Source organism: Plectropomus leopardus, chromosome 5, assembly GCF_008729295.1.
Source record: "Plectropomus leopardus isolate mb chromosome 5, YSFRI_Pleo_2.0, whole genome shotgun sequence".
NCBI classification, from domain to species: domain Eukaryota; kingdom Metazoa; phylum Chordata; class Actinopteri; order Perciformes; family Serranidae; genus Plectropomus; species Plectropomus leopardus.
In genome coordinates this window covers 6,152,552-6,223,389 of record NC_056467.1, presented here as the reverse complement: position 1 = coordinate 6,223,389, position 70,838 = coordinate 6,152,552, and the positions used below count along the sequence as shown (strand labels likewise).

The window sequence follows — 70,838 nt, the reverse complement described above, 5'->3', positions numbered from 1 at the left end:
CTGCGTATATTTTTTTGATAGAAATCCCTTAAAGCTGTAGTTGGTAGCTTTTATAAAAAACGTTTTGTCATATTTGTTGAAAATTCATTATTCCACAAAGCAGTACATGAGACCGATAATCTGTGAATAAAGTCATGTTCCTCTACATCCTCCAAAAATCACAGTGTACTGCCGTCAATTCTAGCAAATGTCATTTGAAGCAGGAGGAAGAGGAGGGACATGCTATCTTTCTCATATGACAAAATATGACAAATATATATTTTAAAAGATATTACCAACTATAGCTTTAATTTGAACCAGTTGGCGCACTCTGGTGGACAAACTATGAACTAATTTTTCAAAATGACATGAAGAACATCTGTATCATTTCTGTGCTGCATCTTCCTATTATTGGCCACCATATCTAATAATAAGCTAATTAAGGGCTATATAATTTTAAATCTAGCTCTATACTGAACTCACCGGCCACCAGGTCATAGTGCGCCCTGCCAGGAAATATCCTCCAACTGTCCCACGATTGGTCCGAAACATGGCCTAAAAGACACAAGACAATACAGTTATTCTCAAAAACCAAATGAAATGTTACTTGTATCTCCTTATACGTGTGACAGACTTTTTTTATGGTGATATACATTTGTTATCCAGTAATTATAATCTCCCCATGATTAGACTGTCTGTTACACACACAGCAGCACTTACCCAAATGCCCACACCGATAACCACCATGAAATATCCAACAATGACTGTGATGTCTGCTGGGTTGTTGATGATCACTTTATCTGACGAGGGATTCTCCATCGCTCCACTTCTACCTGAATAAACATTATGCATCCTGTGCCTTTGATTTAACTCCCTATATGAGGAAGCTTGTCTTTGAATTATCTGCAGCTTAGGTTTTATACAAAAAAAAAAATCACCTACATTTACAAAAACACATAAACGCAGAAGTCAATATAGACAAATGACAAAAAGAAAATAAATATTATGTTAAGAGGAGCGATGCATCGGCGGTGGAGTTGTGGTGGTCAGTCCAAGTGAGAACTTTGGCCGTGTGACGATGGGCAGTGTCAGCAGTTTATTAATTAGAGTAATTATTAACACCAAACCATGAAAAACAGGGTTTCTGTCAAGTAGTTGCACCGAATTGTCAACATTTTACATGAATAAATGAAGACTTGCATCTATTGTACGCCTCTTTGGTGCCCATACAGCTACCGTACAAATGTTGAAAACACTTCATCAAAAGTTCCTGTTGTAAAAAAGTGAAAAACACGTAAGCAAACAGTCCTTTAATCATTTGACAGCACTGCTTTCATCAAACCAGCCATTTGCCTTTCAGTTCACAAAATCGAGATTGTACAAATGACGGCAGCTTCACTTCTCCGAGCGGACACACAGCGTGTGGGTGCGGATGTAGATTTACGCCTCAGCATACATAACATGCACACAATCACCTTTCACATGTACAAGCTGTAAGCACACGGAGGGAAAGGAAATCAACTCATTTCATCACAGTTCAAGATGAAAAATCAGAGCATGTTATTTGAAATGAAGACAATGTAAAATTTTCTAGGAACAAACTGAAGCACTCAACGAACGTAAATTTAAAAAACCTGCTGTTTGACTAGTAAACAAACTACTGAAATAAAGTGAACATTAGATATCACAATGTTTATCTAAGCAGTATCAGCAGGGATTTCTTGCTAGAAATATCTTGACTGAGGTGTTTAACATCTGCTGTTTGCCGGGAAATTGGGGAAACTCCACTATTCAGCCCTCGAGGGAGTCACTGTAACACTTCGGAAAGCTCTACATGGGAGGGGGGTTTTGGCTGAAACTGATGAAATGCTCTTTTGATTCAGTGGAAATCACAGTTGTGAGACACACTTGACCACAATCTGATTTAAGTCTTTTTTAAGGAGAGATTTGTGAATTTGGCAACAATGGTCTTTTTTTTTTTTTTACAATTACGTATGAGAAAAAACTTCATTTTTCACCAAATGAAAGCTTTTTAAACAGGTTGAAATTCTTGCTTTTTGGACTGCCATTGATTTACTGCTGCAATAAACTTAAATAAATCCACTTGACAGGTCTAGGGTGTAGAGATGACAAAATAACATTTTTCTTTCCCAATTCCCATTCTGATATCTGAACCTGCAAATCGGCCGATAAAGAGTACCGATCCGATACAAAAAAATAAAAAAATAAAAGCTGTGAACTGCTGACCTGTATGGATGTGGAATGATTGCTGTCATTGCTGTGCGTCATGGCTCAGGTTAAACACCTTGTACATCATGAACAAAAACATTCAAAGAATGAATGCAATAGTTTTTCTTTTGTCGTTTAATTTGACATTTCACTAATGGCTAATGTTAGACTAACTACTGCAAATCAATTATTCTTTGCCACCCAAAAACCAGGAGTTGCCAGCGGCTACTCAGCACAAATTGCTGTATAAGCTACTATTTTACAGCGGCAAAGAAGAATGGATTCATGGGAAGACTGCTGTTTTATGCAGGTGTAAAACTGCTTTAAACTCTATTAATAAATCACTTGGTATCGGAACAATGCATAGACTGTGTGCCCGCCGATATCTTCTCCATCATTTTGGGCACGATCTGTGGCATATCTGAAAATGGTACTGATATCGGAACAACTCAAGTCCTGCAGAGAGTCGCACTTTGTCTTATTCCAGTTTTAAGACTTAAAAAAGAGATCTTACTTTGCCATTACAGACACACAAATTATATGTATTTACAGTTATCTAAACTGTATTGGTGTCAACCAACCTAAAGTTACATCAGAAACGTAATCTCTGGCCTGCAGTTACGTTAAGGTGGTGAGTTCAAGTCAACAATTTCGATATTAAATGGGCTCCAAATACAGATCCCTGCTGTGTTTTAGTATTTGAAACAGGGAGGTGGGAATCTCTCTGCACCACGTTTCGATTGGATTTTTAGGGCTATGATGCCATTATAAAACAATTATCATTATACGTGGTTTATTTTTTCTCCCTCTGACCATTGGCTTTGAAAAATAACGTATTTTAATGGTCCATGTTTAAAAAGATTAATTTTCTCTTTTTTAATGTAGCAGAACATGAACATGACGCATATGTCTGCATTTGTTGCGTTTCACCATCTAATTGGTTCACCTGTAAGGAACTTTCAAAATTGACGAGAATTGGGTTTTAAATTTCAGAAAATTGTCTCCTCTGCAGTGCAACATTATCTTTGAAAAGAGAATTGCAATGCATCTAAGAACTGACTGTTCCTATTGAAACCCATTCATTTTAAAGCTAAAGAAATCGCTCAGTGACATTTTCCGATGTGACTTTAAGCTTTCAGTTTCATAACTCTGTGTGCTTCGATAATGACAGAAATCTGAAATATACATATTTTTTATGGCCCTGTTTGCTAGATTTGCCATCTGATGACAACACTGGTAGACTTCTCCCATGTTCAAACACAGCTGGCAGTGTTTTCCTACGCAGAAATATTTGGATTTGATCAATGTGAATAAATAAAAGAGGAAAACAGAAGAAAAAAGGGAAAATAGCGGCTTACAGCAAAACAACGTGCTTACATCTGTGGGCAAACTTCCTGATACAAATCAGAAATCAGAATTTAAGAAACAAAAATCACTCAGTCGCTTTCACATCCCAACACAACTGCTTCTGTTTGACAGCTCTGTCTGAGCTTATAGTGCCACCCTGCAGGACGCCCGGGCTCTGCAGTCAGAGCAAAAAAAGTTCCAAAACAACAACAAAAAAAACCTTTGAAATACATTTCAATAAATTAGGTGCAGTGCTTATGTGTTCAGATAATCCATAAGCTCCATGCCAAACACATTCATGAGTCCTGTGACTGGAGCTATGGAAACAAAAATGTCATTTTGACGCAGCTGCTGAATCAAGTAAAGACGACTGTTCACCTGGCTTGAAGGTTTTAGGAAAGCTGCGGTAGTCTAGACACAAGGATGCTGCGGGTCATGACAACCCGACACGTGTACCTTCTGTCAGTGAAATCACGCTCGCGAGAAGGACAGTTCATGTTTTCATTTGCACGACTGTGTTCTGGCAATCATTTTATTTTTTTTTGCATATCATCCAGCCCTATCTGCACATTTTTCCCACTGCTATGTTCCACTTATTTGCTGCAGGACCTTTTTGAGAGTTTTTAAGAACTCCGGACAGGAGCACAGCTTCCTCCAAGGGAAAAGACACTATCTTGGTTGTGTTTATACATGGGCCGCCATATTTAGGATCAGTTAGAGCGATCTGACTGCCTGCATCAAGAGAAAAGAGTAAACAAGGCTTTGCAACAGTTAAACACTGGGCAGCGTCTTGAGAAAGATGATGCAGGTCCGATGTTTCGAGAGATTAACCGTTGATTTGCCATACAGAGCCCGCTGAGGTTTTATGCAGTTATGACGATGCCGATGTGACTAATGTCCTCTCCTATGATGAGGGATCAATACAACGCTTGGTTGTGCACGTGTGTATTTCGGGTTTGTGCGTAATGCATAAAAATAACAACGGAGAAAAAAACATAATTTCCCCTAAGGGATCAATACAGCATGAGTCAAAGACAAAAAACATCCACCTCTTCATTGGTTTATGAGTTAGTAACGAAACTTTCCGCTCATTTTAAAATGCACGTTTGCAACTCACATCCTGAAATACATGTGCCAAAACACATTTTTTGTTTCCATTTTGTCGTTGCCGATTAAAAATAAATAATAGTGCAAGTGAAACCTGTCTACTTGCAAGAAGTTTATGTAAAATATGTGCATTTCCTATGATATGTTTAACTCAAGTCAGGTTTATTTGCATAGCCCTTAATAGCAGTATCAAAGGGCTTCACAGGCCCACTTAAGAGATGAAACAAATTGCAAATAAAGTGGAACACAGCATGGTCAAACTGTGCCAATGTCCTTGTGTCTAAACTAAATACTGCTGAAAAATAATCAGCATTGCAACGGTTTCCAGTCAGCCTTAAAAATGGCGCCAGCATAGATCTGAAAATAACTTTACACTATGAGAAAACAATAAGCAGGCCCTTTCTCTCTCAAAGGACTTTGCTGTTCTGACAAATTGTGGATTAGGTTACATTCAGGTGCTTGTTGCCTGATTTTCAACCACTTTCTAACTCCACTTGCTCCCTGCCTGTACATTTGACCATCTGTCTGCATCCTGCCCTTCACAGGCTTACTCTGTGGCTGCACTCAGATTGCATAAAATGCTCTCTTCCTTCTGACTTCATCTCAACACCAACATTTCATGAGATCAAGTCGGAGCTAATTCAAACTCAGCCTGGAGCTCATCTCTGTGTCACATGAACATCTGGCCTCCACTTCACTCATATTGGTCCCTATCGAGCTAGTCGGCGGTCTTCTTGCAGTTTTCTTTGGCTAGTCTCAGTCTGGACAGGATGTGTTTCTTAGGGAACTTTAAAGTGGTACACCCAAACTGGCTCACTCCCCCAGTGTCTCCGGGGAGTTTCTCCCGTCTCTGGACCCAGCTGCGCCAGCCGGGCTTCCAACAGTACACACTGTCATAGAACCGCGAGCCGTTTTCCCCACCCAGCACATAAATCCTGCGTTTCCACCTGGCCACACCTCCAGCAGCAATCCGTCGGGGCAGCCCGGGAAATACCACAGGGCTCGGGGCTCGGTCGCTTCCACCACCTGCACCCCCCCGCTGCTCCGCTGTGACCATCACCCCTCCCCCAGTCACCTCCCTCTCTACTCCAGACCCTCTGCCCTCTCTGAAAAACAGTACACGCCCAGTGGCGTCTAACGTCTCCAGATTGGTGTAATTTCCATCCAGGAACTTGGTGGTATCTCTCATGTATCCCCCGATGGCACAGACTCCTCCTCGCACTGCTACTCCTCCAGCGAGACAGGTGGCGCCAGAGTCCAGAGCCACACGTGTCCAGCAGTCTGTTAGGGTGTGATAAATAAGCACCCCCGAGTGGACCACAGCCCGGTTCTGTTCGAGTGTGGTTCCACCCAGAAGGTAAAGTCGTCCACGCAACGCTGCGCAGGCGAAGGCGCGCAGAGGGAGCGGTAACCGGGGCCCCGGTGCCCACTGAAGTGTATTCAGCTCCAGGGTCTCACTGGAGTCCAGCAAAGCTGAGCGGTTACTTCCACCCAAGGCATAGAGTGACTCTCCACAGCCCAGCAGGCCGAGCATGGCCCGCGGCTGGACCATGGACGGCCGCTCTATCCAGCGGTCCAACACTGCATCATATTCATGCACGGCTGCAGACACAGAACCTGTCCGCAAGATCCCACCTGCTACAAACAGCCGGTCACCTACAGCCGTACAGCCGGGACTGACCAGCGAACCCAGCGCTGCTAACTTCTCCCACTTCCCTGTCCGAGGATCAAAGCAGTCCACTGTGTAGTCTCTTGCAGCTACATTCTCATCTTCCCGAGGTGTCAGGTCCACACAGACTATCTTCTTCTCAAACATGCCCTCCCGTGGTCTCAGAGGCCCCCCAAGGCCCTCACCGGCCGCAGCAGGCCCCAGCTCCTGGCACAGTCTTCGGCTCTCTTCCTGGGACAGCAGCCCCGGCCGCAGGTGGTGGAGCAGCGCCGGCATGTGGACGTAGCGATCCAATGGTTGGTGCTCTGCCCAGCGGCGTGCCGCGTCGTAAACCTCTGCTTCGGAGTCCACCCCCAGACGGTCAGAGCTCAGGAGGCTGCCTAAGGTGCCGTGGTCGAGCAGGAGGAAGTCTTTCTGCCGGGCCACCCGGGGGAAGTGCTGGGCTACCAGCCGCAGGGAGGCACGCAGCAGCAGCTGGTCATGGTGAGAGCGAGCCAGAGAGTACATCCCCAGACAGTTATCCACGGAGAGGTGCTCAAATAAAAACCTGGAGAGATAAAGAGAAAAAAACAAGTGGAAAGATTGAGGGAAAGAGAGAACAAAGGAAATGAGACAAAATGGTTTTAAACCCAAATGACAGAAGTTGATCTGTAAACTAAAACCTGATGTGAAAGTAAACACGTAGCCAACCTGAAGTCCAATTAAAGACACTTCAAACTGTCACTCTCATACAGCAGGTTTACCTGGAGCACAGGTCCTGAAGGGGCATGACCTGAAGCCGATTGGCGGCCACAAACAGGTCCTCGGCTGTGTCGAGAGAAAGCCCCGCCTCCCCGGTGTACACAAACTGGATGACAGTCTCCATGACAGACGGCGTCACCTCCTCCAGTCGGATCTCAGTGAGGCGGGACTCGACCAGAGGGCTGGTGAACATGGCCCGAAAGTACGGGCTCACTGCTGCTAGGAGGACTCTGAGGGGAGAGAGGGATGAAACGGATCAGTTTCATACAGCTTGCAGAAGACTTTTCTACTTTTTACACTGCTTAACTTTGGTAGCTCACTATTAAACCAAAGTGTTTGATATGTTTCACTGCTTTGATATTAAGCAGCTTTTTAAAACACAGAGCTGGCCTTTTTATTTGCAACTTCACCAGAAGTTACATTATCAAAGATGGTGAAAAACTATTTAAGCAATGTCATACTCGAGGTCGCGCTGTTGTACTGTACATCATCACGGCTGTGACTCCGTTGTAAGCATTATCTGTGTGTTCCCAGTGAAGTAAGAGTCTGTTAATAGTCACTTTGGCAGCCAGTGTGATTCAGATGAGTTAGTTTGATCAGACAACACGTCTCTCAACCAATCAAATTGCTTTGTCAGAACTAACTGTTGTATAATTAACTAACATGAAATTCAGTTGGAAGAAAATAATCAATGATAACGTTGACAATTGCTTAACACTTAAATCCATTCACTTATTATCCAAAACTGCTTATCCTGTTAAGGGTTCTGGGGGGGACTGGAGCCTATTGCCAGACCATCACAGGACTGACACATAGAGACAACGATTCATGCTCATATTCACAGCTAAGAGCAATTCAGAGTCATGAATTAACCGAGCGTGCATGTCTTTGCATTGTGGGAGGAAGCCAGAGAACCCAGAGGATACCCACGCTGACACGGCGAGAACATGCAAACTCCACAGAGAACGGCCCCGGCCAGACGGCGGATTTGAACCTGGTTTAAGACTCTCTTGCTGTGACACGACAACACTAATCACTGCACCATCACACCCCCATTTTTTAAGTCATTTATCCAGTTAAAAATCCAGGACTGTACTCGACACAGGATGATGCCAGTCAAATCCAATTTGGCAGTTAAATACAACTGTTCGACGACACATTTTGTTTCCATACAAAGTTTTAAATTCTTAATGGGCTCTGCAGGACGTTCAGTGTGACAGCGGCAATCATGCCATAAGGTAAACAAGCTAATGGCGCTGACAAAGGGTCCTGAATGTTAAATAATATTTTTTGCCATTATTACATTTCAAACAAAAGCAAGAGACTGCGTCATATTAAGTTGCCCTGAGCTGTGAATTCCCCACATCTAAGCAGAGGGTCTCGCCTCCTCCGTGCTGCTGTCTGCAAGTCCGTAGCAGCTTGTACCAAAAAGTAGCTTAACAGTCAAGAGCACTCACTCTGCAGCAAAATCTGGGGACTAAAATGTCCCCAGACATCCACTGCACAGCACAGTAACTAGCAAAGAAAAAGAAACTTGAGAAAAAAGACTGCTTGACTTAAAGCAATTTCAGTCAACTGACAGTCTCCTACTGATGATACCTGATTATTCAAATTTCGGACTTTCAAGCAGAAGCCCTATAAAAATTCATCCATCAGTTCAACAACAGAAAAAGTGTTACTTGAAGCCTTGTCTGAAATGTTTTTAATTCCTGAACAGGAAGTTTTTGTCCTTATTTCAACCAACCAGCCCAGTTTAGTTTAGTTCAATGGGGTACACGTTAGAACATTTAGTGAGTAGTTTACCGATTCAGCTTCTTCGTGGGACATAGCAGTCATACCTGTGACACATGAACTTCTTTCCCTCAACAAGGAGAGTAACATCACACAGCTGCTGAGCATCCAGGAGCTGCTTCAATCCTAAAACACAGGAAGCAAAGCAGAAACAGAGAGGAGGACAGAAGAAGGGATGAGAAAAAGGTTGGGAAGACAAGTCAAACTAAATTCACACAAAGTGCTAGTTCCCAAATTCCCAACGACACCCTCTCTATCTTCATCACTTTTCAGTCCTCACCATGTGTGATGTAGTCTCCCAGCGGCGTGGTGCTGTCATCAGGAAAGTCCTCCTCCTCTGAGTCGCTGTCTGACAGAGGCTCTCCTCCTCCCCCGTCCCCATCCTGCCAGGGCTGGGGACGCCAGGTGACTGTGCCCCCCCGCACAGCGTTCATCTGAGACACAGTAAACACACAAACACACATATGTAGGCCACAGAGAAGCTTTTACACTTTAACCTCTGTGTATGGCAAGGCCTATCTGTACCAGACAGGCCTGTGGACAGAGGCCTGCAACAGATATGACCCAGATAGCAGCTATCTCTGTGAGAAATGTGACTGCTCATAATACAGCTTTATTTAACGTTAATATTGTTTGCTACAGATTTATTTATTTTATTTTTTTTTGCTGCATTATGTTTCAATTTCCATGTTAAAAGAAGAAGACTACCTACACTACGTAATAAACACAAACTGTTGTTGAAGTGAGATGTTTACCACTGAGATATCTGACATTACCTTCGCTCTTCTTCTCGTTTCCACCGTGAAGGCTGTCTGGGTCTCACTCTCAGCAGGAATTGGTGAGGCAGTTTGGGGCAGGCTAGCTGTATCCACGTACCCGGTTATTACCAGAAGCGTCGGGGGGCTTTCCTCGCTCTCATCTGGCTGTCTTGGTCCCCCGGGCTCGGCTGAAAGGCTCGTCCCGGCCTGTGGGGAAGAAGACGCGTTCAGACTACTCGCTGCTCATCCAGCCCCGTTCACAACATCATTACTGACGGACCAAAAACTAGCTTACAAAGGAGCAAATCTCCCGCTGCGCGAAAGCGTCTCGTCGGTTCACACATCAGTCCACCATTGTATTAAACAAACACGTCCAGCTCGGTGGTGGGGCGGTGATGAATAGTGTAGTTTTTAGAGGCTACAGGGCAAAAATTTCGGACTGAGTTCAGGTTCAGTCGGCCGCACTTGTCACGTCTGAACCGGATTACCGCAACGTTAAACTTCCGCTCCTCTGATTGGCTGACCTTTGGCTCGTGACGACTGTTGGGAGCTGGGTCGTTTTCTGTCACTTTAAAAAATAATAATAAAATATTTACCACTCTGTGTTTGACAAACGTATGACAATATTACGTTAAATAGGAGATGCATAGAAATAAAAAAATAAATAAAAATTATTACGTTCGTTTTATTATTTTGTTTCCGAAATGGTGATTTCCGCATTTATGTTGCATTCAAGACACATACGACCGTTTTATAGCCATCACAGTTACTCCCTGAGCAGCTGTAAAAGACAAGAAGAACGGCTAAAAATGCAAATATTATTAACATAATCACATACTCACGTTTTAAAGCCACATTGAAGAGCCTTTTGGAGACTTCGGGAGTAATATCATTATATAACGAGAAAAAACTACGAGAATAAAGTAATTTTACGAGAGAAAAAGTCGTAAATTTGTGAAAATAAAGCCGTAATTTTATTAGAATAAAGCTGCAATTTTACGAGAAAGGATTGTGTTATATATATGCCACATTGAAGAGCCTTTTGGAGACTTCGGGAGTAATATCATTATATAACGAGAAAAAACTACGAGAATAAAGTAATTTTACGAGAGAAAAAGTCGTAAATTTGTGAAAATAAAGCCGTAATTTTATTAGAATAAAGCTGTAATTTTACGAGAAAGGATTGTGTTATATATATGCCACATTGAAGAGCCTTTTGGAGACTTCGGGAGTAATATCATTATATAACGAGAAAAAACTACGAGAATAAAGTAATTTTACGAGAGAAAAAGTCGTAAATTTGTGAAAATAAAGCCGTAATTTTATTAGAATAAAGCTGTAATTTTACGAGAAAGGATTGTGTTATATATATGCCACATTGAAGAGCCTTTTGGAGACTTCGGGAGTAATATCATTATATAACGAGAAAAAACTACGAGAATAAAGTAATTTTACGAGAGAAAAAGTCGTAAATTTGTGAAAATAAAGCCGTAATTTTATTAGAATAAAGCTGTAATTTTACGAGAAAGGATTGTGTTATATATATGCCACATTGAAGAGCCTTTTGGAGACTTCGGGAGTAATATCATTATATAACGAGAAAAAACTACGAGAATAAAGTAATTTTACGAGAGAAAAAGTCGTAAATTTGTGAAAATAAAGCCGTAATTTTATTAGAATAAAGCTGTAATTTTACGAGAAAGGATTGTGTTATATATATGCCACATTGAAGAGCCTTTTGGAGACTTCGGGAGTAATATCATTATATAACGAGAAAAAACTACGAGAATAAAGTAATTTTACGAGAGAAAAAGTCGTAAATTTGTGAAAATAAAGCCGTAATTTTATTAGAATAAAGCTGTAATTTTACGAGAAAGGATTGTGTTATATATATGCCACATTGAAGAGCCTTTTGGAGACTTCGGGAGTAATATCATTATATAACGAGAAAAAACTACGAGAATAAAGTAATTTTACGAGAGAAAAAGTCGTAAATTTGTGAAAATAAAGCCGTAATTTTATTAGAATAAAGCTGTAATTTTACGAGAAAGGATTGTGTTATATATATGCCACATTGAAGAGCCTTTTGGAGACTTCGGGAGTAATATCATTATATAACGAGAAAAAACTACGAGAATAAAGTAATTTTACGAGAGAAAAAGTCGTAAATTTGTGAAAATAAAGCCGTAATTTTATTAGAATAAAGCTGTAATTTTACGAGAAAGGATTGTGTTATATATATGCCACATTGAAGAGCCTTTTGGAGACTTCGGGAGTAATATCATTATATAACGAGAAAAAACTACGAGAATAAAGTAATTTTACGAGAGAAAAAGTCGTAAATTTGTGAAAATAAAGCCGTAATTTTATTAGAATAAAGCTGTAATTTTACGAGAAAGGATTGTGTTATATATATGCCACATTGAAGAGCCTTTTGGAGACTTCGGGAGTAATATCATTATATAACGAGAAAAAACTACGAGAATAAAGTAATTTTACGAGAGAAAAAGTCGTAAATTTGTGAAAATAAAGCCGTAATTTTATTAGAATAAAGCTGTAATTTTACGAGAAAGGATTGTGTTATATATATGCCACATTGAAGAGCCTTTTGGAGACTTCGGGAGTAATATCATTATATAACGAGAAAAAACTACGAGAATAAAGTAATTTTACGAGAGAAAAAGTCGTAAATTTGTGAAAATAAAGCCGTAATTTTATTAGAATAAAGCTGTAATTTTACGAGAAAGGATTGTGTTATATATATGCCACATTGAAGAGCCTTTTGGAGACTTCGGGAGTAATATCATTATATAACGAGAAAAAACTACGAGAATAAAGTAATTTTACGAGAGAAAAAGTCGTAAATTTGTGAAAATAAAGCCGTAATTTTATTAGAATAAAGCTGTAATTTTACGAGAAAGGATTGTGTTATATATATGCCACATTGAAGAGCCTTTTGGAGACTTCGGGAGTAATATCATTATATAACGAGAAAAAACTACGAGAATAAAGTAATTTTACGAGAGAAAAAGTCGTAAATTTGTGAAAATAAAGCCGTAATTTTATTAGAATAAAGCTGTAATTTTACGAGAAAGGATTGTGTTATATATATGCCACATTGAAGAGCCTTTTGGAGACTTCGGGAGTAATATCATTATATAACGAGAAAAAACTACGAGAATAAAGTAATTTTACGAGAGAAAAAGTCGTAAATTTGTGAAAATAAAGCCGTAATTTTATTAGAATAAAGCTGTAATTTTACGAGAAAGGATTGTGTTATATATATGCCACATTGAAGAGCCTTTTGGAGACTTCGGGAGTAATATCATTATATAACGAGAAAAAACTACGAGAATAAAGTAATTTTACGAGAGAAAAAGTCGTAAATTTGTGAAAATAAAGCCGTAATTTTATTAGAATAAAGCTGTAATTTTACGAGAAAGGATTGTGTTATATATATGCCACATTGAAGAGCCTTTTGGAGACTTCGGGAGTAATATCATTATATAACGAGAAAAAACTACGAGAATAAAGTAATTTTACGAGAGAAAAAGTCGTAAATTTGTGAAAATAAAGCCGTAATTTTATTAGAATAAAGCTGTAATTTTACGAGAAAGGATTGTGTTATATATATGCCACATTGAAGAGCCTTTTGGAGACTTCGGGAGTAATATCATTATATAACGAGAAAAAACTACGAGAATAAAGTAATTTTACGAGAGAAAAAGTCGTAAATTTGTGAAAATAAAGCCGTAATTTTATTAGAATAAAGCTGTAATTTTACGAGAAAGGATTGTGTTATATATATGCCACATTGAAGAGCCTTTTGGAGACTTCGGGAGTAATATCATTATATAACGAGAAAAAACTACGAGAATAAAGTAATTTTACGAGAGAAAAAGTCGTAAATTTGTGAAAATAAAGCCGTAATTTTATTAGAATAAAGCTGTAATTTTACGAGAAAGGATTGTGTTATATATATGCCACATTGAAGAGCCTTTTGGAGACTTCGGGAGTAATATCATTATATAACGAGAAAAAACTACGAGAATAAAGTAATTTTACGAGAGAAAAAGTCGTAAATTTGTGAAAATAAAGCCGTAATTTTATTAGAATAAAGCTGTAATTTTACGAGAAAGGATTGTGTTATATATATGCCACATTGAAGAGCCTTTTGGAGACTTCGGGAGTAATATCATTATATAACGAGAAAAAACTACGAGAATAAAGTAATTTTACGAGAGAAAAAGTCGTAAATTTGTGAAAATAAAGCCGTAATTTTATTAGAATAAAGCTGTAATTTTACGAGAAAGGATTGTGTTATATATATGCCACATTGAAGAGCCTTTTGGAGACTTCGGGAGTAATATCATTATATAACGAGAAAAAACTACGAGAATAAAGTAATTTTACGAGAGAAAAAGTCGTAAATTTGTGAAAATAAAGCCGTAATTTTATTAGAATAAAGCTGTAATTTTACGAGAAAGGATTGTGTTATATATATGCCACATTGAAGAGCCTTTTGGAGACTTCGGGAGTAATATCATTATATAACGAGAAAAAACTACGAGAATAAAGTAATTTTACGAGAGAAAAAGTCGTAAATTTGTGAAAATAAAGCCGTAATTTTATTAGAATAAAGCTGTAATTTTACGAGAAAGGATTGTGTTATATATATGCCACATTGAAGAGCCTTTTGGAGACTTCGGGAGTAATATCATTATATAACGAGAAAAAACTACGAGAATAAAGTAATTTTACGAGAGAAAAAGTCGTAAATTTGTGAAAATAAAGCCGTAATTTTATTAGAATAAAGCTGTAATTTTACGAGAAAGGATTGTGTTATATATATGCCACATTGAAGAGCCTTTTGGAGACTTCGGGAGTAATATCATTATATAACGAGAAAAAACTACGAGAATAAAGTAATTTTACGAGAGAAAAAGTCGTAAATTTGTGAAAATAAAGCCGTAATTTTATTAGAATAAAGCTGTAATTTTACGAGAAAGGATTGTGTTATATATATGCCACATTGAAGAGCCTTTTGGAGACTTCGGGAGTAATATCATTATATAACGAGAAAAAACTACGAGAATAAAGTAATTTTACGAGAGAAAAAGTCGTAAATTTGTGAAAATAAAGCCGTAATTTTATTAGAATAAAGCTGTAATTTTACGAGAAAGGATTGTGTTATATATATGCCACATTGAAGAGCCTTTTGGAGACTTCGGGAGTAATATCATTATATAACGAGAAAAAACTACGAGAATAAAGTAATTTTACGAGAGAAAAAGTCGTAAATTTGTGAAAATAAAGCCGTAATTTTATTAGAATAAAGCTGTAATTTTACGAGAAAGGATTGTGTTATATATATGCCACATTGAAGAGCCTTTTGGAGACTTCGGGAGTAATATCATTATATAACGAGAAAAAACTACGAGAATAAAGTAATTTTACGAGAGAAAAAGTCGTAAATTTGTGAAAATAAAGCCGTAATTTTATTAGAATAAAGCTGTAATTTTACGAGAAAGGATTGTGTTATATATATGCCACATTGAAGAGCCTTTTGGAGACTTCGGGAGTAATATCATTATATAACGAGAAAAAACTACGAGAATAAAGTAATTTTACGAGAGAAAAAGTCGTAAATTTGTGAAAATAAAGCCGTAATTTTATTAGAATAAAGCTGTAATTTTACGAGAAAGGATTGTGTTATATATATGCCACATTGAAGAGCCTTCCCGCAGCGTTTCTCACACGGAGTCCGGAGCAGATTGTACGAGCATGTCCGCGACGGCTACAGCGACAAACCCGAGCTGGACATGAGAGCAGTGTGCGAGGAGACCGACAAAGTCATAGCAAATGTGGAGAACAGAAAGGGTGACCTGCGAGGGGACGATGTCAGGAAAATCGTAAGTGTCTCCCGAGCTGCTAAGTCTGTGACAATAAACACATTTTATGGGGTTGACAGCGGGCTGTGTGGCTACTTATGAGCTAAAACAATTTGACTCAGGCTGACTGGAGTAATCAATACACTCATAAATGGATTACTGAAGGGCCCAGCCTCCCGAGTCCCAAAGGGACCCCTGTCTTTCACATGCAATATGTCACCGAAATGATCCTGTATTGACCATAAAGACACCCATAAAAACTATCACATAGAGACAAGACTAAAAAGAGAAGCAAAACAGCTGCAAAGAGACACAAGGAGACTCACTACAAATGTGAGAAAGGACAAAACAACTGCAAAGAGAAACAAAATGACTGCAAAGAGATTCAAAATGACTACAAACTATTACAAATGACCACAAAGAGCAACTAGAAAGAGACTCTGGATGACTACAGAGACATAATGTAACTATAAGAGACTCAAGATGACTACAAATAGACTTAAAGCAACTAAAAAGAGACAACAAATTATTATAATAGACAAAAAGCAACTGCAGAGACTCAAAATGACTACAAAGAGACATGAGCAACTAAAAAAGACTCAGAATTATTATTAAGAGACTCTAAAACACCCAGGATGACTACAAAGAGATGCTAAGCAACTGCAAAGACTAAAAAGCTACAAAGACACATAAAGCAACTTAAGAGACATTAAATGACATGAGACACAAGTCAACTACAAAGAAACCAGAAATGATTACAAGGAGACAAAAAGCTATTACGAAGAGACTCAAAACCACTACAAAGAGATGCAAAACAACTACAAAGAGACCAAATGCAACTATAGAGAGATTCATGATGACTACAGAGGGATGTGAAGCAACTACAAAGAGATGCAGAGCTACAGAGACACTAAAAAAGCAAACACAAGAAACACAAAGAAACTACAAAGAAACTCAAGACGATTGCAAGGACAAACAAATGACTACAATGAGATGCAAAGCAACTAGAAAGAGACTAGAGACGATTATAAAGTGACAAAAAGCAACTAAAAAGAGACTCAAACGACAACAGAGAAACTATAAAGAAACTCAAGTCGATTACAGAGACTCAAAATGACTACAATGAGACAGAAAGCAACTAAAACAGACTAGAAAAGATTAAAGCAAAGAAACTAAAGAGACTCCGAATGACTACAAAGAGACAGAAAGCAATTAAAAAGAGACACAAAATGATTTAAAAGAGACACAAAGCAACTACAAAGAGACACAAAGGATGTCTACAAAGAGACGAAGGATGTCTACAAAGAGATGCAAAGCAACCACAAAGACTCCAAACGATTAGAAAGAGACACAAAGTAACTAAAAAGAAACTCAAATTGACTATAAAAAGGCAGAACAACCACAGACAGAGGAAAACTACAAAGAGACACAAAAGCAGAGAGATGGCTACAAAGAGGCGGAAAACAACAACAAAAAGAGGCTAGACACGCATGAAAATGTGTCCGGCTCCTATGGTGGGCTCTTTTGCATTGTCTATGCCCAGGGGCCCGGTGTTTCAATAATCCACCAAAGAATACACCGACAAACTGCATATATTCATAGTAAACTGGAAACATGTATAAGAAGATGCATAATACACACAGATAAACAAAGACAGCAGCTAAAGCAGGATCAGCATGCATGAACAAATAGCCATTATAAGCATTAAAGCATATCCACATGTGGGAAAATGTCATTTAAAGGAAACATGGAAAGCCCACTGTTGAGTTTTAATTGATCGTGCGTGTGTGTGTGTGTGTGTGTGTGTGTGTGTGTTGGCATTGTAGGTGTGTGTGTGGCAGGAGCTGCAGGCAGTGAGGACAGAAATCTCTGGGCTGCAGGAGCAGAAGAGACACATCGGGGAAACAGTCAAAGCACTCGTGGTCAGTCAAAGTTTTTACATCACTGGCACCGTCAGCACTTCTGAGATATGTTGTGTGTGTTGATTCTGTTTTTTCACTTTAAGATCACTTAATTCGATTTTTCATGTGGTCATAAAATGTAAAAGTATAAAAGTGCATTGATAATTGCAAGATACAGGTGCACCTCAAAAACAGAGTAATGTGAAAAAATTCAACATTTTCCATCAGTTATTTCAGAAAGTGAGGATGTTATGTATTCTAGATTCATTACTAAAAACTAAAATATTTCAAGCATTTTTCTATTTTAATTTTGATAATAATGACCTACAGTTAGAAACGTGAAAAATGTAAAAAAAAAAAAAAAAGAGAGAAAAAAAAGCAAACACATTTCATACAGACGTATTGATGCAGTGATTTGTAGTAAAGGAGCCCCAACCAAGTATTGAGTATATATATGAACATACTTTTTAGAAGTTGGACATTTCTGTATCATTTTTTTGAATGATCTTAGAAAAAAATCTAATAATTTGAGATTCTGGATTTTTGATTTTCATGAGTTGTGAGGTGTAATCATCAAAATTAAAACAAAAATGAAACATTTCAATTTACGTGTAATGAATATAGAATATATGAAAGTTTACCTTTTTGAATTAAATTACAGAAAAAAAAACATTTTCACAATATTCAAATTTTCAGATATGCACCTGTTAATCATCTTTTCCTCGCAGAACAAGAACGACAAGAAAGCCCTTGGCAATGTAAGTTTGGCACTTTAAATTGTAAACTTTTTAAATACTTTTGAATCAGTCGGTCTTCGCGCTGTTACTCTGCTGTCAGCTCTGAGTCCGTGTTGTTTGTCGCACAGCTGCCTGAGTACACCCAGGCTCTGCAGAGGGGCCGAGAGATCCGCATCAGACTGAATCAGCTCTACCCCAAAGAGGCTGAGCTGGATGAGGAACACTACGGACGAGCGCTCAGATTGCCCAACACCACACACCCCGATGTGGTGAGGACACACACGCACACACACATGCACGCACGCGGAGTAACGTAAGTGTAGTTTGAATTTTCCAAAAGTACGTCTTTCCTTTTGCAGCCTCTTGGAGATGAGAGCCAGGCGAGAGTGGTGGAGGTGGTCGGACAGAAACCAGGTGACTGATCTAAAGTGTCACATCTATAATTATCTAAAGTGCTTCACCCTTGTGTGTTTTTAAAAATGCAAATCTCATAATCTCCTCTCTCTGCTGTAGAGTTTGACTTTAAACCCAAAGGCCATGTGGAGCTGGGGGAGGCGTTGGGCCTGATCAGGCAGAGGTGAGCTTGACTCTAATTTTTGGTTTTTCCTGTCCCACTCGATATTCCACTTGCTGTGTTTTTTGTGAATGTTTCTTTTGAAGCTTTTGTTCACATGATTGATAGAAAACTAAAAAAAAGAGAGAATGCTTGTTTTTTCTTTTTAGCCAGCCTACAGGTTATAAGCAAAGATTCCCAAAAAATAAGGAGCAAAATGTCATTTTGTATGATTAATACCCTAGTATTTTAATCATTTAACTAACATTAAGCTCTTTGATATGAATGGGTATCATTACATTGTGTTCCTCTTTCCTCTCCTGCAGACATCTAGCTCATGTCTCCGGCCACAGGTCGTACTATCTGAGGGGTGCAGGGGCCAGACTTCAGACTGCACTCCAAAACTTTGCCCTCGACACACTGCAGCGGCGGGTGAGCATGCGTTTTGAAATATTTATATTTATAATTAGATATAAAGTTTGCAATGAAATGTGCGTTATCATTTTGTTAAAGAAGTATTTCGCCGAATAAACAGGGACCTCACATAAGATAAGGCCGTCTCTGCAGCAGAAAGGCACAAATACTTTTAAACTGGTGTTGCAGGACCAAAGAAAACAGAAAAAGTATACAATTACCAGCTGCACTCTTCGCTGCTGGGTGACGTAATGTGCACCCGGCCCTGGATCTCGTATTACAATTAAAGGGTAAATTAAAACATGTTTCTGAAAACATTCAGGGTGAGAAATATGCAACAGAATCTTGGTTCATATTTCATCAGAGCTGCTTAGTTTTATCGTTTTATCTGGGTTTTATTTTACACTTCCTGTTTGCCAACTCTTGCCATTACAGCGAAACAGGGCAATAAAATATGTTTCTGAAAACAATTTAGGCAAAAAAGAGACAGTCAAGTAACGTTTTACTGTTTGACGGGATTTTGGTCCGACTTTGAGAGAGCGAGAAGGGCGCGTGATCAGCTCGATACTCTTCGAAGCATACACATAGTAGCCACATTGTTTTAATACAAAGCTGGTTGAAATCAGTATCCCTCTAACATTTAGTCAAACTTGAGTTTTTCTTCTGACCTCTGCAGGGCTTCATTCCCATGGTTGTACCTGACATGCTGCGGGGGGCAGTGTTTGTGAGTAACAGAGCCTTGTGCCATCTGTTTCTAACATACCTGGTATTAATCGGTGTTGTCATAATCACACAGTTCGACTCAATGGAAGATACTAAACGTAATAGTTAAAAACAAGATTTAAATGCACAAAATTTTAAATATCCAATAAAATATTTTGCAACAAAACACTCAAGACAGCAGAGCTGTCTCACTGACCTCTCCCTCTTCTTTTCATCCTTCTGTTTCGTCCACCTCCAGGAGGGTTGTGGGATGCTGCCCAACGCTCATAGCTCTCAGGTCTATTCACTGGACCAGGACCGCTTCCCAGACCTCAACCTGGCTGGGACTGGAGAGGTCGGAGTGGCAGGTGAGACTTCATTCTTCACTGTTGAAAATACAGTGTGTTTGTATTAATGCACAATGAGGTTTAACTGCAGTCGAGCAATCAATTATCAGTAACGTTGTCACCTCATCTGGATTTCATACAAAATTTCAAAGCCCAACACACTATCAGTACACCAACACACACATACACACACAGGCATTTTGATTTTTTCGCTCTCTGAGGGCACGGTCACACATGAGCGAGTGCAGATGAGTGACCATTCGTGGCCGAGGCGATATTTGTACTTAATGTCGTCAACGTTGAGTGTGACACACACGGAAAGCTAACTAACAAATGCAATTAAATATGATGTTAATAGGATACTTTCTATTTTCTTATGTGCCGTGCCTGTCTCCCAATTCACTGCCAGCCAGTTTGTATTTTTCATGGCAAATATCATAAAATCTCATCTGGTTAGACACCACAATAATCAATGACTCCCTTCATACATACTTCTTCACTATTGATTAAGGCTGCGAACCTCGCAGGTCAGAGTTCACCGAAGTCGAACTCCACCTGAATCGAAGCAGCCTAATTTGTGGGGCATGCATAACCATGCCCTAAATCTGCACAAACTGAGCTGCATTGTGTGTGTCACCACATGTTTGAATGTGTGTCTGTCCTCTTCAGGCTATTTCAAGGATCATGCAGTAAACTGGAAAGACATGCCTGTCAGGTGAGAAGCTGCCCTCATCCCGAGTTTGCTGCAGATTGTGTTATATTTGGAGTAATTCTTGCTGACATGATCTGTCATCTGCTGCAGAACGGTGTGCAGCAGCACCTGCTACAGAGCAGAGACGGACACAGGCAGAGAGTCATGGGGACTCTACAGAGTGCACCACTTCAACAAGGTTACAACAAGTCCACTGTCTCACAATACCACGTCCTATTAGCAATCAATTCCATAATTAATTGCAATATGTGCACTGCTGATTTTTTGTTGGCTGATAACAAGCGAATGCAAATTATTTTTAATCATATAAACAAGAACCCACACTATAATTATGCTAATTTTTCAAATTAACTGTGCGTGTGTGTCCAGGTAGAGATGTTTGGTGTGACAGCAGATGAGACAGGAGAAGAGAGCTCTCAGCTGTTAGAGGACTTTGTCTCTTTGCAGAAAGAGATCTTCTCTGCACTGGAACTTCACTACAGGTTAGTACACACACACACACACACACACACACACAGACACAATCTGAGTGACCCTGTTTTTTCATAAATCCATTAAATTTTACAGGATATTTCAAATTTTTAAATCCAAGCTATGTTTGTGTATTTTTACTCAGAGTACTGGACATGCCGACACAGGAACTGGGTCCTCCAGCATACAGGAAGTTTGACATCGAAGCATGGATGCCTGGGAGGGGCAGCTATGGAGAGGTCAGTCCCATTATATCTGTCACCTGTATACCTAATTTTGGCATTACAGGTAAACTCTGCAGGAGGAAATGACCGGATGTCAACTAAGACCTCTTATGATTATTACTTGTCTTTTTAAATACATGCTGCAGGGTGTGCGTGGACAGACACACAGACATGTCTTCAGTTTGACATCATTAGTAACTCCTTTCCCATGATAGTCAAAACCCATACGTAAATTATTCCTCTAAACCTTTCATTTTAAACTCTGTGAACATTGAAAGCAGAAAAGCGGACCAAAAAATCTGTGAAGCTTATTTTAACAACCTCAATATTTTGAAGCTAAACATTTGTCATCCATGGTTGAAAAGTGCATTTTAATCCCTATATTTCATTCATTATCTCCTACATTAATAATTGCGAGCAGAATCTGTATTGTGCACGCATGACCAGAGTGTGTCAGAGTAAAGTGTTGCAATAAGAAGGTAAATGTTGAACATTTGGACTGTACAAAGCTACAAAATGCTAAAGAAGATGACACATTTTTTCCATTTTAACTAGGCCTGAGTATTGTTTACACCCACACTGAGCTCCACAGAGTCCGTTAGCTCTACTGCTGCTGAGCGTGATGCAGTTCTTCTCTATTTCACTGTACTGTATACAAATATATGTCAGATTTCCAGTGGGTCTAACTGCACAGACTACCAAAGCAGACGTCTCAACATCCTGTATGAGAGAGAGGACGGCAGCCTGCAGTACGCCCACACAGTAAGACTGCAGACGAGGCAGCACTCCTGTACATTCCTGTGGGTTTAGCTTCCAGCAACATACCACCTCTGTGATGTTTTTTTCTTCTCTAGGTAAATGCTACAGCATGTGCCATCCCCCGAACCATCATCGCTATCCTGGAGACTCACCAGACGAAAGTAAGAAGCCGACAAAAGGGCACACTTCACACAAATTCCTGGAGTTCTTAATGCATTAAAAAGTTGTCCTACAAGATGTCGAAATTACTTTTAAGGTCCAATAAGTAGGATATTGGGGTATCTATTGAAAATAATTGCTTTTTGTTTCCTTGGAATGAGCCATTTATTTCTACAGACAGAGCGGGACCTTTTCCATACAGTGCGGCAGTTATTTTACAGGAACCCAGGAGGGTCAAACCAAACACTGGCTTTAGATGAGACAGTTCACATTTTTGCTTAGTCACCATAGTTCTGTTACACACAAAATATGCAGCTTCACAACTAAATGTCACTAAATCATACACACAGGATATTTTAATTGCCCTGGGCAACAATGAAATGCCTTAAAAAGATTAGAAAGTGCAACAAATGATGGTCAGGTTGTTATATGGTATCCCTACAATATCTGACAGCTGAAAATCTTGCTCTGTACAGGGCAAACGTAAAATCAAAATCCCATGTCAGACTTGTTATGTATATATCCAGCAGATGAAAAAAAACACTACAAAAGCATCAAAAGTATGTCAGCAATTAAAATACAGACGAAAAATTCTTACTTTTGCAGACAAATTTTTTCTGAACATTTTTAAAAAACCTGATTTTAAAAAAAAAAGGACGTGTAGTTTCCTCCTTTTTTGTCTGTCTTCTACATCTCCCACTGCATGAAATGGTTTTTTGCATCCACTTGTGTTGAAGTGGCTCCCTCTTGTGACCGTTTACAGTCAAAACATTTTTGTGCAAACTATCATGCAATTAATTAGAAATCCTGAAATACTGATATTGAAATAATACTGCAGTTACCTCTTTATTGCTTGACAGTTTTTCCATTTTCCTGAGGTTGATACATTGTGCCAATATATTGCAGGTTTTATTTGCTCGATTAAACAATTTTAAGTGACCTTGGTCTTTCTAATATTTAAATCTGCATAATAATGTCTCACTTGCTTCCACATTTCTTTACCTGTATGAGACAATATATCTCTTTACATAAACATGGGTTTTTAATTTATTTATAATGCAGTAAATGCACAAAGTAAAACTATATGCATATTACTATGTGAATTGTCTTTTTTGATTTATTTTTATTTATTCATTTTATTTTTAGGACCTTAATGCATTTCCAAAGAGCAACTGGATGTTAGATACTATAATGTCTCTGCATTTTCTCACAAATTTGCTACAGCCCAGATAGTCTAAACCTAGTAAATTTAAAAGATTTTTTATTTATTTTATTTTTATAGTTTACTTAACAGCAGTGTTGATAATGATGCACTTTTTTTTTAAATTTCTTTTCCTCCTCTGTCCTTTCTCTCTATCTCCTCAGGAGGGAACAGTTCGTGTCCCCCGAGCTCTGCAGCCCTATTTGGGCCTGGAAGTTATCAAGAAGCCAAAGTACACTCCAGTGAAATACATCGGACCCAACCAGCACAGTCGGCCACCCAGGCCTGCTCCCAAAACTAGATGACATAAATAAAAGCACAGTTGCATGCAAACTACTGAGGTGGAAGCTGCAGCCTTACCTCGCACTTAACTGTCACTATAAAGACATTTGTCTTATGTTGTCAAATGCTATGAAATTTTGAATGCTCGCCCAAATAATGGTTGTCCAACCCATGAGGAGGACCATAATGACCAATAAAGATGTTTTATTTCTGTGCCATGTTTCGGCTCCTCGTTGGGTTCTTCAGACACCTGGTACTGTTACACATTTACTGAATGATCGGGGTCGACAGATTATCGGCCTGGATGATTATGGGGGCTGCTATTTGGGATCTTTTTATTAAAATAAAACACAGACACAGACAAGTGTTAAGTGTTTTCAAGGCTTGTGTGTTTTTTTAATCTGTTCTTAAAACTTGTTTTCATTGTATTGTGTTATTCTTTTCACTGTGAGCTGCTTGGCCCTTCAGTTTCCTTTGGGATTAATAAAATTAATCAAATCTGATGATTGTCAATAAAATAATGAAAAAGTGCGTGTATTACACACCAACACCAGGGAAGGCAGTCTGCAATTTATGCAAATAAAGTGTCAGTTTGGGAGGAACTTTAATTTTTTTTATTCATTCCTTTTTTATGTAATTTTCACAGAACTTTATTTAAAAAAATATGTTGCAGGGCACTTGCTGTATATGGTTTTAAAGTTCCAGTTTTGATTAAACATTTGTTAAAGGCATTTAAACAAAGTTTTGGGTTGGAGTTTGTTATATTACAAATTCTAAATTTAGACTGGAATATTTTCATTTTTATTGTACATGCATATTTGTTTAAAATATCTGTTATCAGTCCCATTAAGTATTAATAATTGTTATCAGCCCTGAAAAGCCATTATCGGTTGACCCCTACTGAATGACACAAATGAAGCACAGAGAGTCCCACAGGTGGCACACAGGCCTGTTAATGTGTGTTAAATTACCAGCTGTTATAAAGTATTAATAATTAATTTAACAGAAGTAATTAACCAGCAACTAGGGGAGATGATGATGTTTGCACGAACCTTGCAAATAAAATGAAAACGGTTATATTAATATTCTCACTATGCATATTTAGCAAAATTTTCATGCAGTGAAATTAGACGTTTAATGTGTCTATTTTTTTTTCTTTTGGAGCTTCTTTTGCACCCTGGAGCCCTCTGCTTTGATTACAGAGATGCACAGATTAACCGCTGTGGAGCATTTTGTCATCATACTGTAAGTACAGGACGACCAACTGACATCTCTGGCACCTTAACAGGGTTTGGGCTCTGATCTGGTCACAAGTCACCTGATCCATCACACACACACACACACACACACAGACACACACACACAGCTCCGCGGCTCCACCTCGCTCGGCGGGTGTGTGAAGAAGAACCAGCCCGTTATTTATTTTCAAGGTTATCTCCTGCAGGAGCCTCACTTTTCGGATCCTATGGGAATTTTGATAACCGCAGTTTTTCTCTGGGCTGCCGTCGGAGGTAAGCATGCATCACATCCATTTAACTGTGTGTGTGTATGTGTGTGTATTGGGCGCATAAAATGAAGGTTTAAAAAAAAATACGAGTGTGTATCTCAGCAGGCTGCGCCGGAGACAAGCCTCGTGTTTCACACACTTTGTTCCATTTGTAGTCCTTGTTATCCTTTTTACCGGCGTGTATTTATCATGGTGAAGACTAAATGCGTTACAATGACACTTTATGTGGCAGGTATGCTAACCTAATGGCGAAAGCCTCCGGGGTTTAGACTAATAGGCTAAACAAAAGCGTTGTTACATAATTTGTTATTCGCCTACCTTTCTGTTTCTGTGTGCTGGTCTGACGGTGCTGTCGCTGGCTGGGGTGGCTATTTTAAACACAAACATATCTGTGTTCACTGACCCCCAGACAGTCCTCTGGATCAACATAAATGCGAATTAAAGCTCCGCACAGGTGAGCGCAACGGCGCACATGTGCGCGTGCTGCACGGTAACACGCGCCAGCTGCGTGAAAACGTGTTAATTAGCTGAAATGAGTTCAGGCTGCTCAGATGTGTAAGGATTTTAGGGAGAATGCTTCCTACAGAGCCGTGTATTAAAATGGTAAATATAAGTCTGCAGTGGCGTTGAGCGCTGTATGCGGTTAGGGACTGATCATTATTTATGGGAGGGGGTGGTGCAAAACGGGGGAGCCACTCCAAATAATTGTTTAAACTCTGGAGAAGGAATTATGTTTTTGAATTTGGCTCAGGTTAGGGATATTCAACTTTAAATGGTCATGTTTTGTTTTTATTTTAACCCTCAGTACCTCAAAACCTGCAAGTTGGTTTGAAAGGCACATTTTCTTTAAAAATCTGAAAAATCACACTATTTACCATAGCCATAAACTGTGAAAAAATTGTAATTTATGGTGGCAGGAAGGTCATGCATTTCCCCCCAATCACTCAGGGAAAAATATTTGTAGCTCCAGGGAGGGCTATAATATAAAAAAACAACTAAAGTCACACAGCCACACGCATCCCTACTCTAATAAATTAAGTACAGTCCCTTACAAAAGCGATAACCTACATAGAGCAGATGTGTGTTTTTAAGTTTTATTTAGCTCTCTCAGTGCATAAAGGCAAAATGGTCAATTCCCACCCCAACAAAGAACTAAAGCTAAAAAAAGAAATCACATCACCTCAGAACCAGCAACTGTAGGTAATATAACAGCCTGACTTTAGCATTAAATGACAAGATGAGGAGTAATCTCATTATAAACTCATTATTGTGCATCGCTCAGTCCCTATAGGCACATGCTCCTGACTCAGACGAGGCTCTAATTTTTAGTCAAGGCTGAATTAGACAAATCATTTGGTCTTTTACCAAACTGAAGACTCTTGACTTGTGCAGATGCTTTTCTGAATTTATTACATGGAGTTTGGTCGACCAGCAGGCAAGCCAATAAAACCAGAGCCAGATCACAGCTTTAATAGAGTGTCCCAGCTTAGACACACACACACACACACACACACACGCACACACACGCATGTACGCACACCATCACATGGACATACAGAACCTCACAGGGCCCAACTGTAGGCAGCTCACGTGTCTGCAGGGGGGTTCATCAGTGGCCAAGGTATCAGTTAGTCCTTTATTGATCCTGACTGGTGCTGATCTGGCTGTGTGCTGACACACACCACAGAGAGGAGATCAAACATCCAGCTTATACGTGTTTCATGTCAGTGAAGGGAGTAAATGTAGCTGAGTTTGCAGTGCTGTGTTTAAGACTACAGTAAGTTTTTGTACATAAGCACGTTTCATTTAAGTTCGATTTACTTCATTTGCTTTGATGGGGTTGACTGATATTGGTTTTTCAGGGCTGATACTGATACCGATTATTAGTGCTTAATGAGACAGATAATTGATATTTAAAATCAATATGCATTAACAATAAAAATGATTTTTTTTTAGAATCTGGAATATAACAACATAAAACCGTAACCAAAACTGAAACATTCAGCATCATATACATCAAGTTCCCTGCAGAGGGGAACTAAATTTTCACTAAAGTCAAGTGAAAATTAAAAGAAAAAATGACTAAATAAGAATAGCTCCCTGAGGTTTTTACAAAGTAAAAGTTCCTCCCATGATGACATTTTCTAGGCACTTTTTATTGATTCATTTTACTGGTGATCATTAATATAAAATGTAGATACAGATAGTAGGCAAAATGCCAAATATCGGTAATTGGCCGATAATCTGTCGACTCCTATCAAGTTGACAAAGATGGTGTCGAATTTACCAAAACATTGTGGGCTGACATTTAGATTCCTGACTAAATGGAGGTGCAGTGATTGAACAGCATCATATATCACACCTCAGCCAGCTCCCGCTACATAACAATAAAAGCAAAGGTCACAGGCTGATAGCTGAACATGGATTGTGATCTACGCTGACATTTAGTTCCCTTCAATGCATCTCCATGAGAAAAGGCGTTGATGGCACAGCTCAGTGTGCCTTTAATGATCGACTGGCAGGCCAGGCTCTGCGACTGATTTAGCCCTGGTGGGAAACTACCGGTGAGCTAAAGCCTTTGGGAATATCTGCATCCTGGAGAGAGAGGGAGAGGAGGTTAAGCCTCTTTGCTGTGTCGCTTCACCAAGGTAACTGTACTTACCTTAATGAGGGAACAGCTCCACCCACGCCCGCGCATGACTAAGTAAACAAACTAGTTCATCTGTGGAGATCTGTAACATAGTCTGGTGCTTTTGCAGAAATGCTAAATCTAATGTTTAATGTTCTCATCTCCTTCCTTGTTTCGTGCCTCAGTGGGAAGCCGGCCGGTTACCTCACCCCTTAATGATGCAAAGGTCAGAAACTTTTAAATTCCCCTATCATTCTGCATCATACAGATTTTTTTGAATCGGTAAATGAGTAATTGTGTGTTTGTATTGTGCCTCTAGGTTGAATGTATTATTCAGGAGACGCTGAATGATGACGGGTCTCCTCATGAATGTGGCCCACAGCTAACAGGTGACATCTCTAATTATCTATTCATCAAAACTCAAATTATGGTATTTAATTACGAGAGCTGAGAGAATTATTCAGTTAGTCCACCAACATGAATTCATCATCAACAATATGAATATGATATGCATTAATATGTTAAGTGTTTTTTGTTTGTTTGTTTTTAAAATAAAAATTTCTGCTTTATATCAACATAACTTTTGGAGGTTTTGGGCTGTTGTTGGGACAAATCAACACATTGAGAGATTAATTTTTGACATTGTTGCAGATTAAATGTTTAATTTCTAAACCTTTATTTCTTTTTTTAATTTATAAGGAAAACACAAATTAATCAACATTTCTGTAAATGTGCCAGTGTTAGCCATCAGGCTAATTTTCAGTGGTAGTCCTTTGAAACCTATAAAATGATAAAAAATTATGTAACAACAGCAGCACAAGCCATGCAAAGCAACAAGAAACAGCAGAACACCAGAACAGAACAACAGCAAAGCAACAACATATAGCTTTTTAGCACAAATAATCATGCACTGAACATGAAGCAGCAACACACAAATAAGCATGACATGCAGAGCAGCAATAGCAACAAGAAACAGCAGAAGACGGGTTAACATTACATGACTTTAAAATGTAAGACAGGAAACAAATATAATTAAACTATCACAAGATCCTTTTGTCTTTTGCCTTATTTGCTGAAATTCTCCATTATTCTAATCTGTGATGGGTGTTTTGACACACTGCTCTTGATGAATAAAGACTCGACAGACTTGACTTGAATTATATTTGTGGATACTTTGTCGTGTGTTTTCAGTGCACTTTTGTGTTTCTGAAATATTGCATGTCATTGTTTTTGCAGAGGAACTTGATGAAGTACAAAGACATCAGGGTTTGCTCAGGGAGCTGCAGAGGCTGGCTGATGATGGTATGCACAATTTCACTTTTGACACACTGTAATTTTAAAGGTTGAGTGTGTAGGATTTAGTGGCATCCAGTGGTGAGGGTGCAGGACTGAAACTTGTCCAATGTCCCAAGCATGTAGAACTACAGCAGCTGATGCAAAAACAAAAAATAACGCAAAAAACGTGAAAATGGGAATGGCCCTTTCTACAGCCAGTGTTTGGTTTGGTAACTGTTGAACAATATGGCAGACTCCATGGGAGCATGGATGTATAAATAGAAAATGGATACAGCGCTGGAGGCGGGACCCTGTTCATTCCTATTAAAGGTGCTCAGTGGCTCATGAAGCCAAAAAACGGTCAACAGCAGTGTAAAAAATCATCTGGATGATCAGCGCTGCTTCCGCATTATAGAAGAAGAAGCACTAGAGACTTCTGTCTGCTGAGTCAGCTACATGCGTTTGAAGCCAATTACACCAAACAGTGTAATTACACCGTCACATGATGCCCTGCAGCTAAAAAAGACATTTGCGTTGACTTGCACTGCACAAGAGACAATTAGTGGATACATTTTTATTGATATATATGACCCGTTTCACTATTGGGATTTAATCTGCGTGGATCGATAACATTAAGAAAGTCTAGAAGAGTTGCATGATTTAATCATTTTATCCATATTCAAGTTAGCAGACCGCTAAACTGGAAGTAGTCACTCAGCCTGTGTAAGTCTCTTGTGCACCTGCTCTACAGGCCACGCAGTGTGGAAGCAGCGCAAATAATCTATGGACAGCAGTTGAACCAATTTGGCAAGAAATCAATGGGGTCCTGGGTTCAACGCTGTGTCCAGGTCTCTTAATACACCTTTTTTTTGTTATTGGACCAAATAGATCAGATTGTGATTGTAAAGTCATTTCATAGGGGCTGTGATACTCAAAAAATTATATTTACTAATTTACAGATGTCTCTTTCATTTTCACTGTGGGAAAAAGTCTTTTTGGGCCAAATGGCATCTTGGACCACGATAAGAAATTGGTTTTTCAAGCATTCCTAGGAGCTGACTCACGCCGTATGTAGATATAAACAGCTGACTCTAAAGTAATGAAAACACAACAGTTCTTATTTTCAGGTGATTGTAAACTAACGAAAACATAGTTATGAATATTATATACCATTTCTGCCCAAAGATGCCCCTAAATCCTACACACTGGACCTTCAACACACTATTCACTGCAAGAAAAGGACAAGTTTAATTTGATGTTTCATTTACCTTTCTTGGATTTATATGAATGTCTTCAGCACTATGGCACACATGTGCTGATGCATTTTAGACCACGTGGCACTGACTGTTGCTGTCTAACTGTTACAGAGAGAGATTCAGAGCGAGAAGACGAGAAGGAGCGATATGAGTACAACCTGGCTGACGATGAAAGTGACTTGGAGCAGGGGGATGAGGAGACGAAGGAGGAGAGTGACGTGACCAGCCTCCCAAGAGACACGGAGGAAAAGAAAGAAGACAAGGTAGAAGAAGAAGACGACACCAAGGAGAAGATAATAGAGGAGCCGCGGATCGAAGACAGAGGGACAGACACTGAGGAGGAGCGAGCCAAGGAGCTTGAGGAGCTGTTGGCTGAAGAGATCACCAAGAAAGGGAAGGAGGAGAAGAACGATGAGGAGCTCAAAGAACTGCTGAAAGAGCTGAAGAAGAAACGGTACGAGGCGGTGAAGGAGAGGGAGATCCAGAAAGGCTCTGGGACAGAACAGAAGAAAGAGGTGGAGGAAAAGAAGAAAAAGGAGGAGAAAGACAAGGAGGGAGAGACAGCGGAGGATTTGGAGAAGCAGAGAATCGAGGAGAGGAGGAAGAATGAGGTGGAGCTGATGGTGGAGAGGGAGAAGGTGGAGAAGGAGCTGAAGGAGCTGCTCAAAGACCAGGACAGCAAGAGCAAGGTGGAGCAGGAGAGGGAGCGGAAGGAGAAGCAGGAGGAGCTGGACGAACTCGTCAGGAAGATGAAACGGGTACAGGAGGAGGAGGAGCAGGAGACAAAGGGCGGGAAGAAAGATGACGGCGTGGAGGTGAGGACAGCAGAGGAGAAGAGCGAGAAGAAGGAGGGAGACGACAATAAGGAGCGAGATGAGAAAACAGAGAATGAGGTCAAGAAGAAGGAGGAGGCGGCGGAGGTGAAGGAGCCCCAGCAGAAGAGAGTGATGGAGAAAGCGAGCGATGAAGCCACGCAGCAGTTTGAGAGGGAGAGGTACAAGGATGCGGAGGAGGATGATGAGGATGAGGAAGATGAGGATGAGTACGTTAGAGAGGATGAGGAGGGGCAGGAGGAGGAAGACGATGAGGAGGATGATGCGGAAGAAGATGAAGGGGAGGTAAGTTGCTGCAAATAATGACTGTGACTATTACTGATGCGTGTTTGTTTACAGTTTATGTCACAGCCCACAAATTACAGCATCATTATTTGGTATATTTGTGGTACTTCTCACAGACGGATTCATGCACGGGCCTGCTGGGCAAAGGCTCAGGGGCCAAACGTGTCAGGGGGGCCCCCTGGACTTGACATGCAAAATGTCGCTTAAATTAACTCAAACAAAAAACAAAACAACTACAAAGGATGGAAAGGAACTACTGAGACACAAAATAAAGACAAAACAGGACAAAACAACCTCTAAGAGACACAAAACAACCACAGACATGAAATTAAGGCGATATGGCTTTAAAATAATATCACAATATTTTTAGGTAATATTTTGCCTCAGACTCATTACTGATGATCACAGCAGTTTGTTTGCTTGAAAATTGGTAGTGACTACAGTGATCATGGGTTTAAAACAAAGCCAGGGTCATAAAGTGGGGTGCCAATGGCCCCTTATCTTTGAACGCAGCCTTATTTTGATCAACTACACACCTGTAAAGCTTTGTGTCTGTTTTTTGCACAGTTGTTACATTATGGTGGTGACAGAATCACAGACAGACAGACAGACAGACAGACAAACCTATAAACAAAACCACCTCTGTGGTGCAACCAAGACCACATTTTGCCATTGTCTCACATGCAGACTTGTGAAAAGTGAAACTATACCAGCTGTTGCAACATTGTCATGACTGGTGATAATATTGCTCATTGCAGTTTCCGACTCTCAAGCATGTATTATAAACAATAACAAAGTTAGCATCCTCATACTCAGAATGCCACATTCTCGAAGTCACAGGTCTTAGAGGTTCTCCCTGATATTTACCATTGTTTTTGGGAAGATAACAACAACATTTTTCCCCTTTCAATACATATTCAATATGTATTAGGTAACTGAAAAAGTACTTAAAGTATCATTTATTTGTATGTTCCTTAGGCTCATTGGTACTCCATAATACAGTATGTGCAAAATATCTGCAGTTATTTTTGTGCTGTAATCTAAAGCACTGTGTCATCATGTCCCGTATTGCTGTGTCATGTATTCTCTTTTTTTTTCTGTCGACAGGAGCTGCTGGAGATTGAAGCAGAGCTGCGCAAAGTCGCTGCAGAGCTGAGGGAGCTTCGCAGAGGATAAGACACACAAATAAGCATGAACACACACACACACACACACACGACACAGTGGACTGACAAAACCCTTTGTTACATTCACAGTCACACATTCAAGATCACACATTTCCCATTTTACAGCCTTCAAATCCCCACAGCACTCAGAGAAATGTCCTCAGATGTGAATCTGTAAATGGACATTAGTAAAAAGGAATGTGTACATACGGTTGCTTCATCTCTGCTTTCAGATTGGCCGGAAAAGGCTGTCACCGTTTCCTCAGTGAGTGTTTAGGAAAAGAGACGCACTTTTCTAGAGAATCTGAAAGATCTTTGTGTCTATCTTCACTCGTCTAAGTACCTGTAAATGCTGTTTGTAAGGTAGACAGGTGATTTCACTCCAGCTGTAAATAGCCACGGATGCATTCAGCACTTTTTATTCAAATGTTATTTATGACTACAGATTGCCGACCGCACAAACACCATCATCTCTGAAATCTGAGTCATGAATACTGGCTAGCAGCGCTTCTTTTCTCCGAAGGTTTCATCCTCGACGGTGTGTATTCTCGGTAGGAGAAAAACGTGTCCCTACTATGAGTAATATATGTATTTCAATATATATTTTGTGCAATAACTAATGTGTAAGCTGTTCCTGCTGTTCTGACTGTTAACGATATGTATTACTGATATTTCTACACAGGAGTAAGTCATTATTTCCTCTTCGTTTCTTCGATGATAAAGTAGAAACAAGGATTGCGTTTCATTTGGCTCTCGCACTGTTAAAACCAGACTGTTTGTGAGGAACCAGGGTGACACGAACAAAAGTATTCTGCGACACGTGTGTCAGATGTTAGGTTTGTCCTCAGCGTGGCTCTTGTGTGGCCACAGGATGTTATGTACTTAGAGCTTACAAGGTCTAAAAGTGTCACTTCAGGTTCTCAGCCAGCTTTGCACTCTTATCTTAACAAGCCAAGGAGGAGCCGAGGGAAGAGGGAGTCACTAAAGCCATTTTGTTGTCTTTTGGTAACACTGACGATAACGTCAATAAATGCTAAATAGTGTTCACAGTTTTCATGGCTGTCATGTCATTTGTGTAAATATCAGACACCATGGTCTGTAAGCCAAGGTCACAGGAAATATGAAGCAACAGCGCCCCCAACAGGACACTGGGTAGAAATGCACACAGTGCAGGATTAACAGGGTAACCACTGGAGGCCCACTATACTGCAATAACACAATATAGATTACAGCACATGTGAATGCAATAATTAGCCAAATAATGAATTATTACATGTATTTTAATATGTTGTCAAAGTGCATCATAGAGGATTCATATAGCAGATATAATCTCTCTTTTTCTACACAGCCAAGATTTACAATACATTCAAACACTGGCAGAGTAGCCGGTCGGTCAACTTGTCTAAACACGTAGTGATAACACACAGTCGGTCAACACTGATGAGCTCACTGTCTATTCCAAAGATGAGGTTTTTGTTCTTGTGAATGAAAAAATAATGTTCTGTCATTTCCTTTTTCTATGATAGCGCAAAAGGCTTCCACAAAAATGTATCTTACAAACCAGCACGTAGGAATGTCTGTGTGGGCGGGGGGGACGGTGTGATATAAGGGCATAGAGGACATTTCGAAAAGGGGAAAAAAAATACTATGATGACAAAAACACCATTTGTAATATTACTGGCCAATCAGAGTGCTGTATTTTGTGCCTGCTGTACCTTCTTCTATGCTACCTGTCAATCAATAAACATAAAGTGTATTACGCCATCATGTGTCTTCTAATGGTGTGTCAGCTTGTAAAACAGCTCAAAATTAGTGTGATTTTCAGGCAATACAGTCAAAGATCAAGTCATGTTAAACATTAAATATAAATGATCTATTATGGCTAAAAGCCAAGTCTGGAGTTTGGTCCAAAAACAGTGAAAAAGCCACTGCCGATGACTTTATTTGTCCTGGAAAGCTGATAAAACGCAGAACAATCCCTGCTGTGCCCCTGAGGTGACTTAAAGGCTACTTGTGGCAGCGGATTGACCTCCTGCGGTCTGTGTTGACTACGGAGCGCCGGTCGCCTCGGGGCCAGCAGAGGCCTGTTTGTCCAACACTGACTCGATGTGGCTGAGCAGGGAGGAGAAAAACTGGGGCACTCCCTCATAGCCTGACACAGAAAAGAGTGTCAGAACATCACGGCATCTGTGTGTGTCTGTATGTGTGTGTGTGTGTGTGTGTGTGTAGCTGCAGTACCTGGGAAGATGTTGATGTCGATGACAGTGAGGGTGTGTGTGTGTATGTTGATGATGACGTCCACGCCAAACAGAGCCATGCCGAGCTGAAGTTGGAGCTCTCTGACCAGCGCGGCCATGGCCTCTGAGCTGGGAGGAGGTAGGCAAGGCATCTGCTCGTCCAGCTGAGGGGTCAGCGGGAAAACGGACATTATTAGGGCGGAGTTTACCCCAGGCCGATGCCAAATGAGTGGAGGTCTACTTGTGAAACTTTTAATAAGCCGTTTGAACACCTTAACCCTCTGAAACCTGGAGCATCTTTGCTTACACAAGTATTTAAACCTTTGAGCCCAGAGCAGATTGGTGAGATTTCCATAAAAATAAATGGGAGAAAGGCAATGAGCAACTTGGTTTAGAAATGTTCCACAAATTGCAAGGAATTAGTAGATTTAGAAAATTACTTTTTAAAAAGGCTAGAGAAAAAAGAACAAGCTATTAAAAAAACCCTGTATATTTATAATACTTACATATTTAAAATTATGTTACATAATTATTAGAACTTTTTAAAGCATGCTTTCCAAGTCCTGTTTGTTTTTTTCCCCTTTTTTTGATTGATTCTTTCAAGTTATAATTATTTTCTAGTTTTCAGGTTATTTTCTTGTAATTTTCATAAATTTATTTCTATTTTTTAGGTAACTTTTTTGGTGCCTATTGCCTTTCCCCAAGTTTTTAAAAGAAATAAAGCAATTTGTCTTAGGTTTTAAAGTGTTAAATGACATCACTATGCTTGTTTGTGCAGGGTTGCAGATATATTAGCCCTAAGGTTAGGGTATCAAACTGAGAAAACGGGGTAGAATTGAACATAGACTTTGTTAAAGTCAGTATTGCTTCATACTGACTTCATCTAAAAAAATTAAGGAAATATAAGAAAGACATTTTGTCACAGAGAAATTTACTTGTTTGAAACTTTGATGCATGCATTGCATGACATGTGAACTCGAGTCCTGCCACTTACTGCTGTGAGATCAGAGTTCGACTCCGGCTTGGACACCTGATGGCTGTTGAAGAAGATGGTCTTCCTGTCTGCAGAGACGTCCCAGTTGGAGTGGATACAGGGAACAGACAGAGAAAGACAAAACAAGGAAGCATGACAAAGGACAAAGCCAGACAAAGCAGGACATGTCTTGTAGGGACTTTGCTGTAACTTGTTCAGAAAAAGCGACTGCAACATTCATTCTGCATTCAGATCTTTTACTGAACAACTGCTTAGTTTAACAGTGACAAGAGCACATTTTTGTTTCTACCAGCAAAACACATAACTCCCCTTCTGGTCACTTCTTCTTTGTTGGATTTTAACTTATGCATCTCACATGCAACTCTGGTTGTAACATGACTACCACCCTGTGGTCTGTTTAAGTTACTGTGCACACTATTTAACCCTTTGAAACCAGGATCAACATCTGTTTTCTTGTGCTGCATTTAGACGCCTTCCAAAAACTATCTAACCGTTTGACACCTTAGCAAATTGGTTTGATTTCTTAAATAAAATGTAAAAAAAGTAGTAGTAATTATCAATTACTACATGAATTACTGTGTGAATGAAATAAAGATACAACATGTTCGGACAGGACAGGACAGGACAATACATCACAGGAAAGGAAAAGAAATAAGGTAAGAAAATGAAAGGAGAATGAAAAAGCAAGAACAAGACATTAAAAAGAGGGAAATAAAAACATGGCAGGAAAATAAAAGGTATCGAGAACAAGACAGAAAAGCGAGAGAAAAAATGGACAAGACAAGAATCAGAAGGAAAGGTAAGTAAAGGGTAAGAAAGGGGCGAAAATGTTGAGAAAAGGATGAAAATCTATACATCTGTATATATGTATCTATTTGCTGGTGTGTTGCAGACTGACCACAGGGGCCGCAGGGGAAGTTCTTGAGTGAGGGCCTTTCTACGCAGAAGTGTCTGTCTCCGACCACAAACATCTTGTGCAGAACAGCCCCGTGGTTGACGAAGCTCTGGAGCACACAGGGAGGACGGATATCAGCCAGACTCCCTGCACTGAAGATCAGAGACATCTGCAACACACACAGATACTGCTCAGACAGAGAGACAAAAAACAACAAAAAAACAGCGAATAAACAACCCAAACATGACTGCACAGGTACAATGTTAAAGCACCACTCACCTCATGGGACAGGGAGCCATGTGCCACCCTGGTTTTACAAACTGGGGTCAACACAGAAAAGGAGGAAGTGTTTATGGCTTCTGTCATACTTCACAAGGAAGCAAAACGGAAAGACAGAAAACTGAATTCAGCACTGTGACACGCATTTAGGGGCCTAGCACACCACTGATCACAAACCTACTCTAAACTAATTACCTTAAAGAGGACCTATTGTGCTCACTTTCAGGTTTATACTCGTATTTTGGGTCTCTTCTACAAAAAATGTTCATGCTTTTATTTCCTCATACTGTCTGTGCTGAAACACCTGTGTTCGTCCTTTGTCCGAAAACACTTTGTTTTGGAGGGTTTTGTCTCTTTTTTATCAAAAAGCCAATCAAAAAGTTTCTTACCGTTGACCAAACATTGACTGCGATGATAATGCATTTATGGCGTCAAGTCGGTAACTTGTGTTATAAAATAAGGTTATCAATGTTTGCATACTGCCATGCTTTATAGTTAAACGTTTGCTTGCTTGCTCCAGCCAGTAGATACATATAATAAAATGTGCAACAGATACGGTATTTCCGAGGAGCACATGAAGGCAGCATAAGCACCTGGAGCAGATGACCATTCAAAGATATGTCAGAAACTGACGTGATGTGAAACTTGCCTCAAAAGTAGAAAAAAAAACATTTGAAGCCTAAGGTTTTTGCTCACAGGGATTAGTCTACTTTTAAATTCAGTATGTTAACATGATTACTGAAAACTTTGGCCAAGTTTGAACATCTGATACTTATTACTGTACATGAAACTACTTTACCAGGGTTCATACAGCTTAAGACAAGTAATATATTTAAGACTTTTTAAAGGATTAAATCGAAGAAAATGTTTACAATAACAAAAATTTAGGAAAAAAACACGAACCCACATCAATTACTTAGGGTTAGGAACAATTAAAATAAAAATTAAAAAAATAAATTTTTTTGGTCAGAATAAAAAGTTGGAATATCTACTTAAAACTCAAATCCTTCTAAAGTGGAACACGTGGAAAACAAATATTATTATAAAAGTTGCATTTAGTTTGCCTCTAAAAAAGAAAAAAAAAACCCAACTATTAATTTGTCATTTGATTAGATGTGGTACGTGTGTTTTTCTTTCTTTATCTGTGTGATCGTAATTCGAGAAGCATTCTGTTAATTATTTAAAATGTAATTATTACCAATTATTTTGAGATTTTACAATGCAACATCAAAATTAAATAAAAATAAAATCCAATTTTTTTCAGCATTTTTAAGACTTTTGCAAGATTGATTTAATACATTTTAATACCAATTAAGGCCTTATTTTTAAACTATTGAATACAATGCCTTTAGGACTTTTTAAGGATCCGTGGGAAGGAAAAGCAAAACAGGTCCCCTTTAAAGTTAAATTAAACATTCTGAATTTATGAAAATTAAAAAACGTAAGAATGAAATAAGGCAGAAGGTAAAAGGCAACAGACAGAGTAAACTGACTGAGAGGAAAGCTGAGACCCTGGCTCATCACAGCCTGCTGAATGGATGACAGGTCACCAGCGCTGTGGATCTCCAGGTAAGGAGGACTGCAGATGCGCCAGTCTGAACAGAAGATAACAGGAAACACAGATGTTTGTATCTATAAACAGCAGTTTACTATTATATGCACCGTAGAGCTGCAGCTCACCTTGGAGTGAACTGTGCAGCTTGCTCATGATCCGATATGAGGCAAAGCGGTCTAATAGCTGAGTCATGGCAGGCAGGGGGTCCAGAAGAACTGTACGGGGATGAGCTGACACATAGCTCTGAAATGTAAAAGACAGATCATCTCACTTCTAATAATTGCTCAATAAACACAGAGCGGCATTAAAAAAAAGTCCTGTCAAAAAGGTCTTGATTGAACAAACACAAAAAGATGGTATTTTAACCGCCTTACCTCGAAGTTGGCGAGGAGCTGCTTTGATTGGCTGTCGTGCTCAGCCTCCACAATGACATCAGACAGCTTGTGAACGATGGCGTCGAAGGGTCCTTGGGGCCCCAGTGGCTGAGTGAGGTCAATCTGACAAAAGAAAAATCACTGTTACATCCGATATAGTGGATCTGTCTAATTATAGTGTCACAGTACTTTTCATATCGCTTATCTTAAATATTTGGGAAAGTATGTGAAGTAAAGTAGCATTTCTGCACTGGTGTGCAAGGTAAGTGTGATGCACTCAGTTCAAGTGGTGACCTGAGATTTGTTTTTTCCCTTGGATGCGCCAGTGTGCATGAGGGAAAAAGTACTTCCTGCACAAAATGTTTTACCAATCGATCCTGAACACTTCAAAGTAGTGACCTATGAAGATATTTGCACCGCAAAATTAATGTCTGCACAACTGTACAATTCCTCCATTGCACCTCTTGTACATACACTCTGTGTTATTTATGTTCTATTTTTCATATTTGAGTTTTATATTACTGCAAATATCTCATTTGTTTATTATAATTTGACCATTTTGATATTTGTTTCTGCCTCTTATGACATACTGTAGGCTATGGCTGGGCGATACGGCTTTAAAATAATATCTCAGTATTTTTCCGTTATATCGCGATACACGATATATCTCTCGACTTTTGGAAATCTCCTCAAAAATATTGTAAACTACTAAAATGCAAAGTTATCAAATTAATGTCAGTTACAAATAGTTACTGTCATAAAATAAAGATACATAGTGTTCTAATAGTGTCTAATAAAATACTATTATGTTAAATCAAGTGCTGTTATAGTTAAGTTAAATAAAGTATTGCTATAATTAAATAAATTAAAGTGGAACGAATACGCTTTTTGACGAAAACATTTTGAGTAGGCCGGTTGGTGTGAGTCAGTTGTGCTGAATCCCCATGTTCGGTATCGCTTTCTATCTCCTCCATGTTTTCATGTTTTGGCGCCATGCAATGTGTAGACGATGTGTGAATGAAATAAACAATATAAGCAGAATATATAGACATTCATTTATCGTCAGACGATATATTTCGTAATATCGGCCCTACTGTAATGATAAAGGAGAAAGTATTCTGTCCTGTGCTGATATTCACATGCAGTGAAATGTGTTAGCAGTTACAATGTTCACAGTTGACAGATTGTAGGAGTGAGCTGCAGGTGGCTGTGACATGGATTACTAAAGTTGTGGACATATGCACATGACACGTGTGTGTGTGTGTGTGTGTGTGTGTGTGTGTGTGCAGGTGCACCCAAACCACTGTCACTCTCTCTAACTGCTTAACCTCTAGAGTAAACCTCTCTGTGTGCATGTGTGTGGGTGTTACGGCATCTATACAGACAAAGTCATGCACAAAGACAAACATCCATCCGTCTTCACGTGCACACACGAAGAGACAATGAAAGAGACACACAGTTCCAGCCTTAAAAAATGGAAAATCCTCCTCCTCACTTCTCACCACACACCTGGCCTTTCTTCATCCTTTTATTATACATCTTAAAGACTGTAATGATGTCAAATATATGTGAAAAAAACCTACCTCCACCACTTCCACTCCATGGTCCCTGCAGGAAAAATACATTAATGTTTATGTCATGGGTGAATCACCAGAAGCTCCATGAAACAATATCATCACAATACTTAAGTCATGATATAATATTATCGGAATTTAAAACTTGTTGCGATTATCGTAATAATATACTGTATATCATAATATTTTGTGATTACCTTTTTTTCAACTAAAAATATGTCCCCAGAGAAAAACTTTATGAATATCTGTTTTTTCTAAAACAGTTTTCATTCAAATCTATCTGTCAATATTAAGAGTTTGTAATATAACAAACTCAACACAAAATTTCTGTTTAAATGACTTCAGCAAATGTTTAATCAAAACTGAAACTTTGAACGTCAAATACAGCAACATCCCAGCAACTTTTCTCATAAAGTCAACTGAACATCTAAATAAAAAATGAATAAATAAAAATAGCTCTAAGAGGTTGTTTTGTGTGTGTGTGTGTGTGTGTGTGTGTGTGTGTGTGTGTGCTTCACAAAGCTATTATCAGCTTAAATTAGGTAATTTTACAGAATAAACCATTTAACCGTTTTTTAAACAGTTTTACAAGACTGAGGCTTTCTTTTGCTTTTCAATTGATTAACTTTATTGGTGATCATTATAAAACGCTGATACAAAGAAACAGCAAAATGCCAAATATCGGCCTCAATAATTGGCCAGGCTGATAATCTGTCGACCCCTATAATACATTCGTTATTTGTCGCTTTCTATAGGATCCCTTGCATATATTTTTAGGGGCCCCACTGTGAAAACACGAAGGGGGCCCATTCATTGTCAATCAATAAAAATCTCTAAAAAGATTTCAACTTACGCACAGAAATCTGCAAAAGCGTCCAGGTTCATCCTCCTGCGTTTCTTATCGCTGAGCCAGAAACCAACCCTGCGGCCCGACATTAGTCTGTGTGTCCGGGGACCACCGGCAGCCAAATGACAGCAGAGACACACAGAGGGAGACAGGGAGGTCTGAGTCTCGCTCCTGTCCATCCAACCCTCCCACTAATATTTCTGCCGCCGACACAACCTCAGTGTTTTTTAAAAAGCTTCGCCTGATTCATAACTTTCGCCCACAGGTGAAAAAAGAGAGAGAGAGGCTGTCTAACTGGTAAAGTCACTTGACTTCCTTATTGCTGCCATCCAATAATAAGTGAGGCCAGCGGTGGAGCTGCGCCTCTCACATATAAGTGAAAGAGAAAGTAAAAAACCTTGCAGGGAAGTTACTCCATTATCCAGTTTTCATCGCACAGTAGCAGCTCCGCATGCTGTTTCCTATCTGACTGAAAGGAAATATTAATATTATTTAGGGAGATATAAAGATACATTAAAGTGCTGCGAAGTTCATCTAAGGTCACGAGGACGAGAAAAAAAATGTCGCGCGGTTCAAACGCAGGTTTCGACCGACACATCACCATATTTTCACCGGAGGGCCGCCTGTACCAAGTCGGTAAGAGAGACACTTTCCCCGGAGTTTTAGCGCTGGAGTAACGGGTGGACTTGTTACCACGCAGTCTAATGCATCAACTGACGGTTACTTTATGAACAAAACTATATAACAAGAGTATTATGATGTAGCTGAAGAGGTTAGCTTACCCAGTGGAGGGCAGTAAGCATCACAAGTTCTATTCATTTTACATTTTAAGGTTAAATCTGACGTTTTTTTGTAAAATACTCTGCCTTTTCAAAGTAAAAGTCTACTCTGGTTATGATATCACAGGTTAAAGTGTGTTAAGTTCTGTCATTTTCATTATTTGCAGTTAAAGTAGGCCAGAAATTGCTCGGCTAACTTGTTCCTCAAATGAAATGTAATAAGGGACTGTGCTTAATTTATCAGAGAAGTGTGGCTGAAGTTTTGTTTTTATTTTATTGTGAGCCTCCCTGAGTGTCTGGGGGGTATGCATGCCATCATGCTCCCTCCACCATAAATAACCATATTTCACAGTTTCTGGTGCTGCTAAATGGTGTGTTTTTTGGAGATTTTTAGAGAATAAATGCTTTTCAAACCCAACTGTGGGTTTTAAGGTTCCTAGGGTATTTAATGAATGTCCCCCCTTAGTCAAATCCAAAAACATAGCTCCCTCCACAGAGCTTAAAAAATATTTAAAGTGCCATCTCTGTTTTGCACCACTCCCTCCCCTCTCATAAATAATGAACAGTCCCTTATACTGATGCTTTTGGAAGAAGAAACTAACATGCAGTTCTTCACAGAGAAACAGGATATCACATCCTGCACTGCTACATCAAAAACCTTCTATCATGTTTTTTTAAATTATTATTTTAATTGTATTGTGTCACGTGTCCTGTTGCAGAGTATGCCTTCAAAGCCATCTCCCAGAGCGGGCTGACGTCTGTGGGGGTCCGGGGGAAAGACACCGCTGTGGTCATCACACAAAAGAAAATACCTGTAAGATATTAAAAGAAACTCACTCACACACACACTCAGTCAGTCAGATGATTCAATCTGAGTCCAAGCGAAACAGTGAAGCCTCAACCGGAGTCGTGAATCTAGTTTTTTGCTGAATCAAATGTTTGAACATATACCAGTTCTCATATTACCAGCCAGGGACTACTTTTATTGTATCAAGCTCTTTCAGGAGTTTAAAATCAAAGCTGTATTTTGTCCATCTTCTGTCAGTTTCAAAGATGAGCCTAACATCTGATTATAATGTGTTTAGTGCTGATATTTAAACCTGCAGTCACACTGTGTCATGTGCATTGACACAGTTTCGTAGTTTGGATGTGACACTCTGTCCTTTTCCCGCCTGCAGGACAAACTGCTGGACTCCTCCACCGTGACCAACATGTTCAAACTGACACCTCGCATCGGCTGTGTGATGACCGGCCACGGCGGTACGTACTCAGCACGCACACAACGCATCATTGTTCATTTATTGACTGTAAATATATATATTACTATCAGCTGTCAGTCATCCACGTTTGTTAACTTTGGTGATATTTATGTCTGGGAGATCGTTTGGTTTTAATATAGTTAAAACGCTGTCCCCTCTCACTTGTCTCGACAGCGGACAGTCGCTCCCAGGTTCACCGGGCACGAGTCGAAGCAGGAGAGTGGAAGTATAAATTTGGTTATGACATCATGGCAGACGTGTTGTGTCGCAGGTTGGCGGATATCTCTCAGGTCTACACACAAAACGCTGAGATGAGGCCCCTCGGCTGCTGTGAGTGGGCTCATGATTTCTGCCTCTTCATCAATAACTCACTCTGTGTAGTTCAGGGGTCGGCGACCTTTACTACCAAAAGAATCTGTCTGGAGCCGCAAAACATATTTGAGATTTAAAATGAAGGCAACACAACACAGTAAGCTTATCAATATTATTAATGGGTCTATATGGGCATTCGTTAATATGTTTTAGCACTATTTATTATCTTTTTGTTACATTAACTTTGCAGCGTTGGTGGTAAAAATTAACAGATCTATCCATGCACTATCAACTTCTCCATTTTCCTCTGAGACTATCTTGGGTTTTGAATCCATAGCATGTCAAGTTTTTTTGATTCAGGACCGCCCACCACTTTTCAAATTTGGCAACATTTTGCAGAAAAAACACCAAAGCCAGAGAAATATGATGCATATTTTAGTTAATGAAATGCTATTATATGTGTACAGGTTACATATTTTTGCAATTGAAAAATGTCATTTTAAACCTAAATGATGAAATTAAAATCCTAAAAAAAAAAAGAAAAATCGCTATTAAAATCCATATAACAGGAGCCATATGGAGAAACAGGAGCCAGTGGAGACGGGCTAAAGAGCCGCATATGGCTCCAGAGCCACAGGTTGCCTACCCCTGGTCTAGATCAATCAATCTTTTTTTAAATTTTTTTTTTTCAGTATATATCAAAAGTGCAGTGCCAAATGGTCATATGTCATTCATATATATATATTTATATTTTCATATATAGCAACAGCAGCTGGCATCAATGTGTCCAAAGAAATGTGGATTAAGTAAACATAAATAAAGGTGACAAAAAAAATAAAACAAAAAAAAATAAAATAAAAAAAAAAAATACACGTATATAAATGTACTTAAAAAAAAAATCTCACAGATGGGACGTAGTGCTACTGTGCCAGTTTTCTGCTGATATCTTACCTCACCTTGATAGCGGCTGCTCAGGAGACGTTCCTTCGCCTTTGATTTTCATTTCCATGATGCTTCTTTATTCCCCGTCATGTCTTGAGAGATCAGGAGCTTCTTCTCCTGCAGCTTTGGAGGTGTGGATGCAGGAAATGAAGACTATCAAACATTAAACTCGCTGTTTTCGCTCTTCTTCAAAAGTACAACTTATTTCTTTGAGACAGAAGTTAAACCAAACAAAAACAGGCATGTAAATCGAAATCCCAGGTCACTGTCCTTTGGGTAACATAATTAAAAACTCTGTCCTTCTCTGTCTGTCTCAAGCATTATCAGCTGATTTGTTTTAGCTGGACAGCAATCAGTGTCCTAGCTGCCTGCCTGCTGGCTTATTGTGGGTCTTGTAGTCTTTTACTGGATGCCATGATGGTTTGTAGTCCTTGCTGCACCACAGGGAGGGAATGTATCTCACAACATCACATCCCTTTCAAATAACTGAGCAGCCAAACTAATCCTAAAACAATGACTTAAAACATCCCTTTTATTTTAGCAGAACCTATTACTTTTAAATACGCTTTTATTCTAGTTTTTTTTTATCTGATTTTATGCTCATGCATTCACCTTGTAACACTTTGAGATTTGTTCCAAATGTAATGTGCATTACATTAAAATGTATAATTATAATTATTATTAAGTGTAACAGCTTGCCAGGGACCATTGAAATTGGCTGAATATACAGTAAATTCTCATATATGGGGGGCATTTTCTTTATAATGATGTGAAGGTGTTGCACTCACCTCCTTTCATCCTCCTCCTTTGCTCTCGGCAGGTATGATCATGGTGGCCATCGACCCCCAGCAGGGTCCCGTCCTGTATAAATGTGACCCTGCAGGTTACTACTGCGGCTTCAGAGCCACGGCGGTCGGGGCCAAACAGACAGAGGCCAACGGCTACCTGGAGAAGAAACTGAAGAAAAAGCCCGATCTGACCCATGACAGGACAGTGCAGGTAAAGTGAGAGTCACCGAAATAACAATGAGACGCCTCTGTGTGTCTGAGGTGATCAGCACTCACCAAACTTTCCTTCTCTCCAGTTGGCTATATCGTGTCTGTCCTCTGTCCTGTCCTTGGACTTCAAGGCCAGTGAGCTGGAGATCGGCGTGGTCACCAAGGAAAAACCGAAGTTCAGGTAACTTCTCTTTGACCTAATATTAGTCTGTTTTGTGTTATTCCATCAGATAGGAGTGTGTGATGAATTTATGCTGATGTAGGGTGTATTTTGTCCATCTTCTGTCAGTTTCAAAGATGAGCCTAATATCTGATTATAATGTGTTTTTTGTAAATGCAGCGCTGATGTTTAAACTTGCACAGTCACACGGTGATGTGCATTGACACAGTTTTGTAGCAGCTGCCACTGTTGTACATTAACTTTAGTGATTAAACATCTGTTATCTTACATTGTTTACTCAAGTCCTCAAACTGCGAATGCACTGTATGATTCAAGCTCGTTTTTGACCTGATTTTCAGCTGCACAACTTGTTTTGGAGTAAATTTCAGCTTTATCAGGTGTAGTTTGCCATGCAGTGCATACAGGGGAACAAGGATTAATTATGGCTCTGATGCTTTGACAAATTTCTGATGTCAGAAACTTTGGTCGGCTGTTATTGCTCATCAGGCTCTCGTGCAGTTGAAGCGTGGAGATTTGTAAATTTTGGCTTCACATCGCAGATGATTTACTTCCACAGTGGGAGTTGGAATTAAACAACGTTTCTAAAACAGGCTGAAATCGTTCAGTGTAGGCCGGCTTTACGCTTTGTTTTATTCCTCTCTTCTCTGCTAATTTTAACCATTTTCACTTTTCATATCTCATCGTTTCTCTCTTCTGTAGGATGCTGTTGGAGGAAGAGATAGAAGGCCACCTGGTTGCCATAGCAGAGAGGGAGTAAAAGTGCCCTCACAAACTACAGGCTGCGATAAATCAGAGTATTTTTCATTTTGCTTGATTTATCCCAATTTAGTAACAGTCTGAAGAGAAAAGTATCCATGTGTGTGTCGGGAAGGTTAATCATGCACACTTAAAAATACACTATTAAGAATTGATTTAGGATTGAAAAAAACATACAAAAGTAGCACAATGTTTAAATTCTGGCACATAAAACCATCTTTAACAACACATTCAGCCTCCATAACTTCATATTTCCATGTCTGAAATACAACAGTTTTTGGATGCTTCTTATTTTGTATGACTTCAGCTGTTCTTGTTTGGATGTGTACAGAATATTTGCCATACAGCTTATTTAATACTGTAGGTTTTTGTGTGACGCCAGGCTTGTTGTCATCTCTCCACACATCATTGTCAACCTCTTTTAAACAACTGTTATAATAAAATAGATGAGAAAAGAAGACGTTTTTTGTTTATTTGCTTGAAGTTAATTACTTAAAAATGGATCAACAGTTCTGGTTTCTCTCTCAAATTTTGCCAAATATCCATTTTTAACAGTATTCCACTTGTTGAACAGCAGATGGCATCAGTGAGGTGATAATGTGAGGCTGGCAGCCAGTTCACTGATTCGAGGGCAAAGACGAGAATAAATGGGACTACTTTTTTCAATAAACAATGGAAAAGACAATGAATGCATCTCAAAGTGCTTCACTATAACAAATCCAACACACACACACACACACACACACACACAACAGTAATGTAGACATCCAATCAAAACTATCTTATACGTTAAACAGATATGAAAAAATACACATAGGCAGAGTTAAACGGTATTTATGGATTATAAATGCCACACTCAGCGATGAAAATCCCCAAATAAGATTTGATAGGATGATCAGGAAAGCTTTAAAGCTAAATCTCCTGCCAATATTAAGTAACATTGTAGCCATACGCATGCTGGTACAGAGAGTTACAGTCTTACAGCTACATGCTAATACACACACTTATCAACAGCCTCGTGACAGGCGAAAGCCTGTCATTAAAAAAGACCAACGTTCAATAAGAGTTTTATTTTTAAGTGTAATATTTAGTAGAAATGTGAAGGTAACTCGCCATAAAAGTAACAGCCATGACAGCGCCGTTCAACGGAAAGTCGTAAGGGACAAAGTTTGCATTTTCGCATTTTACATCATTTGTTCATGTTGTCAGCCGCTAAGTGTCGCTCTGTGCACGCGCAGAGCAGATTAACCTGAACTGACCTGTGATACACACCAAGGTGGGCCAAAATATCGACAAGATATATACATATATGTGTGTGTGTGTGTGTGTGTGCGTGAAATAGGGCAGGGATAGTAAGAAATATAAATAATAGTAAGAAATATATGTGATATATATTGGCTTGGCTCCCCTTATCAATTATGATACACACACACACACACACACACACACACACACACACACACACAGGCTATATATATATATATATATATATATATATATATATATATATATATATATAGGGCAGGAATAGTAAGAAATAAAATTAAAAGTAAGAATACGAAGAAATAAAATTATAAAAAATTATAAGCTATTATCTATATCTATGTATCTATGTATCTATCTATCTATATATGTATATATGTGTCTATGTATATATATATGTACACAAACACACACACACACACACACACACATTATAGCGTATAATTGTATTTCTTACTATTTCTTGCTCTTTTTGTCTGCATAATTTTAATTTCCTGGCAGCTTTATAGTGTCTTACATTAATAAAATGATAAGACAGACTTGTGACTGAATTTCAGATGATGGGAGGATACCATACATGTAGGGTGAGGAGATAGTTTTGAAAGGTGCTTACACACACAAAAATGAACTAAAGTGACTTTAGTGACTTTAAATGTCCCATGAACTAAACTGACATTTTCTTTTCTTTTCTTTTTTTTTTTTAAATAAACCTTGTTTTACTGTTTTAGACTTTTATATGAAGCCACCTGAGACAAACAACAGGGTCTCTGCTGTTGGTAACAGTAAATATATTGTGTTTTAATCACATGTATTGTCTGCGTCCTGTCGACCATATTTGGTAAGCTCAGTTTAGAATCTTAGAATCTTGGGTTTAGAGCATCACATTCTATAACATTGAGAGTTCTGTTGAAACACACCAGGACCTTGTATTCAGACCCAAACAAGCACTTTGGACAGTCAGTTCACATTTCATGTATTTGGTTCATATCACATTTTACTAACTGAAAGTTTTGCAACAATGTCTACTTCTCAAGCTAAGGTATGTTTAACAGATTCACCAGGGTTTTTTAGTTTCTATGCTAAGTTTGTCAATGTAAATCTTTGGCAACTCTCTGGCTTCACTGACAAGAGTGTTGCAGTTTTTTGTCTGATAGTTATATTTATATATGTAAAGAAGTCCAATTATCTAATTATGTTTTGCCTTTTTCTTACTTTGAACAGACAAACCCAACTGCTCCTAACTTTATAGTGGGAGATCAGAGCAGACAGCGCTCCAGCTTCACTGACAGGTATAAAAGATGTTTATGAACACAGTAAAGTTAGTGACAAAACACCTGTACTGTGCAATTTATAGAGATATTGTGCTGCACTGTATACTGTAAGGTGTTTTTGAACATATTTTTCCATCTCTTAAACGTATGTGACGGAGCTTAAATATCAGAAACATCTGACAACATGTAGTGTTTGTCCATGCTGTGTTTTTTGGCTTTGACTGCAGTTTTTCGTTGTAAAATAAGCATTAGTTTTCTTTCTGTTTTACCAACATACATATTTTAACAAGGACAGGTCAACAAACATATTATATCACATATAAGCAGTTGACAAACTGACTATGATGCTTAAAACATTGACTTTAAGTGTGGCATACTTGCCTTTTTTAGACTCTGTCTCAATTTGTGCTGCATGGAAATAGTGACAGTTTCAGCAAATGTGAAAAGTTTTGTTCTTTTTAAATAAAAGTTACCAACTGTAACTTTAGGCAGCCGTCTAACTGATTACATACGTTCACAACAAAATAACCAACTGGGTATGTGTCCATCAACAGAGTCTCTGTCTCAGAAGCACCTACTGTCAAGACCTCTGCGGAGAACCGCCCCAAGAGGACTCATTGGCAAAACCGACTATTCGGTCGACCACTGGTATGTATGTTTCACAAGAAGTGCTGTTGTGGGGGGCCGAGTAGCTCACCTGGGAGAGCGGGTGCCCCATGTTCAAAGGTCATGTCCTTGCTGCAGCAGTCCCTTTCATGCTTAACTGTCCTGACAAATAAAGGCAAAAAGCCAAAAATAAATCGTAAAAAAGAAGAAGAAATAATGGTGCAACATTTGAACCCAAAAGTCGCTGAACATTGTTTCTTAATATTATTGTTTTTGTTTTTACTCTACAGAAAAGAGACAGAAGTCCATCTCAGACTTTGAAAGATCCCTGCAGCTCAAAGCAAAGGTAAGTAAATCCCTCCTACAAGCAGGGGAGCAGCCGTCGTCTTTACCCTGCTAATGTTGGTAAAACAGGGCTTTACATGCAGATGAATAACCCGTTTATGAAGCTTATCCCGGCTATGATCATATTCAGGATGGATATTTACATGAGTGCAGAGAAATTGGGTTATTCTTTTTCCTGTATACATCCTAGTTTCTTTTAGAGTACTCTAGTTGGTATATAACTGGGTTCACATAAAGAAAATATGGTGTTTATATGCTTAAACACAAAAATGGGCTAATCAAAAAACAAATTCATAAAGGTTATTCATGTCTGTGTAAACCCAGTCACTGATGCAATATTCACAGGCAATAATCTGCTCATAATTTTATCCAAATCTCTATTTTTTTACACAGACTTAATAAAGTTTTGCATTCACTATTTGGATTTTTTTGTACAAATTATCAATTGTTTTGTACTATATTGAATATTAAATCAAATATCCATAAAATATATCACTAAAACATGGGTCATCAGTTTACAAAATAAGGGGGGGGGGGGGGGTCCCTTCAGTAAAAAACGTGTGGAACAACTGTACTAACCAGCTCTGTGTGTGTTTTATTTCCTGCAGAGTTGACTCTCCACGTGGTCCAGACACCACCACAGCACCTTCACCTAAGAAGGAAAACAAGAAGAGTCGCTGGAGATTCTTTAGCTGTTGCAGTAGAGTATGTTTCAAGCAAACAGTTCTTAAAATGAAGCACATATTTGTCTTATAAAATGCAGATTCTCGCTCATCTTGCTGCTGTGTCTGTACTATCGAGTGCTGAAAATTTTTTGTTGTTTCCAATAGAAAAAACGTCGCGTGGCTCCGGCTTCTGACGACAACATGACACATCACAACAGGTAGCTCAGCATTGTTTTACATCACATCCTTCGAGGGCAGGAAATAATAATTAGTGCTTTCTGTGCTTTGCAAATGATCACTGATTCAGTATTTTTTTGCACAACCGGTAAAAAGATGAAATGCTTCAGAACGTGTTTGTTGCTCCATGTTTCAGGCCTGTTAAAGCTCCAACTTGGACTCACCAGTCTGCCGACTCCATCCAAGTCGCAGACCCAGTTGTGGAGTTTAAACAACTCAATGATAAAGAGAAGGCCGCACCGGACGAAGTCAACAAGGAGGACAAGAAAACCGCTGCCACCGTGCCTCAGCAGCCCCCTCTTTCCTCCTCACAACAGAAAAAGGACGTCATCCCCCGACAGAGCCTCGGAGTTCAGCAGGTCTTCTTGCTTGGGTAAGTAAATCTGCACATGTACAGACAATAAACAAAAAAACTGATAAATATTTTACAAGAATACAGAAAGTGTTAATTTACCCAGAATCACCTGTTTGCCTTGCTTTATTTTATTTATTTTATAGTTCTCAATTTTATTTTCCTGTACTTTTACAAATTTCTTGCTCATTTAGGGGTTAATTTCGTTAAGTTGCCTCTTACCTTTTCGAAAGAAATCAAGGCAATTTGCTCAGTTTCAAAGGATTATATGAGTCCCAGTTGGTGATTTGTCATCTAAGATCATGATGTTGACATGTGATCTGACTTGTTGTGTTTCTATGTATCAGGTTTCCCAACCCATACCAGAACTGCTATATGAACTCCACTCTCCAGAGCCTGATCACACTCGCAGAGCTCGTGCGAGACGTCAGCTGCCAGGAGGAGGTGTGAGTTTAATTCCTGAGGCTGAGTTGATAAGGTACGACATCCACACACACACATACACACACACAACTTCCTAATAGAAAACAGTTATCCCCTCCACACACCTGGAGACCAAAATAAATAACAACGTCTCTCTTCTTTCACCCTCTCTAGCCTTTTTATGAACATTGTAAGGTGTCACCGCTCTGGAGATGCCCGCCACAAACTCCAGGTCCTTGAAAGATTCAAGAGGGTCCTCTCTGTCCAGGCGCCTGAATTTGCCGACACCCAACAGAAGGTAAGTCAGCTGCTTTCTCACCTTTTAATGTTTCTGTGGATTGCTGCTCGTCTGTGCATCAAATCTAACCTGTTTTTCTGTATGTTAGGACTCCCACGAGTTCCTCACCACCATCCTGGATCAGATGAGGAGTCTGGCTTCACCGCTGCAGGAAGCCGCAGCTTTCTTGGGAAAAGTTACAGCTGCCCTGTGGAGAAGAACCTTATGTTCAAAATGCAGAACACCAGAACCTGCAAAAAGTAAAAGCACAAAGAGAAACACACAGCATGTGGTGGCAGAGCTGTCCACAGTATAACAACAATATTATAAATTCTTATCAGTCGCAATCTCTTTTCTCCGTTATACACCGTTGTATGTGCTCTGTCTCTTTGTGGTGCAGGTGTGGTGATCAATCCATCAGAGAGGAGGAGTTCACTAACCTCTCGCTGGACCTGATTCCTGGAGGTTCAGTTCAACAAATGCTCCAAGCCTATCAGAAGGTACGAAACTGGTGTCATTCACATCAACGCCGATTGATATCATGGAATAAATTGTTTTCTTGGTGTTTTGTGCAAAATTACTGACAGTTTGTCATCCCTGCAGGAAACAGAGCTGGAGTATCACTGCGAGTGTGGTGGCAAGACGTCTAGCCTCCAATCCGCCTTCCTGACCCTGCCGAAGTAAGTCCCATTACATGGATTATGAATTTGTGAAGAAATCATGTTTACATTTAAGGCCAAACAATTTCAAATGAATGCAGTCTGAGATTGTTGGATGTGCTGTTGCTGCAGATCCAGGCGTTGATTTTACCTACAAAATAGCAATTTGCATATCTGTTACTGACTACATACTACACTGAATTTGGAAGAAAACTTCAATTTTCTTGCATACCTCCAAGGTGTAAAGGAATCCCCATATGCAATTTTTTTTTTACTTTATTAAGTAAATGTGTTTAACAACATCAAAACTATATGTAAACTCCAGTTTGAAAAACTTGTGCAGAGTAATTTAAGTCTTATTTATCCCATCATATGCTTAGTGCTTCCAAAACAGCACGCTAAAACGATGTTTTTTATGATTAAAAACATCTCATTACAAACTGTATCATGCAAAAATGTGTTTGGAACAAACTGAGCATATAAGTGGACAAATGAGTCTTGGATTACTCTGCACAAGTTGCTTGAAAGTTTGGAAAGCAACAATTAGATAGAGTTTTATTGTTTCAGTTAATGCAGAATGTTTTCGGGCACGCAAGAAAAGCTACTTTTCTTCACAAGTGAGAGGTTTAATAACTGATAAACAGGTGGTCATTTTGTAGGGGAGGTGTTCTTTCCGTAATATTACGTATCAACACGTCTGCATTAAATTTCTTTCCACTGTTTCCTTTTCTGCCTACAGATTCCTTATCTTGCATCTGAAGAGGTTCCATTTCAATCGATTCCTGCAGTTGGTTAAGCTGCACAACCCTGTCAACCTCGTCAGGGAGCTCATAGTGACCTCTTCTAGCCAGGTAGGACAATCACACGCCTGAAAACAAACTATGAGCAAATCTGTGTAGCTTGCTGATACAACATGCATATGGCTGTTAGTTAATGTTACTTAATATTAGCTTTGAATTTAGCTTTAACACTTTTTCAGTCATCCTATCAAACCTTATTTGGGGATTTTCTTTGTTGAGTATGGCATATACAATCTTTAAAAACCATTTAGCTCTTAGGTTTTTTAATGTCAATTTAATGTTTAAGACAGTCTTTAAGGGCTGTAGCTTTGACTGTATGTCTACATTACTATACTATTACTACTGTGTGTGTGTGTGTGTGTGTGAGAGTGTGTGTGGCTAACCGTTTTTATCTGTGTATGTTTTCAGGCTGAGGGCTGCTACAGCCTGGTCAGTATGATCAGTCATTTAGGCAGAGGAGGAAACGGAGGTAAGATATTTACATTAACAGGTTGATAAGTGTAATCAGTTACTTTATCAGTTTTAAACTATTTGAGTTATTGACATCATTACAAGAACTCAAATTTGCATTACGATTCATTGGGAACTACAGTTCAACTGTTTCACTACATGTTCAGACACCTGCTGTAACCACGATTCCTCCTCTGTTAGGACACTACATCAGCGACAGCATACATCCAGATCAGGACCTGGATGCCTCAGGTGACAGTTGGCTCAACTTTAATGATGCCCACGTCACCCTGACAACGGGCGCCGCCACGTGTGAGAGGCGCCAGAAAACAGCCTATATCTTGTTCTACCAAAGTCGAGTAAGTGGACAGTGCTGAGACACCGTTGAAGTCAAACACAACATACAAACTCTGATGATGTTTAAATGTTTCCCTACAAACTAGACCAACTAACGTATCTTGTGTCTGTTTTTAGATGTAAAATTGTGTTGTAATGGTGAGACCTAATGATGGCGGACTCCTTGGACCAAAACAACGTCTGCATGAGGAGCAAAGACAACTCCATCCGTCAGCCTCAAGCTGATCCGGTCCAGGTGAGCTGCTATGAAGACATCAGGTGAGTCTGTTAATTCTCTTTCGGTTGCTGTAGTGCAGGTGATAGAGATGAAACAGACAGACCAGCAGCTCATCTTGTGATCCCGGACCGGCAGTAGGTCCCCCAGCCCTCAGCATAAGCTTATGCTCAAAGCATATTATTTTTTTGTCTATTTTAAATGCATTTAATTTCATTTTAGACTCACTGAGTCTTTATGGATTAAACAAACAGTTTCTTTAAATGCTCCACAACAACATTGTTTGTTTCTTTGGTTGAAGTCTTTGGTAAAGAGTTTGTTCTTCATAGAGTGTAATATGCAGATCAGAATACTGTTTAATGTGGTTTCAGCTCTGCAGAGGATCTGTTCCACAGCTTTTTTAGGAATGGGATATGTTTTTAAAATTTTTACATTTCAACAATTATGCAACCTGTAAGGCCGGCAGCTGTAAAAATCATGTTTATATAATACAAATTTAATGAAAATAAGAGTCATTAAAGGCTCAGATGCAAGCGACTGATATTCACACAGAGATGAATAAAAAGTACTCTTGAAGGAAGTGAGATGAGGGAAGAACATGTGTGTTAAGTTATTTTAATAGCAATCGTACTATGATACTAGTACAATATTAATACTCTTGTTTTTATATGATTTAGATAAAACTGAATTCAGGTGGCGTGTCTGCGTTGCTGGCTTTCTAATGCTGTTGATTGTGTATTCTGTGCGTTTGGGCTGCAGGTTATCATTGGCTACTTAATGAGACCACTAGATGGCGAAGTTGCGTCGGCCTTTGATGTTTGTGTTTCACAGCAGAATTCAGTATTTTGGTGTGTACTTTTCTATTTGGGGAAACCTATTTTGGCTCCTGTAAACAATTTGACTTCCGAGTCTTTTGGAGATTGCGTGTTTGTGTTTGTGTCAGACAGCCAATCCTGGCAAGACATCTTGTTATGTGTGACTGTGTGTGTGTGTGTGTGTGTGTTTCCGTCACTTCGTTTCAACCACAGTGACCCACCAATCTGTGGATACGGATCACTGTCCTTTTCAATTACTGAATGTCACATGCAATCTGACTGTAAAAGCATTTCTGGGTTCACACACACACACTCACTCACTCACTCACACACACACACACACACACACACACACAGAGCCACATTAAACACGGACACATTCAACGATGTGGATTTGCTTTTACTTTATTCAAAATAGAAGGGAACATTGGACAAAGCTGTGGATTTACAGCATCTGATCACTTTAACAGGGTTAACATCAAAAATAAACTTTATTACAAAATATAAAAATTATTATAATATTCTCCACATAACACAGACAAAAAATGTATCATTCTTACTTACCTGGAAGCCACTGGGTGAGACTTTACAGTTTGTAAATAAGCGTTATTATACCGACTTGTGAAAGCAGAGGTATATTTGAAAATTACAAAACTTTCCCAGAATTCAGGACCTTAGTTTTGTCTTAGAGTACATTTGCAGAATCTGTAGCAGGGATACACACAGTAATTTTATGGGCGTGGGGTCCCAGTTCCAGCTATGTCCTAATATTATGACCAGTAGACTGAATTATATTTTTAATTCACTGTAAAGGTATATTGTAGGGCACTGGCTCTTAAACTATGGAACATGTACCACAGGTGGTGTATGGAAGAATCTGAAATGTTTCTTAAAAAAATAATGAACTAATTTAAAAAATAGTATTAAAACTATCAAAAATACTGTAACATTTCAAATGAAAATTCTTAAACCATGAGATCCATGAAACAGAAGTTTAATAAGTTAATAATAGAAAAAGTAATGATAATAAAAGTTAACAATAAGTAATAATAGTAAGTTAACAAACATAAGTTTTGCCTTTCCTGTAATATTTTTGTTTTAACCTGTTTCGCAGCCACACTGATGAATGTAGAGCACACATACATTCACGATTAGTTACGAGTTAAACTGTGATGGCAAGATAGTAAACGGAGGTCAAATGAATGTTTTAAAAATGCTGCAGCCGTGGCTCCAAACGGCAACTGTGCTGTGTTGAAATGGAAGCGGAGGATAATCAGCGGAGCTCAAGAGACTACTTAAGCAGCAGCAGTGAAATCTCGACTAAACCTGAAGTGTCGGGCTGAACCGTCCCGTGTGTGAGAGTTGTGGAGGATTTTAAGTTCTTGTGATTCCTTCATGCAGCTGAAAAGCGTTGCCTTACTGTATTTTATTTCAGTCATAATGGTGGTACTTGGAGAGTGTAACGTCATCTGAGGTGGAACGTGGTGTAAAAATTCACTGCAACTTTAACTTCATTTTATATTTGTAAATTGCTTCTATATTTTTATGTCATATCTTATTCTATTAAAATTTACTATTTTTATTCTCCCTCTATGTTAACTGTTCAAATTCCTTGTATGTGTAAATGTACTTGGCAATAAAACCTATATTCTGATTTTGATTCTGATTAACAGGCCACAAAAATTCGCAATATTTTTTATACAAGCATTAATGCAGCCATGCTTTCATGCATTCACACATTTCACCTCGCTATACTCGTCAATAGTCCAACGATGGCTCCCTACGACAGCAGGTTCATGAGTTATCAAAGGCGACGTGGCAACATGGTGTGTTTGTCTCTGTGTGTGTGTGTGTGTCTTAAAGTTTTGTCATGTTACATAAATCTGTTTAAAAGTTATGCACCTTTATGTTTTTTTGCCAGCTGGCACGAACACTTAACCAGCTGTCCTTTGGCTCATGACCAATCTTTCCAAAACAAGTTGTGCAAGTGTGGAGATTTATTAGGAAACTTTGCACCTTTTAGATTACTGACTATCACCACAACCTTTTAGCCAATTGGCATGAACACAAATACACACCTTCATACACACACACACACACACACACACACACGTGACCTCAACGTCAAATTTCAGCTTGCTGGGGCAAAACTCTTGCCGTCAAAGGGTAGGGACATTTTTGTGGACCAAACGCTTCAAAATGACTAATCTGTCAGAACGATGCACTTCTGTGGGCGAGAGGAGGCCAGTTAAGTCGCGGATGTTCAGTTTGTTTGCAGACACAATTAGGATTTAAGCTGAGAGGCTTGTATGGGCGATTCTCAGCGAGAGCAGCAAAAAGCCCCGCTAGTCTCCTTAAAGCTACAAGTGCGAGACGCTCCTAAGTTACATCGATAGGCCTCTTAACTTAATTCTGCTTTGTGACCATTTTACTCTCTACAGGCCAGAGCATTTCACAGGTAAAGTGCTGCACCGCAGCTTACAGCCAGTAAGAGATAAATGTACTTTCCATGTATATTTCAGGTTTATTCGTTAAAAATAACTAAATATTGTTAAAAAAAATAAAATAAAATGTCTTTAAAGGCCTTTTGAATACAAGAAAGAGATTTAGAGGTTGATGTTTTAACTGGTGACTTGAAGCTGCACGTCTCATATTCGTGTCTTCATCCTCATGTCTGGCACCATGTGCACATGATAACCTGGGAGAACACACACACACACACACACACACAAAAACAAAACACACAGTTAGAGCCAGCAGGCATCCACTTTAGATGAGCGCTGAAAAAAACATCAAAAAGAGATCCAGGCAGTTCAAACTGTCATTGAGAGTTTTTTACTGTAATCATCATTAAATAGTCTCGCACGAACCTTCATTTCAAATAATTGATTCAAACCTGCAAGAACTGATTTTGACTGTGTTCATGCATATGGCAGATATTTTTGTAAGACTGTGTATTTTTGTTTAATCCTGGAATCTTGGAACGAAATTTATTGACATTTATACTGTTAAGTGCAAAAAATGTGCAACATGAAACCCATTCAAACTGCAATTTTTTCATCCCACAGCCATCAAAGCATAAAAACACGCATTGTATTATTTTTGGGTGTCATTTTGGGCTTTTACATTAGAGTTTGTCATTTGTACTGTTTTCCAACTGATGCCATCATTTTTACCATATTTAGCTTTATGAAGAAAATACGTTTTTTTCCACTAGGTGCACAATCGATGTTGCAGCGAATCATTGACGTATCCCAGGCTGTAATAGCCCCCCCCCCCCCAAAAAAAGTATACTGAAAATAATTGCTTCTTTTTTCATCTTAAACATAGTTGCATTATACCAAAAACCTGGCATGTAAAAAATTACTGAATATTTGATATTTACAATTAGGACTGATGGTTAAAAAAATAAACTCAGTAAAAGTAGAAAATAATTTTAATGCATAATCATTTTTGATTGATTCTGAAAAGCGCATTTTGTGCAGAGAGTGATGCGAGTGTGTGTAATATTAAAGCAGACCCTGAGGGTTAATTTCGTTCTTATGCACTTCCTCCCTTCCTCACCTCACATCCTTTACCTCCATCTCGCTACTGTGCTTCTCTTCCTCTTCCTCACCCCTCCATTCCAACCAAAATTCCTCCCAATCCTGTTATCCCTCCCCAAATCCCAACCCTCCACCACCCCAGCCACATTCAAATTTCCACTCCTCTACCTGCTCTCCTCTCACCCTGACCACCACCCCCACCTGTTCACCTCCTCCTCAGCCAAAGTCCTCAGACTCCTTCTCCTCCACACCAAATTCTCCTTCCCCTCCACCATCACCCCCTTCCTCCCCTGATATGAAATGTTGACCCTGTGGCTGGTGTCTCCTGGTACTGGGACTGCCTGCCAAGCTGAATGGACCCAGGGCATCGGGTAGCCGGGCTGTGTGTGTGTGTGTGTGTGTGTGTGTGTGTGTGTGTTGGGTCACGGCGTGGGGATTAGGTGTGTGTGAGTGATTGAGGGTGACAGCGGCCCTAGCATTAGGGGCCCTGTGGCAGATTTCGTAGGCCTGTTTTAGACACACTAAGCTGGATTTACCAGCAGCAGTGTGTCAGCAGTGATGCAGCCTGCCTGGACCTCCTACAGAACACACACACACACACAAATACACACAGGCACACACACGTAGAGTCACATCACCTCTGACCCCACCTATCCACCTGCGACCAGTCTGACTTCCCATCATCCCTTTCTTTCTGTGCATTTCTTCCATCCAGTCCTTAGTGTTAACAGTTTAAACGTCCTCCTCTGTAACATTTATAATTTCCTACAGTTTGTTTCTATCTTTTCACACTACGGTAAACCTGCTGAGGAACAATGGACTCTGTGACGCATGCAGACCACTGTAGCATGCACTAAACATCACCCCTCACTGCGACCCCAAAACAAACATTACGGTCCGGTCACTGAAACTCTGCAGAGAATCTCATTCATTTTAAAACAATGACTGCAAACATTAGATTCCCTTAACCCTTTGAAACCTGAAGTAACATCATTTTTCTTGTGCTGCTTTCAGACATCTTTCACAAATATAGAAACCTTTGATCACTGAAAAAACTAGTTCAATTTTTTACAAAAACATGGGGGAAAAAGGCAATATGCAAACTGATTAAAATGCAAGAAATTGCAAGAAATTAGTAAATTTAGACAATTATTTTTAAGAAGAAAGCTACGGAAAAACTATAATTACTTACTTATTATTCTGAGACCCATTTTCCTAGTAATTTCATAATTTTTTTTCTTGTACTTTTTATGAATTTCTTGCTAATTTTTGGGTCATTTCTTCTTTTAATGCTCATTGCCTTATTCCCATGTACTTAACAGAAATCAAAACAATTTACTCAAGTTTTAAAGGGTTAATGGCAGCAAAGTAAATGAGAGCGCAACTTACTGCGGTGAACTCTGATGTGAATTTTCACTTTGAAAAGATCTGAAAATTTAAGGCCTTTGCAACCCCGTCATTACTTTTGTATGTTAGTATCTGTTTTTCTTAATTTCGTTGTTGTGGCAACACCATTGCTGCCTGGATTTTGTTAAGAGACAATGTTTCTTTCAGATAACAAAATATTACATTTATGTACCATGTAGGCTTCACATCAGAGGTGGCTGGGAAGGTGGCGAACGTACAAAGTGCACACAAGAACTTTGAGTTTGCGTCCAGACTCATGTTTTGAGTTTAGGCAAAAAAAGCGCTTTGTATAACGTTAGGAATCAAGGTTTCATTTTAATATAAAAAGTTAAAATAAAGTCTCGTGTCTCCCTGTGTTCATATAGTGCCTTTTGTTGTCAGCACTAGTGTCTTTAAGGGGTCAACAGATTATCGGCCTGGCCGATTATTTAGGGCCGATATTTGACTTTTTACTGATTATCTGCATCAGCATTTTATTTTTGATAATAAAATATTAAAAAATAAAATTATTAAGTAAATACTGCAAACACAGTGTCAGAATGGGAGGAACTTTTTGTAAAACCTCAGGGAGCTATTTTAATTTATTAATTTTTTGTATTTCAATGTTCATTTGAATTTATAAAACAAGCTGCTGGGAACTTGCTGTATTTGAGTTTCAGTTCTCATTAAACATTTGTTCACGACATTTAAACACAGCTCTGTGTTGAAATTTATTATATTCCAAATTCTAAATATTGACAGAAAGATTTTATTTTTTATTGTAAACACATATCAGTCCCAAATATCGATCATCGCTGGATGTTGCTGGTGATGGTTGTACTTTTTATCAATATGCGTAATAAGCTTCTTTTTAACTCTGTAGTCAACCCTCTGCTCTCTAGCTAGCCAACATAAATGTCAAGATATTGTAGTCATGAATTAAAAATAACATAACCCACACCCTATATGTCATTTAAAAAAACGCTTTTTTTAATGAAGCATTGGGTTGAAGCACTCCTCAGGAGCCTGCTGTAACTTTGGTTAAATGCTGTTAAAAGGGGTGATAAATAAGCAATGCTGTAATCACAATGACAGTGAGTTACAGTATTGTAAGATTCACATTTTTGGCGGAAAAAACACTAAAACATGCTTTCAGTGAACATTTTTTGGACATGTTTAGTATCAACATTATTTTGACTCTTTGGGTCCATTAATCAGCAACATTTCCTCATCTTGTCAATAGAAAACACTACATTTTGAGTTGTATACAAACATAATTTTGGGCAGGGCTGGCCTAAGAAGGGGCACGCGTAGCAAAATGCCAGAAAGCTATCCTTTTAGCTAATACCGTTTAATTAAATACTGAAGCTAGAAATGTGGTGTAGCATATCAATTCTAAACTTTGCAGAATAGATGGTTAACTGAGTTAGTGAGTTAGGAAGCTTGCTTGGTTCTGATACTACGTAGCATGTAAAATAACCTCTCTGACTCTCTCTGGTGGCCCTTAAAGTAGCATTTAACAGACTGTGGAGGGGTACTTTTGGATACGATACACGCACACATGCAGTTAAATTTAAAGGTGAGATGGTGAGGGAAGTGTTTGCGATGGTTTTAGCTTCCCTAGAAATTTTAAATCACATTTTCTGCACCTGACTATTGTTCATCCTTTGCTTATCTTACAGTGGAGTTTCATGCTGGGTGTATTTGTGTGGTCACTTTGTGTGTGTGAACATGGGGGGTATGTGGGGCCACTGTGGCCCCGCATGTCTCCACACACATGTATTGATGCTTCATTGTGGGTTTCTTTGTGCACACCTTTGTCCCTGCGTGTTTGTGCGTGCACTGGTGTGTGTGTGTGTGTGTGTATGTGCCTGCAGATCTCTGTTACAGCTTGTCCATTGTGAAGGAGAGTGTTGAGCAAGATCCTGACCCACCAGCGGGTACTAATCAGACGCATTCCTCGGGATTAAACGGCCAATTAACAATAAGAGAGCCATTGTGGCCCCGTCTCCTTGTGCGTCACAGTTAAAAGGTTTTGTGTGTGTACGTGTCGCACTGAGCGCGTGTGACTCTACTTGTGTGTGCGAGGGCATGCGCTTAAAAAGCACTCTGATTTTTCTACCGGCATGTAGCACTTCTGGTTGCACTGCTCAGGTTTTAAATTAACATGCACGCCATTGCCTCATAAAACAACAGATTGCATTTAAACTGTGCGAAATTTAAAACAAACTCGATAGATTGAGAGATGGTGCATTACGGGCTCTGCATGCCAAATAGTGGCTGCAGGTCACAAGATGTGTGTGTGCGTGTGTGTCTGACACAGTGTTCCTAATGATGCAAGTTAATCCAGGGTATATTAAAGCAGTGAGTTTGCCTGCCATAAACATTTACATTTAATGCAAATGATGAACACTATTCTATTCTATCTATTTGTGGATACATTAGTGTCCTGATTGTACATGTAGTGTATCTGTGCATAAATGGTGTCTCCAATATCCATGCCTGTGTGTGTGTGTGTGTGTGTGTTCAGAGTGGGTATATGCATCAGCGTGGCACGTGTCGGAGTGTGGCAGAGGATTAGTGAGGCTCAGGGCCTGTTGCTCCACTTCCATGATTACTACTGCTGTCTACTGCCATATGGGGTGGTGGGGGTGCAGGTGGAGGCGGGTGGTGGAGGGGGTGGGGTCGCAAGCTACTGTACCACGCTACACACACACACTCACCCCACCCACCTCCACCCGCACCGATAATGTCCCCCTTCCACACCAGCACACACACACACACACACAATCCTTCATACAGCAGTGCATATGAAACCATGCCTGAATGCACATATGCATGAGCTTTGTTTTAACAACTTGAAAAGTGTGTGTGTGTGTGTGTGTGTGTGTGTGTGTGTGTGTGTTTGTTTCATCTTGCATATACACCTGCCAAACTAAATGCTGAATAACCTCTAATTAGACAAAGTGGCACACCACATAATGTCAGTACAATTTTTAAAAAAAAAGTAAAAATAAAAAAGAAACAATGTTAAAAAAATGAAAAGAATGAACACAAAATACATTCTGAAAATTTAAACATCATAAATTGTACTGTATTTTATGAATTTTATGAATGAATAATTTTATAAAATTTAAAACAAAGTTTTAAGCTATAACTCTCTTTTTGTTGGTGGTGTTTTGACAGGATTTACAATCTGATAAAAATCATAACAATTTTACATAATAATGACATCTAATTATGAATTATCAAGTGAACAATAACAAATAACCCCCTAAATAACCAATTAACAGTTAAAGAATATGTACTAAATGCTGCCACTTAAAATGGTCCTGGAGCTGCATTTTATTACAGTAAATCATTGATAGAAGCTCTTTATATCTAAGTGTTTGAAGAAACCTTTTATGCACTGCAAGAATTAGAATACAACATCTCTGGATATTCACAAATGTAACTGAAATTGTCCATTTTATCTAATTAGAAGTGTATGAGTATGAGGGCATGAACAGGTGTTAACTTGCTAAAACCCCAGACAGTGGTCAAGGAGGGGGGCTAAATGATGACGGTGAACACACACACCACCTGCTGCTGTCTGCGGTGGATTAGAGATCTGTCTCCTCTCAGAGGACAGCAGGGCACACACATGCACGCAGCGGGAGGTCCACTGTCTGAAATTGATCAAGAAGCTGAGGCGAGACATTATTTACAGATGAACTCATGGTGACACACAAAATGTGTGCACCTGTGAAATGTGTCACCTGAAGCTGGAACTGAGTGTAAACAATTATCCAGTTATCGGCCGGTTTACACACTGCAACCGAGGAAAAAATGTTGAGGCTATTCTTATAACAGTCGTTAAGATGTCCCACTGGGAGACATGTTACCCTGCCTTAATATAGGCCTTCAAGGGATGAGACAAGCCTTTTGTGGCCAATTTGCTAATAATTTATTGTAGTTACGACGCTTAATGTTCCCGCTGCAAAGTTTGTCTTTACTCCAAGTTTATAAAAACTGGAATTGTATTAAAAAAATAGATAAATACAAAAAAAGTTTTCAGAAAAAAAATGGAGGGAAATATTGGCATGTATTTCCTCCAGACGTTAATCGTTTTCGTTTGAAAGCATAAATATGAGGAAATAAATATATATATATTTACAGATCTAGATCAAACAGAACAAATCTCCCATGCAGTGGCGGATCTTAGGTGACACAGGTTGGAAATCAAACATAAGGGAAATGTTGAAGTGGAGTAAGTGTAAAAGGAAATAAAAGGCAAAAGCTATCCGAGGTGCAGTACAAAAAAAAAGATAAAAGAAGAAAAACTTCCATTGTTGGTCTCATGTTATATTTTTTTCTTAGCTATGCTGTTTATTTGTGCCAATTTAAATATAAATGTAACAGCTAATATATAGTAATTATTATATAAATATAATAATATTATCTTAAAAATAACAATAGTACTCCTCGGGGGGGGCCTGGAGAAGCTTGCCTAAGATGCCATGTCTCCTAGTTACGGCACTGTTGCTATGGTCAGTACATGAAGAATGACTAGTTGTAAAATATAATAAAAAATATATTGCATAAATCTTGTTTTTTTGTGAATACAAAAACATATTTAACAGTAATATTAAAGACATGCCAATATTTCAGGTTAATTTTGTGTACCACACTATTAATGTAAAGGTGTACCATTACTGAACATCATAAAGTTACGTAAGTAAGCTTTAACTGGTACTGCTGGGAAATTAAACACTCCTATGCCCACACATAACTCTTTAGGTTATATACATACTTTATATAAAATCTACACCTGCACATGTACTTAGTTCAGCATTATATAAGCGACCGCAGTCTGAGTTTATCTTTAGCTTAGACGCGTGACAGACTGCTGACAAGTCTTACTAAACGGACACAAACACACACACGCATGTTTGGGCACATATATGCACTTGCGTACACTAATGGCATGTAATGTCGGTCTAACAGCAGGGACATTTAATGTAACCTGCATGAGACCTTCATCATCTCATATGGCCCATTGTGTTACTGTTGATGGAGGAGTGCAGAGACACATGGTCTGACCTGGACTCATGCAGAGTAATCCTCACATCAATTTAATGAGGACTGTGACCTCAATGCACGCACACGCGCGCACGCACACACTCTTTTTTAACCACATGAGCATATAGACACTTGCAATAGTGTTATAAATATCCATTTAAGACCAGAAGCACGTTGATTGTTTGCAAAAAATGCAGCATATTAATAGTTTAACTAAACGTAAAACAAAAAAATCAAGATAAAATTCACAGCAAGACCCTCAGAAAACTCAGCCTACGTCTGTTCCAACGCTCCCCCCATACCCCCCTTCCCCATCTGTCTCTCTCTCTCTTCTTCTACCCTGTTTTATCATCACGCTCCTCTTCTCTTCCTTCTTTCCACCCCACCCCGTCTGTAACTTTCCACCCAGTTTCCTCCAGTAACAATCTTCACCTCCACCAGTTCCTCACAGTTAGCACCACATGCCCTCCTCCTGGTCTGTCTCCCACTCAATCTGCCTCTCCATCACACACACACACACTCACACACACACACACCACTGTGGCCCTCTCTGTCAGCGCTGCTCCGTCCCATAAGCTCAGTTACCTTATCAATAGTGATCAATCCGGCCACAGAACCGAAGGTCCTGCTCTCTGTCTCTGTGCAGCGAGCGCTTGGTTCTCTCCATCCACCCTTCCTCTGTCAATCTGGCCACAAACCCCTCTTTCCTCCCTTTATCCCGAGGTAAGATACTTACTTTTCAGATAAAGCATATTATGATAAATCGGCTGAACTCTGTGCGTGTGTGTGTATGTGTGAGTGTGTGACTGTCACACACACACAAACACTATAAGCACACAGTGTGCACACACATACAAAAATACAGAGTGTGTATCGAACAACATGATGTCAGAGGTACTTAACAGCTGGAAAAGTGTTGGTGTTTTTATATAATGCATGTGTGCGTGTACGTTTTTGGGTCTTTTGGGACATTCGGTTTATGTCATATCGTTCAGTTATGGAGACATAAATGGTTCCTCTATTCATGTTATCACCGTCAGAGTCAAAATAAAGACGACTGGAATAAAATGCTAGTAATAAGGCAAGAAACGAAACAACTGTAGTTTCCTGTAATAAAATGACCCAGAAGGCCTCATCAAAACTGTGTTGAAGTCTGACTCAAACTTGATTTCATTTTCAATTTGAAATCCTTTTTCATTTTGATTTGTTGGAGTGGTTTTACAGTAGATTTAATGTCAAAACAGACAAATGAAACATTCAGTTTATACATAGATATCCATGCAGGAAGACTGTATGTTTCCCTTTTTACAACAATTATCGAGAATGAATGAGTTTGCTCTCTGCCCTTTAGTCTTCGAAGGACGCGTGATACACGTTTGCTAATGAAATGGGCCCAGAGAGAAATAGGGGAGCATATGGGCAAATGTTCTTCAACAAAGTGGGATGGAAGTTAAGGTCAACAAGGGGAATAAAAGAGTTTGGAGAAAATGAAAACTAAATGAAAATACAATGGCTGTGTTTGCCTCTGGGACGTGTATGCGTGCTTGTTTCAAAATGGGATGTTTATGAAATGCTGTGTGTGTGTGTGTGTGTGTGTGTGTGTGTGAGTGAGTGTGTAGGAGTATAGATTAGATGCACTAAGCCTCTTATGTGCTGGTTGTCCTTAATTTGTGTCTGCTCTGGGTCCTAGTGCGTCCAAACCAGCAGCCTTTCAGCACGGAGCGATTTCCACACAAACAACCACAAAACAGCACATGTCGTGCAACAATAAAATACATCTTTCTTAATCTTAAAGTGCATTAATATGTAGTGCTTATCTTAGGCCATGTATAACTGTGCATATGTGAAAACCCACAAAATTAAATTTCTCTATCTTAATTACATGGAGTGGGAACAGAATGACTGAAATGATAAAAAATAAATAAATTAGACAAACAAGTTCATTAAACCATAATACAAAATTCTGTCTTACAAATAAATAAATAAATGAAAGCATTTGGGGCTTTTTTTAAAATCATTCATTCATTAGCGCTTATTTCATTTGGTTGAATTTAGGGTGGAATTTGCAGTATTTACACAGTGTGCCTGACCTTGAATCCACTATTATAGTACACTTTAATACACCTTATTGTAAAGGATTGGGCAGTTACTTAAAAAAGCAACATTCATATCCCATTTTTTAAAATATTTTAGGCTACAATGTAACAATATTTTTTAGAGATATGTAGAGAGATAAATGTGTCATTTATTTGTTGTCGTGCACAAACGCCTAATGCCTCTTGTAGGCTTGTTTATCCAAACTTAATGTTGTGATTTTCCCAAATGGATGGATTAGGCTAATTACTTGATTAATTGCAACCTTTTGGGCCTAGCATTACATTAAGGTGCGGTGTATTGCTCTAGTAATAATAAATAAAGCATGAAGAGTTTGCTGCTGAAAAAAGGGCTGTTAAAAAAGCCATTTATCATAGCTAAAAGTTTTTTTAAAAAAACCAACCAAACAAATAAACAAAAAAAACAGGACAGAACTGTACTTTTGGGATCTTAGACGGTAATTTTGAATGCTTCTGAGTTTTAGACTAGAGTTAGGTTGCAGGATAAAATTTATATTTGTAAACTTTGTATGTCATTTAATGCCTGCTTCTTTAGCAGCTTTAGTAGCTTATCAGGGTGTTCCATTTCACACCGTTTTATTGGAAATCATGTTTGTATCTACATTTTCATCGACTTTGTGAATAAACCGAATTGAAAAAAAGTAAAATTAAACTAAACTGAACTGACAGGTCTATCTAATTGATTTGTTTATTGTTGATCTATCTTTACACAGTCTCGCCACAACCTTTAAATCAAAATAGCGCGTTAAAATATGTAGTCTAGATTTCTCAAACAGCTACAATATAAAATGCAACAGAGGAGTTTTGTGAACGCAGGTGCATGATGTGTGCGCGTGCACAGCAGTGCTGCACGGAGTGTCGCGCGCACTGAGGTCTCTCGCTATTCACGCCCCCCCCCCCCCTCTCTTTTTCTGTCAGTTGGAGGTCTCGAGACATTCTTGTGTCGGACTCCCCACAGTTAGCTCGAGGACATGTCCTGCTACCCGTTAGCTCAGCTTCAAGCTGCTCGAGCAACAACAAATAAACAAAAGATAAACAAACAAAACGTACCTGAAGGTGAGCATGAAGCCCTCACCGGGAACAAAAGGTATCCAAACGTCAACAACACACACACACATCCACACGCACACACACGGGCCTCCTTCACTCAAACAGCCACACACACTCTCCTCAGCAGGTGAAAACATTTTGTTCGAGATTTAGAAACGTTCAAACACGCCGGTAAAGTCTCTCTGTCGCTCTGTGTGTGTCTTTATATCTCCGCTTTGGCTTTACAGAGCTAGATAAACCCCTTATACAGTTTGGGCTGTAGCTACATGGGTCTGTGTGTGTGCGCGCGTGAGTGTGTGTTTGTGGATTTTAAACTATAAGAAATCCGATTCAATTAACAAGCGCAGAGAATCGGCTTTGGACACTGTGAAATTGTCTCGCCGCAGAGGATGGCACAGGACTAACGAGCACCGAGAGAGGTGACACACTAAATACACATCGAGACTGACCACAAATACATTAAAAAAGGCCTCTGCTGGAGTATTGTGTTAAAATGAATAAAATCATAAAACGAAATTTAACTTATTTTATATATTATTATAACTATCTTACTGTTGGACCAATATTTTACACTGGAAATATGCATGACTATATAGGCTAAGTGCTCTACATATAAAAATATTTAGGCTAAAGATTGATAGGAAGTATAACAAATAAAACCCAATGTGTCCTTTCTTGCCTCAATATATTATGACAAAAGCGTGCAGTTATTTATCATTTGATTTCCATGGACTTTTGGCCTACCTGTTACCTGTTCGTTTCCGTTTTAAATCACCTTCCATGTGCTTTCCCATATAAAACATTAAACTACTTTATAAGTCTGTGCGTAAAATTGTGCGTAAATTCGAAAGAAAGAATCACTATGTAAGTCTACCAATAAAATATGCGAATAAACCACTTACACATGACTCAAGAAAGAAAAATATTAGTTTTTATCATTATGATTTATTATTATTGTTATTGACTGTAGTGAATGAATGGATGAATGGGCCGGAGGGAGCATGTTGGGGATCAGAAGGGGATTTAATAACAGAACAACGCGGTCTTTGTGCTGCTTTAATCCGGCCCGTACCCCCTTCTCCGCCTCTCAGTTGCTCTGCTTCTGCCACCACACTCAGGCAGGGTCGCCCAATTATTCTCAGGAGGCCAATTTCGAAAATGTTTGGGAACAATAAAACATGGAAACGAAAAGGCTTCGATGGTTATTAAACATTAATCATAACTGTTTGAAGAAAACTTGTCAAGCGCGGAACAAATTGTAAACTAATTCTAGCTGCACGTCTTTCTTTTTTAATCATTACGTTTTTCAAATTACTTTTAACTACTTATGGCCTATATGTAAGCTGCATATCAACAGGTGTCACTGAAGGTGCTGCGACAAAAAAGTTGCGTTGATCAAATGCTCAACAATCCTTAACAAATGTAAATATCGGAAACATATAAAATAAACCCATAGACACTCCATATTTAGCACTAAAGACCCAACATGAATACATAATGACAGTAAGCGTGCGCGTGCGTTTGCGTGAGCGCGGCCGAGAGGAGAGAGAGAGAGAGAGAGAGAGAGAGAGAGAGAGAGAGAGAGAGAGAGAGAGAGAGGGAGGGCTCTGGGTGTCTACTTGGGTAAGAAGTTACTTCTAATTAGCCAGCCTCTTCTTGCTCGCCTCACTTGTCCACTGTGCAGATCAAGATCCTCTCCTCCTCACGGACCAGGTACCGCCAGGGGCCCCTACGATTTTCAGCACCCATCAGACCGCAGCGGACCAAACTGCTGTGGACCTGCTGCTTTTAGTTCAGTCTGTCACCTGGCGACGTCGGTGCGCACCGCAATTACGCACGACTTGGATGGAGAAACTGCGTCTTGGCACGGGTCTTGTGTAATTAGACTTTATACATTTTTATTATAGTGTCTTCATTTATAGTCTTGGGTTGATTTTTGTTGTTGTTGTTGTCCTGTTTTTGGATAGAGTGAGCGTATAAATAGCCGGTCTCTAAATCAGTGGCGTTTTTACGCATCAGGTTGAAACAGGTGTAAAGGCGA

The 70,838-nt window shown here is 39.2% G+C and overlaps 6 protein-coding genes across 8 annotated transcripts in view; 3 read left to right on the top strand and 3 right to left on the bottom strand.

Moving 5' to 3' along the window:
- slc5a2 (solute carrier family 5 member 2) overlaps positions 1 to 860 on the bottom strand; it is an 11,857-nt gene extending 10,997 nt beyond the window's left edge. Inside the window, exons 1-2 of the mRNA XM_042486337.1 lie at positions 700 to 860; positions 463 to 534 (exon numbers count right to left, since the gene is read on the bottom strand). Coding sequence (XP_042342271.1) covers positions 463 to 534; positions 700 to 831 — 204 coding nt within the window. The 5' untranslated portion in view covers positions 832 to 860. The remainder of the gene's footprint in view (positions 1 to 462; positions 535 to 699) is intronic.
- A 414-nt stretch (positions 861 to 1,274) lies between these two features.
- Positions 1,275 to 10,087, bottom strand: si:dkey-260j18.2 (uncharacterized protein LOC325231 homolog). 2 transcript variants are annotated; one of them, XM_042486336.1, is made up of 6 exons: positions 9,917 to 10,087; positions 9,640 to 9,828; positions 9,144 to 9,297; positions 8,911 to 8,989; positions 7,075 to 7,302; positions 1,275 to 6,878 (listed from the first exon to the last, which is right to left on the bottom strand). In XM_042486336.1, exons 3-6 carry the CDS (start codon positions 9,295 to 9,297, stop codon positions 5,381 to 5,383), a joined length of 1,959 nt encoding a protein of 652 aa, XP_042342270.1. In that variant the 5' UTR covers positions 9,640 to 9,828; positions 9,917 to 10,087; the 3' UTR covers positions 1,275 to 5,380. The 2 variants fall into 2 exon arrangements, with proteins under 2 accessions (XP_042342270.1, XP_042342269.1); XM_042486335.1 differs by lacking the exons at positions 9,640 to 9,828; positions 9,917 to 10,087 and having other exon boundaries at positions 9,144 to 9,327.
- sars2 (seryl-tRNA synthetase 2, mitochondrial) lies at positions 9,423 to 24,345 on the top strand. The gene is made up of 17 exons (XM_042486906.1): positions 9,423 to 9,446; positions 15,369 to 15,533; positions 17,339 to 17,434; positions 18,142 to 18,171; positions 18,279 to 18,419; positions 18,510 to 18,564; positions 18,664 to 18,727; positions 19,030 to 19,135; positions 19,794 to 19,841; positions 20,079 to 20,187; positions 20,836 to 20,881; positions 20,969 to 21,056; positions 21,248 to 21,360; positions 21,495 to 21,588; positions 22,243 to 22,335; positions 22,428 to 22,493; positions 23,857 to 24,345. Exons 1-17 carry the CDS (start codon positions 9,423 to 9,425, stop codon positions 23,995 to 23,997), a joined length of 1,479 nt encoding a protein of 492 aa, XP_042342840.1. The 3' UTR covers positions 23,998 to 24,345.
- A 1,349-nt stretch (positions 24,346 to 25,694) lies between these two features.
- Positions 25,695 to 34,104, top strand: LOC121943382 (cilia- and flagella-associated protein 251). Its single transcript, XM_042486905.1, has 8 exons — positions 25,695 to 25,713; positions 25,891 to 25,971; positions 28,296 to 28,336; positions 28,430 to 28,499; positions 29,347 to 29,412; positions 30,753 to 31,095; positions 31,228 to 31,759; positions 32,867 to 34,104. The coding sequence occupies exons 1-8, from the start codon at positions 25,695 to 25,697 to the stop codon at positions 32,933 to 32,935; spliced, it is 1,221 nt and encodes a 406-aa protein (XP_042342839.1). The 3' UTR covers positions 32,936 to 34,104.
- An 83-nt stretch (positions 34,105 to 34,187) lies between these two features.
- LOC121942983 (inositol-tetrakisphosphate 1-kinase-like) lies at positions 34,188 to 45,848 on the bottom strand. Of its 2 annotated transcripts, XM_042486321.1 has the most exons (11): positions 45,761 to 45,848; positions 44,987 to 45,095; positions 40,843 to 40,867; positions 39,260 to 39,382; positions 39,011 to 39,128; positions 38,824 to 38,925; positions 37,331 to 37,371; positions 37,055 to 37,220; positions 36,157 to 36,224; positions 35,164 to 35,326; positions 34,188 to 35,077 (listed from the first exon to the last, which is right to left on the bottom strand). In XM_042486321.1, exons 2-11 carry the CDS (start codon positions 45,037 to 45,039, stop codon positions 34,974 to 34,976), a joined length of 963 nt encoding a protein of 320 aa, XP_042342255.1. In that variant the 5' UTR covers positions 45,040 to 45,095; positions 45,761 to 45,848; the 3' UTR covers positions 34,188 to 34,973. The 2 variants fall into 2 exon arrangements, with proteins under 2 accessions (XP_042342255.1, XP_042342254.1); XM_042486320.1 differs by lacking the exons at positions 44,987 to 45,095; positions 45,761 to 45,848 and adding an exon at positions 41,687 to 41,918.
- LOC121942984 (proteasome subunit alpha type-6-like) lies at positions 42,082 to 47,365 on the top strand. The gene is made up of 7 exons (XM_042486323.1): positions 42,082 to 42,316; positions 43,179 to 43,273; positions 43,638 to 43,719; positions 43,893 to 44,048; positions 45,793 to 45,971; positions 46,057 to 46,151; positions 46,851 to 47,365. Exons 1-7 carry the CDS (start codon positions 42,241 to 42,243, stop codon positions 46,906 to 46,908), a joined length of 741 nt encoding a protein of 246 aa, XP_042342257.1. The 5' UTR covers positions 42,082 to 42,240; the 3' UTR covers positions 46,909 to 47,365.
- The last annotated feature ends 23,473 nt before the right edge of the window (positions 47,366 to 70,838 follow it).

Bases quoted from the DNA above. Each gene is read 5' to 3' on its own strand.
- si:dkey-260j18.2 (XM_042486335.1), bottom strand. From the start codon at position 9,327: ATGTGTGTTTGTGTGTTTACTGTGTCTCAGATGAACGCTGTGCGGGGG. The intron at 8,990-9,143 runs GTGAGGACTGAA...CCTGTGTTTTAG, and splicing joins GGGAGACTACATCACACATG to GATTGAAGCAGCTCCTGGAT. The intron at 6,879-7,074 runs GTAAACCTGCTG...TTATCTCTCCAG, and splicing joins CTTCAGGACCTGTGCTCCAG to GTTTTTATTTGAGCACCTCT.
- sars2 (XM_042486906.1), top strand. From the start codon at position 9,423: ATGACCCAGATAGCAGCTATCTCT. The intron at 20,882-20,968 runs GTGAGAAGCTGC...CATCTGCTGCAG, and splicing joins TGGAAAGACATGCCTGTCAG to AACGGTGTGCAGCAGCACCT. The intron at 21,589-22,242 runs GTCAGTCCCATT...AATATATGTCAG, and splicing joins GGAGGGGCAGCTATGGAGAG to ATTTCCAGTGGGTCTAACTG.
- LOC121943382 (XM_042486905.1), top strand. The intron at 25,972-28,295 runs GTAACACGCGCC...TTCGTGCCTCAG, and splicing joins ACATGTGCGCGTGCTGCACG to TGGGAAGCCGGCCGGTTACC. The intron at 31,096-31,227 runs GTACGAGGCGGT...GGAGAAGCAGAG, and splicing joins AAAGAGCTGAAGAAGAAACG to AATCGAGGAGAGGAGGAAGA.
- LOC121942983 (XM_042486320.1), bottom strand. From the start codon at position 41,859: ATGGACAGGAGCGAGACTCAGACCTCCCTGTCTCCCTCTGTGTGTCTC. The intron at 36,225-37,054 runs GTCAGTCTGCAA...ACGTCTCTGCAG, and splicing joins CTTCCCCTGCGGCCCCTGTG to ACAGGAAGACCATCTTCTTC. The intron at 35,078-35,163 runs GTACTGCAGCTA...TTTCTGTGTCAG, and splicing joins CGACATCAACATCTTCCCAG to GCTATGAGGGAGTGCCCCAG.
- LOC121942984 (XM_042486323.1), top strand. From the start codon at position 42,241: ATGTCGCGCGGTTCAAACGCAGGTTTCGACCGACACATCACCATATTT. The intron at 43,720-43,892 runs GTACGTACTCAG...TTGTCTCGACAG, and splicing joins TGTGATGACCGGCCACGGCG to CGGACAGTCGCTCCCAGGTT. The intron at 45,972-46,056 runs GTAAAGTGAGAG...CCTTCTCTCCAG, and splicing joins CCCATGACAGGACAGTGCAG to TTGGCTATATCGTGTCTGTC.